The sequence below is a fragment of the Protopterus annectens genome, chromosome 6.part1, assembly GCF_019279795.1.
Source record: "Protopterus annectens isolate FY-2018-M chromosome 6.part1, PAN1.0, whole genome shotgun sequence".
Lineage (NCBI taxonomy): Eukaryota > Metazoa > Chordata > Ceratodontiformes > Protopteridae > Protopterus > Protopterus annectens.
This window is the reverse complement of record NC_056738.1, coordinates 325,027,305-325,099,393: the sequence shown is the minus strand read 5'-3', so window position 1 is coordinate 325,099,393 and position 72,089 is coordinate 325,027,305.

The following is a 72,089-nucleotide window of genomic DNA, read 5'->3' as shown; positions in this document are numbered from 1 at the left end:
TACAATGTCTGCTACCCTATCACTTGTCCAGGCTTGCAGGAGCAATACATGACTCCAGATGCTATTTCTGGTGGGTTATCTCACCATCCATGAAGGCATTCAGAACATTATGTGTTGTAAGAGGTAGTGCACTATGTTTCATGCATATAATCTATGTGGGGCATGGCATGTGTATGTAGTACTACAGTACATCAAAATGGATATGTAGGTTTACTAATCTGTCTATTGCCAACTGTGTTTGTATTACTGTATCCACATCCCCTGTGTCAGTCCTTACTGTGTGTATGCAAAAGATATACCATTTTGTCTCCCTGTTCCACCCGGTGAACTCAGAAATACATACCACAAACCTGTCATACACAGTATCATGCATGCCCTCACCAACTGCATCAGGGTTGAGTGTATCGGAAAGAAATGTCGGGCCTAGCAGGTGTTGACAGGTGAATCTGTTGCAGTTAAAGTCATCATGCTTGTGAGGGACCTGCTGACAGTACTGCAGTAACCTGTTCTGTATGTATGAGCCTGTGGTACTACACAACACTGAGCTGACATGTCTGAAGGCTGACTACCTGTCTGTGACAAGGGGTATGTATGCAAGGTCACATTGCCTGACAACAGTGTCCCTCACACACTGTTGCATGCATACACACCTGGTACATGTACATATAAAGCTGTACCGTACCTATGCCGTAGTTGGTGTATTCCGACTCTGCCATTCTCCCTCTTGGGAATGTCTGCATGGTCACAGTCTACAGACACTTGGAACGCAAACAGAATACAGCTTGTCAGACTACATTCAGTCAGTGGTATTAACAGCAATAATGTATCTTGGCTAATAAGGTACATACACCTGTATGTGTACCCATAACAAATGCAAGCCGACAGCACCTTATACAGTATTACATAGCTACACTGTATAATATTCACCCTGTGCATCAGACCCATATTAGCATATTCGTGCATCAATGTTATGGATGACAGGGATGTGGCACAGGTATCATCATATGCACTGGGTTGTTGTGTGGGTATGCCAGAGGCATAGGCTGGGGCATACGGTTGACATCATGTGTGTGTGTTTGGAGGGGTATCTAACAGATGGGCTGTGCAGAGGTGCTGTGTGTGTCTGGGGCTGACCTGCCTGTGATACAGATGTGTGTGTGTATGTATGCACACAGTCACACCACGTGGCTTCCCTACACAGGGGTATGTTGGACAGTCATGAACCGTACATGGCAGGGTGTCCAGTTCACCATCTCCAGCCATGGACACAGGAACTGGTCCTGCCAGGGGTATCACTGACACCACCGGGCCTAAGGCCAGATGTAGCACTGCTTTCCTGATGGTGACTGCTGTCTGCTGGATCTGTGTCCCTGACATGACCGGCCAGGACCACATGCCCATGGCCTTCTCCAGTATGATTTGGACAGCAACCCCCCTTGGTAGTGCTGGTGTCACTGCCGCTATGGGAATGTGAAGGTGCATGGCCCCATAGACTCTCAGCTGCTGTTGCTGACCTACATCCACGTGACCAATGCCCATCTCCCACCACACACTCTAGCACAGACATGCCATGGTCAAGGATTGCCAAGGTCTCACCCCACTGTCTGTTCATGACCTCAGTATTTTGACATGTGGCCTCAACAAGGTCATGTTTGTTGCCACGTAAATCAGGAAGAGTTGCATCCAGCACCCTGAGCATTTGTCTGGGGTGGTGTTCACTATGTGCCTGTGCATCCATGACAGGCTGAAACATGCATCTGGTGACACCTGCTATGGCACTTGTAACAGCAGCTTGACGAGCAGCAGTCCTCCTGTGAGCATCCCTGTCCATCTACCTTTGTGGGACCTCACCTGCACTCTGGCTATGGCCAGTGTCTACACTCACACCTGCCATAGTCACCACACTAGCCTGTTCCATGCCACCACCTGCCAACTGTCCATCATCTGTGGCCACTGGTGACGGGGTATATGTGGGCATTGTCACTGTGTGCAGGGATGGTGTGGACAACAGTGGGATGCCAACCAATGGCACAGATTCAGCCCCTGATAACCCCACCTGTACCTCACTATTCCTATCATCATTGTCAGACTCTACATAGACAATGACATCAGTTTCCAAGTGAGAGGGACCCTGGACCCCATTGCCACCTGTGAGGGGAAGACAACATATGTACATTAATACTTGCACTTTGAGGATGGCTGGTACACACACGCACACACATGCACATGCATGCACACACACACACACACACGTGCACATGAATGCACACACACGCACACACACTCACCGGTGAGGTGGCACAAATCTGTTACACAGACCTCACAGTACCCAAATGATGAAATGCATGACACACGGCCTTCAACATAATGCATTGCAGTCAGTTTTACTACATGTAGCTAGCAATATAGAGCTCTGGGATACGTGAGTAGTGTTGGTAGGTGATGGCCCTTCCCCAGCACAGACTGCACCCATGTATACATCATTGGTTTCACCTGTATATCACAGTGGCAAGTACTACAGAACATACCTTACAACTTTACAGATCATTGCAGGATGTCTGGCTCATATTTTTGCTCTGTTTCTCATAACCATTGTGTTTGTCTCATACATAACTGGGATGATCTGAGGAGTGACATCATAAATTAATTGCATACATTTTAGTTTCAGACCTCCAAACCAACAGTAAATATATGGTCACACAATTCCTGTTACACCACCAACCTTCTAAGCTTACAGTGGATATAAGTGACCACAACCCTGTTAACATGCCATGTTCTTGTAATATATAAAATGAGACCGCAATAATCCATTCAAAAATATTACCTACCTTTCATGTGACATATGGCCTGTGCAATCCAATTGATAAACAAATGCGTTACATGTAAGGTATAATGAGTGAAATATGTACAATATGGTGGTTGCATAAGTGTGTGCATCCTTAAAATTATACTTTGTTCAAGCACCTTGTAAGTGACTTATAGCATTCACTCTTCTTGGGAAGGTGTCTATCAGCATGGCACATCTTGACTTGGCATTATTTGACCATGCTTCCTTGCAAAGGTCCCCATCTCTGTCCGATTGCAAGGGCAGCTCATGTGCACAGCCCTTGTCAGGTGACACTGGGGTTTTGCTATTGGGTTTAGGTCTAGGCTCTGGCTGGGCCAATCCATAACCATGACTGTGTTCAGGTGGAGCCATTCTTAGGTAGCTTTGGATGTATGCTTTGGGTCTTTGTCATGTTGAAGGCTGATACCCCCTCCCCATCATCAGCGTTCTTGCAGATACCTGATGGATTTTGGCCAGATGTGAGTGTTATTTTGAACTGTTCAGAATTCCAACCACCATGACTACAGGCCCAGTTCCGGCTTTAGAACAGCATCTCCACAGCAGGCCAATGCCACCAGCATGATTCACCATGGGGATGGTGGTCTTCAGGTGAAGAGAGGTGTTGCTTATACACCACATGAACCTTATGGTATTGTGGCTGTGAGGTTGATCCATAGTCTCATTACACCATAACACATTTTCACACATGCCTTTGGGAGGCTTGATGTGCTGCACTGAAATTTGTATCCATCTCTGGATGTTTTTTGGTGTGGGGAAATGCTTCCATCTTCTGACTCTACCCCATAGCCCAGACTTATGCAGAATATGGGAGATTGTTCTCACATGTAGTACACAACACCATGACTTGCAAGAGATTCCTGCGACTCCTTCAGTGTTGTTGTATGGCTCTTGGCAGCCTCCATGACCAGGTTTAGACATGTCTTTTCATCAGTTTTGGAGGAACGTCAGGTTCTTTTCAACAGTACTGTTGTCCCATATTCAATCCAACTTTTGATGACTGTCTCCACTGTGTTCCATGGTGCATGCTATGCTGTGGTAATGTTGTTGTACCTTACTCCCGATTGATAACTTTCAAATATGAGATCCCTTTACTGCTTTGTAAGCTGTCTGCAAGCCATGGGTGTTGTTGTTGCAGGCAACTGAGCAAATGTCATGGATATCCTACTTGGACAGCAGACTGTTGTTTGGTGTTACTTAGAGTTCCTTTACTTGATGGCAGGCGTGTACCCAAGCAGACTGAATGCTGTCAGTAAATCACAAGCTGCTGCAATAAAATGTTATTTGAAGGGTGTGCACACGTATGGATCCAGCTTATTGTAAGGTTTGTATACTCCATATTTGGTGCCCAATTGATTGGTTGGTTGTACAACTGAATTGTTCATGTTATGGGTCATATTAAAGGTTGGAAAAGTGTGGACTGACATATTGTGGTCCCAATTTGTATATATCACAAACACCTGGCATCTTAACAGGGGTGTGAACATTGTTTATATCCACTGTATAAGAGTGATGTTTCACACCTGTCCCTACCTTAGGCCGTTTTGCTGGTCTCTGTCCAGAAGTCTTACACTGACAGGTTGTGAGGTATGCTACAGGAATGTTACATTTTCTTCAGATAGGCCTCTGTGGTGACCACTGTGAGGCAATGCAATTAAACCCACCACAAGTGAACATGCACATAAAGCAATATGGCTATGAGTGACAGTTATGTGCATGGTAAATTGCATGCCCTTCACATGCTTGCGGTATTGGCAAACCACAGCAGAACAATTCCATACAAACCAGCTTCAGGCTGCTGTTCCACATGCAGACCAGAGGAACCTAGGTAGTGGTGGGAGAGAGGTATTGTCAGCAGACTCAGAAGTGGCATTGGTACAGGATGGAATGTAGTATGTCAGCACATTTACAGTACAACCCCCAATACTACAAAATTTGCTGTCCTTCACCATAGATGTGCACTTCTGTGCATTAGAAAACCCCATCCACAACTGCAATTTGACCTGACACATGCATCTAGATACTCTACAGATACAAGTGTCTGATACACTAGTCTAGTAATCTACACTGGGGCCTTACTCCTCGTCAATTTTCTGGGTGCCACCCACCTCCAGCAGGTCTATATCATATGTTCAAAGTTTTATAACTTCAAACATTAAAATATCGAATTTAAATGTTCAAAGTTATAAAACTTCAAACATATGTAAAAAACCCAAAAACAAAACTAACAGCTGTGGGCAGGGGGCAAGCCCCCCTGCACCCCCCACTCACCACCGCTCTTTAAATATATCAACTCTGAGACCACACTACAGTGCAGTAAGGGAAATCTTACTATAGTGCGGTCTCGAAGTTGGTATATTTAAAGAGCGGTGGGTGTGGGGTAAGTTCCATTTGTTTTGTTTTTTTATTATATGTTCAATGTTTGAAACTTCGAACATTTAAATTCGATTATTTAACGTTTGAGGTTTTCAAACTTCAAACATATAATATAGACCCCCTCCAGTGTGTGGGGGTCTGTACCCTGATGTTGTATTGGGATGGGTGCCTCAATGTTGGTGAGGAGCTCCTCAGTGGCTGTCAGTGGGGGCTGCATGGCTGGGCCCCCACTTGTGGCTATGCGGTCCCTTGCCACGGCATCAGCCCTTTGCAGGGCATGGCGTATGAAGTCGGTTGCATGATGCAGGACCTGCTCATATCTATGTGTGTGCCTGCCGACATCATTTACCCTGTGTGTTGTCCCACAGGGTGGTCATCCCCCGCAGATGTTGCTGCCTCCGGCCAAACATTATTGCATGGTTCTGTAGTATGGCTTCTATGATTATGGTTGTCTCATTCACTGAAAATGATGCACATTGCACCTGGAAGACATAAACAGGGAAGCATATCACAGGACCTCATACATATGGCAACAGTATGTACAGAACCTGCACATGTACATTGAATAGCAGTAGCCACCACTCAAAACTACACCATACCCCTGTAATCTATCTGCACAGTATCAGCTTGCATTGCAGTCCCGGTCCTGATGTGTCATATTCTCCCCAATGAGGGCCAGTTAATTTCACAATCCTTTATTCCTCATTCAGGTCTGTGTAGAGGGATGACATTCACCATCTTCCATGTGGATGGGGTATGGATGGTGCTGAGCTTGGGGTGACTACAGTGGGTAATAGAGCTGGGAGCACATGCCTGTGTTCATGTAGGATGCAGTCAGGAATGGTATCAGGCCTATGGAGACCTCTGTGTGTTGCCTTTGAGAGAGCATTACAGACCTGCATCCTGATCATGAGGGGAGGGGGGCAGGTGCTGTACATGCACATGTGTACCTATGGGGAGACAGGGGGGTGAAGTTTACACTTCACCGGTCTGCAGCTGGTTGCCCATATATATAGCATATGTGTATGTGGTGTTATTGACCACCACTACAGAGCAGATATGTGTGTTGCCTCTGGAATTGCAGACACAGGTCTGGAAGGCCTAGTAATTGGCCTTGGTGGATGCATCCAGTTTGCACTCAAAGACAGCCTTAGTGTACATCACCTGTGACCTTATTTGCTTGTGCAAAACAAGGTGACATGGCTGCCAATGATGCACCTGTTCCTTCTTGGCCCGTCCTGTGATTATTTTCACCTATGATGGTAGTTGTGTATTGCTGCTGTCCACCACAGGCATTCAGCCTACCTTGAGGGGGTTGATGTTGACCTGTCAGGTATTGCTGAGGCCATACAGCTATGTAGGTGCCCATATAGTATTGTGTTGTGGACCTGGACACTGCTGCTAGTTCCAACATATGGGATGTCCTTCATGTGGACCTTGCCCCTTTTCCTTGCCTGTGCAGGGGACATTACTGAGTTGTGGAGGCTACAGCTTCACAGACAGTAGGTGGGAATACCTCACAGAACAGGACACGTGGAGACAGCCCAACAACATAGGGGACAAATCTCCAGAATTGGGTACAGATTATATGTAATTACTGCTGTTATACACATGGGGGTTTGCTAAGACTGACAGGGTTTGTCTGGACATGCATTTACTGAGTGACTTGACATCTGACAGTGATATGCCTATGACATAACTCTCAGCTGGCATGTTGTCCACAGAGTGGCCAGAGGTTTGCTTGTTATATTTGGTTGGTTCCTCAAACAATGTCTGTTTTTGTGGGGTTGGTAGGATAGCGTGAGGATTGTAGTCACTAACTGTTGACATCCATTGGTGTTCCACACATCATATCCTTCAGGGATGTTATGTTACAGCAACACATGTAACACCAGCTACTATTTCAGTTTATAGCACCATTATGTGTGATATGTCACTCTTTCTGGCCCCCTGGCCCCAAGTACATCATGCGGTGTCCAGATGTCAGGCACTACAAGGTACAGAGGTATGGTATATCATTAATTACAGACTGCACTCCAGTTATCATCCCAGTGACCTAGCAGACTCCTGGCCGTGGTATGCGGCAGTGGCCAGGATTATGGTTCCATACCCAGGAAATCCTGTAGAAATCTGTACATATATCAGTTATGTATGTCTGGCCATTGTGAACAGACTGCTAAGATTGTGTAGCAGTGTTGTGTGTAGATGTTTTGGGCTGGATAGGGAGAGTAGCAGATGTGAGTGCCATACATCCTTTACCTATCTGACTGTGCATGCTGCTATGGCTGCTGGAGGTTCATCAGGTCTGTATGCTTGTAGGGACAGACTGTGAAATGTCTTGTAACACCTCAGGATTCCCAGTACACTGTGATTTTGGCCAGTATAAGTCAGTGTAGTGTGGGACTGGCAATCAGGATATGTTTGTTCAGACAGTCGTATTCTAGAGTTCATTTTGGGTACTGGTATGTTGCTGTGACTGTGATGCAAATGTTTTTGGGTGGACATTTTTACACTACTATCTGCTTTTCACTACAGATCCATCCCTGTAGTGCATGCTATATTTGTATATACATGGGTAACTGCCCAGAGCTGATGTGGGGGAGTATCGTGTTGGTCTTACTGTGCTTCATGAGGTGCTGGGTGACATGTTTGCCAGCTATCAGGGTATTTCCATTCTGTTACATGACTGTGGTCATACCTCTACACAGTCCAGAGGCCTAGACTCTGTCCAGATGTGTGGCTCATATGTTTGGTCTGTTCCCCAGACAGTCATTGTCCTTGGCTAATCAGTAGGATACTCTGGGGAATGCAATCATATCCTTCAGGGATGTTATGTTACATCAACACATGTAACACCAGCTACTATTTCAGTTTCTAACACCATTATGTGTGATATGCCCCTCTTTCTGCCCCCCTGTCCCCAGGTACGTCATGCAGTGTCCAGATGTACATCCATTGGTGTTACTGACTTCATATCCCTCAGAAAAGATATGTGACAACAAACCTAGTAGCACCAGCAACTGTCTACAGTTATAACAGCAATATGTCCAATATACCCCTGTATTTGAGCCTCTATCCCCCAATTATGTCAGGCTTTGCCCAGATGTCATGTACTAAGAGGTTCGGAGGTATGTAATATCATTATTTATTACCTTCATTCCTGCTACCATCCCAGTGATGTCGTGGACCCCCAGACATTTAGCAAGGATGTGGCCATACATAGGAGTCCTGTACCTATACATTCTGTGGGAAACTGTACATTTGAGAAGTCTGTGTATGTCTGGCCATTGTTAACAGACTGTCAGGATTGTGTAACAGTGCAGTGTGTACATGTTATTTGGGCTGTGGGGGATACATGTGATTGTCATGGGCCTGTTCTATCTGACCGTGCATGCTGCTCCAGTTTCTGGTTCCCTATCACCTGTATATGTTTGTACTGACAGACCGTGACATGTCCCTTAACACCTCAAGATTCCCACTACACTGGGACTTGGGGTAGTATATGTAGGGGTAATGTGTGAGTGGCAAATGGGATATTGTTGCTCACACAGTCATTATACTGCAGTGTTCAGTTTGCTTACTGGTATGTCACTGTGACTGTGGTGCAATTGGTTGCAGGTATGCACTTTCATACCAGTGTCTGCTTTCCACTAGTGATACATCCCTGTAGTGCCTGTTATATTTGCAAATGCATGTGTACAGCCCCAGAGCTGGATTTGGGTAGTGTTATGACAGTCTGATTGTAGTTTGGATGTTGCTTGTTAGCTCAGTGTTGTTTCCCTCATGTTGTGTTATGTCCAGACATTTGTAGGATGTCCAGTTGTCTGGTCAATATCATTGTTCTGGTCCCCATAACTGTTATGTATTTCTGACACATCAGTGGGATGATGTGGGGATTGAGGTCACTAACTAATGAGAAGCAACTGAGTCGCAGACTTGTGATATTTCAATCAATATATGTTAGGACATACAGTGTTGTTTCATCAACTTTCTCAGCATATCTGCTATTTTGGATATGTCCCTGTTTTAATGCCTTTGTACCCCCCTCACTTTGTCAGGCTTGGTCCAGATTCATTGCACTAAGGGGTTCTGAGCATATCTCTCCACTGCCAGGATTTTCACAGAATGTCCAGAAGTTTGGCCCATACTATTGTTCTGTTCCACAATTTATTTGTATTTGACTGGTAAATCACTGTGAGGATCCAAGGATTTATGTCAGTAAATAATGACATAACATTTCAGTTTCCATCGTAATATCCTTCAGTAATTGTCTGCTGAAACTCACCCTGTTGCTGCAGCAAATGTCTTCGTTTCTAACAGCAATAGTTGAAATATGTCCCTATATCTGGCCCATTCCCGCCCCCACATTACAGCCTTTGCACAGGTGTCTTGTACTACGAGGTTGAGAGGGATAGTTTGAGGTCTGACTGCATTGTATGTTATGTACATACATTTATATATATATATCTTTACACACACACATATATATATATATATATGTGTGTGTGTGTGTGTATATGTATATATATATATATGTGTATATATATATATATATATATATATATATATATATATATATATATATATATATGCATGTATATATTTACCTTCCTTTATACATATTTATATATGTATATCTATATTATTTATCCACTATTTCATATATATGTTTCTATATATATATATATATATATATATATAATGTCTATATACAACACATGAATTATTCCACAGAGCTTTCTCCCTAATTTTGTTTGCCTCTATTGCATGATACGTTTGAAAAAAGCAACATTTATTCCTATAGTTCAGATGGTGTAGTGGTACATTACTCTGACTATAGTGTATAGGGTCATGGGTTTGAGATTTGGGACTGATATTTCTATTTTTTTCCTTAATGTTAAATTACTAGAGTGCATCATATGTTTGCTAAAGCATTACAGATTCTCACAGCTCAAATGGTGTAGTGGTATGTTGCTGTGACTGTAGCACACAGCATCCCAGGTTTGAGACTTGGTGGGGCTAACTATTTTGTTTTTGGGCAGAACAAGATCTGATGGATACAGAGTGATTAAGGCACTTTTAAGCAGTTGTAAGCGGGTTTGACATATTATAATCTTATGTTTACCTTCCATGACATCCCCCTATTTGCTTTCATTAAATTATATTCTTGTGTGACTATACTATACTATATGGGGCACTTGTGTTCATATGGGGGTTTCACAACTTTTCTAGACTGACATCTTACTTTTGGACCTGCTACACTACCCTGGTTGACAAAAAACAGTTCCTACATTATTTAAGTTTACAAAAATAATTTTAACACCGTGAACACCTGCATGTAAAGCTGGAACTCTAACAACTACACTCTCTCAGCTTGGAAATTTCACTTGTATATTTGCATTTATCTCCTAGGGGATGTTTAAGATATGCTAAGCGGACAGCCATAATGCTTAGACCTGCTTAGCTATGCTTAAACATTCCTTAGGTTAGGGAAAAAAAAAAGTTTATATTATTATGTTATATAAGTGAGTCTTGTGTTCTGACAACTCGTTGAGGACTGCAATTGTGAAATAATGTCATTCATATGGATTTCAGGCTTCTATCCTTCAGGAACTCATGCTAATACATATCCCTGTTTTCTATCAACTTTCTAAGTGTGTGGATCAATTTTTCAGATGTGTCCCTAATGTATTATTTATTCCCCCCATTATTTGTGGCTTTGTCAACATGCACTGCTGTGAGGAAATATTGGCATACATTTGCTTTGAGACTTCCACCCTTCCGTAATTCATGCTAATGCATAACCTGTTCTCTATCCACTTTCTATGTTTGTGAGGGCTATATGCGTGTTTAACCTTTTGAGGGATTTATTCCCTGTTATGTGTGCATTTGCACACATTTCCTGCTTTAGCAGGTTGCAGAGGTGTCGTACAGCACTTTAGCAATGCAGGGGGTGTATAACAGAAATTGTCACACACACCCTGCTTTGCTTTCTTCATGCCTGTTTCTTTCAGTGTCTGCAGACACTGAAATGATCATTATCCCATTTCAGTGTCTGTGGACACTGAAATACTGGCATAATATTAGAGTAAATCTCTAATATTATGCCAGTTTGGCTTAGAAAGTGGCATACGACACTTTCTGAGTGCAGGGGACATGTTCAGTGTCTGTGGATGTGATCCTGAACAATGCAGATGGGAGTCACAGATATCCAAGTTAAGACACTATTATACAACAGGGATTATTCCACTGAATAAGAGTAAAATCCCATGATTGGAGGAACTCCCTGGTCAACCTCAGTAAGATGCTGAGATCCCTCATAAAATCCTCCAAAGCTAGTTACGAAAACAAAATTGCCACTGACTCTAAAGACAACCACAAAGCATTCTATAGCTACGTCAAGAATCTCAATGGCAACACTCAGATCTGCTCTGAGTTACAGCACAATGTTACTAAATATACAGAACCAACTGATATTGCCAACATCCTGGTAGATAGGTTCAGTGCTAACTTTACCTCCCTCTCACCCCCTAGAGGGCCCATCTCTGTACTGGAAGAATGCAAAGTTCTTGTAATCATGGCTGCACAGATAAAAAACACACTCTCCAAAGCTAAGAACACAGTATCCATGGGACTTGACAATATCCCAGGCTGCATTCTACATGAACTACAGAATTAACTGGCACCCTACCTAAGTACCATGTTCAGTCATAGCCTAACCACAGGCTTTGTTCCCAGTGAATGGCACACCACAACGGTTATCCCAGTCCACAAAGGGAGAGTCACGACGGACCCCGGGAACTACCGCCCCATTAGCCTGACGAGCCTGATCTGCAAGGCCATGGAACGTATCATCATGGAACTCATAAACAAAGACATTTGTAATCTCCAAACTCTGGACCTTACCCAGTTCGGATTTGTAAAAGGCAGACCATGTCTCCTAAACCTGATTGATTTCTTTGAAGCAGTCACCAAAGCCATAGATGAGGGTAAGGGGGTTCACACAGCTTATCTAGATCTTACCAAGGCTTTCGACACCATCCCTCACTCTGGAATTATAGATAAGCTTACTAAACTAGGTATAAATCCCTATGTCACAAGATGGGTTGCCAACTGGCTCATGGACAGAACCCACACTGTGAAAGTAGCAGACTCCAATCCAACTTCAGACCAGTGACAAGTGGAGTACCACAGGGTTTAGTCCTGGGTCCTCTCCTGTTTGGTATCTACTTCTCTGAAGTACAGGCTAACACAGAAGGTCTTTGCCTAACAAAGTTTGCAGATGACTGCAAACTAGGAGCCATAATCAAAACTCCTAACGATGTGGACATACTACAAAAGGGCCTCACTGAGATAGATGCCTGGTGTCAAAGCCATGGCCTGAAGCTCAATGCCAAAAAGTGTATTGTCATCCCCTTTGGTAAAAACTCTGTACCCATGAACTACCACATAGCTGGTAGTCTACTTAATGCCGAAAATGTGATAAGAGACCTTGAGACACAGGTGGACAGTAGTCTCACCTTTGATAATCATATCACCACAGTGGTCAAGAAATCCTTCTACATGGCTCACCTCATCACAAAAGGTTTCTCATCCAGAAAAAAAGAGGTCATTGTTCCCCTCTACTCATCACTCATTAGACCCATTATAGAGTACAATGCCCCTTTTGGTATGTACCTCACAAGACAGCTACAACAACTGGAAAGGCCACAGAAATACCTCACAAAGAGGATTACTGGCCTCAAACAGATGCCCTACACAGACCATCTCAAAAAACTCCTGCTTTACTCCATCGCATATCGCCTACTCAGAAGAGATCTCTGCCTAACATACAAAGCTATGTCAAACCCAAAGCTGTTGGACATGCTCCACTTAAAGAAATCCCAATCCCTCTGAGCTACACACTCTAGGGACCTAAATCTTGTCACCACAATAAACAGAACATGCTGGAGGGATAGATTCCTGTCCCAGAGACTTCCCATACTCTTGAACAGACTACCTATCTATGTCAAACAGAGCTTTTCATTAGCACTCTTCAAGAAAAATTGTGGTGATTGGATGGGAAATAGGAAATTCAACTCAGGGATCACTTCTGTGGCTCTGCTTGACAGGGGCACAGGAAAATAATTTTCTTGGATAGCGAAAGCCAGGGTACATTTTTGGCTAGGTTTATATAGGCTCTAGAGCCAATAGCCTAGTACCTACCTATGAATGGTTTACAGTAGAGAAAAGAAAAAACAACATTATGGGGTCTTACAAGACTGTTTTATGCTGTGCTGTGGGAGGTGGTCAGTGATGAGTTAAGATTGAAGGCAAACTGAAGGAGTAAACAAGCTATCAGAAAGTGTCAGAAATTAAGTACTCTCGGTTGTGAGCATTGGGTGTGAGGAAAAGGCTAAAAGAGAAGGCCAGTGTGGCTATGTAGAAATAAGCGGTTAGCAAACAGGACTAAAGAAATGACCTACAAGAATTGGAAAGGAGCTGGATGTGGCACAGTACAAGGAGGCTAGTAAAAAGGTAGCAAAGGGTAAAGTTGGAAGGCTGTTAGAGGAAGGGACCAAGAAGGGAAGTAATGACATTTAAGTAAGGAAGTTAGGGAACATCCTGGTCAGGCTGAGCAAAGATGAGAGGGAAATCACAGAAAGCTAGAAAAAAATCAGTCACTGAATGAATACTTTACTTCACTCTTCACAAAGGAAAGCAAAGGCAGGGTGCTTTGCAGGGACAGAGACAAGCCAGAATGGGGAGAACAGTGGACACACACCAGGATGGAGACAGAGGAGGTTCAGAGGGAACTGGCTACCCTTTGGAAGGGTAGATTATGAGAATAACATGGTCTCTTCCCAGAATCTTCAGAAATCCGTCAATTGTGTTTGTAGATGTCCCCTCATCATCACCCAACTGATGCAGATCTTCACTAGCTCAGAACTGCCAGAGAACTGGAGGACAGATAGTATGGCACCCTTGCACAAGGGGAACTGAAAACTACAGGCCTGTAATCCCAACAACAGTGATAGGGAAAATTGTATACAGAACCGTGAGTAGAAGACTGGTAGTATTTCTAGTGACCAGGATTTTGTAGGATGTGGGACAAGGAGGATCCGTCAATCAGAGCTGATCCAGGTTTATGACTGGATTACAGATGAACTTTGCATTAGAGTACCAGTAGGTACAATCTACCTGGACATCATCAAGTCCCTTGGTGTGGTTCTATATTATAGGCTGATAGGAAAACGGAAGGGTTTGAGGGTTAGAACCATGACTGAGGAACTGGACAGTTGCATATTTGAATGGTAGGGCAAAAAGAATTGTGATGAGAGGGACAATGTCAAGAAATGGAAAGGTGACTATGGGAGTATCACAGGAGTTCATCTTGGCTCCATTACTCCTCACTGTGTTTGTCTCATGCATATCAAAAAGAAAAGAGAGCATGATTAGTTTCTTTGTTGATGACACAAAGGCAGATGCATCGGTGGAATCGAGAGGAAAGCTACTCAGAAGATCCATGGGATGAATGGGAAGGCATTTGGTTAGAGGCTAAAAGAGCTAGAGCTCTTCTCACTTGGGACCTGAAGAGAGAGAGAGAGAGAGCAAAAGCATAATTTTGTTACACAAAATCATGTGAGGGGATATATGAAAGGGACATTCTGATTGGTAACAACGTGCGGACAAGAGGTATGAGGCAAAAGATTATAGAGACTAACTACTTCCAGGGTCTCCAAAATACTTTTTTTTCCACAGAGAGGGTTCTTGTCCCATGGAATGAATTGGCAGAATGGGTGGTAGACAGAGAATCCGCACATATATTCAAGAAGGTATGGGACAGGTGGAAAAAGGGGTAAGGGGAAGAGGAAAGGTAGTATGTTAAATGCACTTAAAAGGACATATCAGACAGGTTTATTGTCACTTTCTGTTCTGCACTTGTTTTTTTTACCAAGGTTTCCTACCAAACAAGAACAGTCATAATCATAACTCTCAGCACCCCAAGGACAAATCCAGAACAAATCAGGGACACCTTTAAAATATTAGTACTATTAAACTAAGGCATTGAAAGAATGAGAAAATGTGAATTAATATACATTTTCTGAAGCAAAAGAAGTCTATAACTCTAATTATTGTCATTATTTATTAACTGGAATTATACAATGAACCCCCCATTAATATTCCAAAACGTGCAGGCTGATTGGTCAGCGTGCCCATTGTAAATCCCACAATATACCGACGGAAAAAGGTCCAGTCACCCAAACTTTTTCCATTGGTATAATGTGTCCAAAACCTTTTATTTTAAATAAAAAAAAAAAAAGAGCAACGGAGACTTTTTTTTTCTCCGCTGCTTCCATTTTAAAGCATTGATGTACTTGGTATGCGTGGGAACGCAAGTCCCATATGTATGCGCAGTATATCAACACAAGGAAGCAGTATACCGCCACTGGCAGAAGAACAGTAATGCGCCATTATACAAAGACATTATTTAATAAAAGTAAGTACTTTTTTTCTTAAATAATATCATTGTATAATAGCAATAACCGACTCCATGGCTGTGGTATATTGAAGATTTACCCACGGTTGGCTTAATTTAATCACTCAGGCTTCGCCCTCGTGATTAAACCACACCAATCATGAGTAAATCTTCAATATACCACACCACATCGTCAGTTATTGCTTAATTCAGCACCTTTTCTTCAAATGTCATCAGTTTTGGGAGAGATTACGAGGTATGGAGCTAACATTTGAGTCAAAATTTGGGCAGTTGAGCGGTATGACCACAATGTTTTAATTTCCTTCACTGGCAAGAAAGTGGAACACTGACATTTGTACAGATTATCCATTAACTGCAATAGGAATATAATGAGCAACTTATGTTTATTGAAAAGAACGTACAGAACTCTATAAATAAAGATTTGCTATATAGCTGCCTTACATGACAAGCTTCCTCCCTGTTTACAACATCAAATGAAAGTTTTTACATATTATTTCACAGTGCTCAAATTAAACATTTCTCAGTTAAAATTTGGTTATATTGGGTTAGAAGGTGCATATTTTTGGACAAAAGTAATTTAATGTAGTTAGGGTTTAGAGATACAGAAAGATATTTTAAAAGACCGACAGGGAGAATGATATATTTTGGGCTCATCTGTACTTTTTTCTTCATCTAGTTCCCACATTAACTCTATATATTGTAAGAGCTTGTAAGCACCCTGTGAAGTGATTCTAGCATTTTTTTGCTGACTCACATCTCAGTGTTTTTAAAACATGTTTATGTGTTTAGAAATATTCTTTTTTTGCGTCACTCCTCTTACAGGTGTTACTGCAGTCCCAAAATAAATTCTGTATTCCTTTCACTAGACTATTTTCACTGTGGCTGTATCACCTTTTGCGGGGGTTGGCAATCAAATCTGTGTATTATATTCCAAGAGGAATCACAGCAAACAAACAAAACAACATTGTCACATTCCTGTTGCTGGGAATATCGCTCTAAATGCATCCCATTGACACATCCGCTGTAACTGTTTTTTTCTCTATCAGTCCCATGCCATTTGAGCAAATCAGGTACAAAACATAAAGATAAAATCTCGCACATTCATGCATTGAACATATGAGTACTCAACACTGACAGTGTGGCTACTTGTGTGATTTCATGCAACTTAAAATGGTAAATTCCTAGAACATACAGTAATAAGTAAAGTTGTGATATGGTCATGGCTATGGGAGCCTCCATTTGTTAACAGCATGATGTTTGGTGATGCCATGAGCCCTTGATATTAGACTGATATTCAGTCGAGACTAAAACACCACACTAGTAAAGACTATAAACAACACACTTTTCTCTACAGTACAGAAATAGTTCTAATATATATTTCTGCAAAACTGGGCTGTGCAATGAGGAAACACTTCAGGCCTCAGTAATAGCTGTGTGTTCAAATGAAACAAGACCAAGTGCATTATTAAGGGAAGAAGGCTAAGGAGAGTACATCATTCTGCTGATACCAAAACATGATTTAATTAATTCAATCATTCTCTGATTACCTGCGTAATTCAGTTCAGGGTTACAGGGAAAATGTAGCATACACCAACAGTTAATGGGAACATGATAGGAGAACAAGTCCTGAATAGGCTATCAACCAATGGCAGGACATGCAGACTCAATCATTTCCATACAAAACCCACATACCTGTGGGGAATTCAGAGGAACACCATGTGTGACTGTGCCATGATGCATTGCTTGAATCTGGCAGATTAGTTCGGGTAACATAACAAAGGTACAGTTACAGCCTGCATAGTTTAAACAGTTTGTGTATCATCTGTAAAGACATGGGCACATGTCAAGCTAAGATCCATCTCCCTTTGTAGCATTCATCATTTATTATACTTCGCACTGGAATGGCCTATGCCTGTTTTTATGTTCTAACAACAGCTAAGTGACGGATAGCATTACCTGGGTCTCTTTCAGTAAAGAAGTAATAAACCAGAGTCATGCAGTCTCAAAGATATTTCCATGCACTAGGCTGCATGCCAGCCTTCTAAGAACTATTCACACAGAACCTTTTTTACAGAAGAAGCCACGTCTTCTGAATGAAAGGTGAAACCTGTTAAAAAAACATGTTTTATTAAATTGAATGTACACTTCAAAATACTCCTAGTGGTTTCATATAAATTAATTTTCAGTGTGTAATTAATGTCAACATGCGTTAATTGTTAGGTTACAAAAATGCACTTAGAATGGTTTTACTTTATAATTAGACTAGTTTATAAATTGTGCTGAAGGAGCTCTGCCCACACAATTCTCTGTACTGCAGATAGTAACAACTTACAGTTTGAACTGCAAGTCTTTGGCCAGTTGCCAGTCACTAGTGGGTGATAAGAAAGGTTAAGCATCAAAAGCTGTATTATATAACTACTGAATTATAAACCTGCAAGATGCATGTAGAAGGATCCTTAAAACAAGAATTTCTGTCTATCATCAGAAGAGGTTCTCTATGAAATGAGAAACTTGTCTTGTGTACAAATGTTCTGATGAATCTGCAATCACTAGAAAGCCATGTGTACTCATTTTTTCAACTAATTTTAGAATAAAAAAAATAGGTCTCTGCTTCACTTTTACAAAACACCCCTGGCACCTTGACAATAAAAATGTCTTCACGTGCATGCCACTTAAAGCTCTGCTCCATTTGAATAATGCTGTGAGTAACAGCATTGAATCATTTTTCAAAATAATGGATTAGCTCAATAACTCTTTCCTTGTACAGATGTAAAAAAATATACTCCAAACAATTTCTTTATTTATACCGTATGTATACTTTTCCTTTTAATGAAGCTTATTTTCCTTCTTCGGTGATACTTTGTTTACCAACATATTTAATAACTTATTACTTTACCTGTAAATGAAGTGTATTTAGCTTATGCAGATCAATAATATCAAGCCAGTTTCACTGTTGTTTCTCATTGGTGGTAAAACGCCATATTCATAATCTCACTATGTGTATTGCTATAGTGGGGATAATGACTCTCTCACTTAGCTAGTAGATGCCCAGTTTAAAAACAGATGTCTGGTTGCTGTAGTGTGTGCATCATGCAATAAAATAAATGCCACAGAGCACAGCAGGAAGGTACATCCTTCATTCCAACATGACACTAAACACTGTAGAAGAGGGTGGCACTTCAAGGGGAGATAATAAGACACAGAGCGAGCACTTCAGGACGGTGTGCACTGCAGTCCAATTCTGGACAAGGCAACCATATGTATGGACTTGCAAGATGGTTGCATCAGTGGACTGATATTTACAGCAAAATGCAGAGCAAACTCCAGACATGGCTTCCAGTAACCTGGAGGAAAATATAATTCAGCTTCATACAGACCTGATAAAAATAAACAAAACACTGATAGAGTATATCAACTCAAATAACAAAAGGTTGGAAAAAATGGAAGGAGCTTTAAACTGATATTCAGATGAGGTGATAAAACTGCAAAAAATTGGAGGTCGAAATGAAGAAAAAGCAGTCTGAATATGAGAGTGCTCAAGAAGAGATGTTTCAAAAATAATAGAATTAGAGGACAGAGCATGTAGGGAAAAACCTGAGATTTTCTGCTGTACCAGAGCACTGGAAGGAACAGACCGTATTAATTTTATGAAAGCAGAAATAAGCAACTGGACTGGTATTGCACAGCAGGAGTTGTTAATTGAAAAGGCAAATTGTGTGTATTCTCTAAACCTGACCATGAGAAAACAACCTAGATATTTAATAGTAAAGATGCAATCCTACCAGCAGAAGGAGTTGATTCTGATAAAACTGTGGCAGAAGGACAAAGTACTAAAAGTGGGAGACAACAGAGTGCTTGTGGAGAATGGTTGCCCACTGTACACTAGGCAGAAGAGGAGTAAATTTATTCCACTATTCAGGGAATGTCAAGAACCAGGCTTGAGATTCAAACTGATGTACTGAATTATGTTCAAAATATTCTTTCCTGGAGGGACAAAATTATTTTTGATGTAGTACATGTTAAGGAGGAAATACAAATGTTTGTCCAAAAAAGTGAGCTGTGAAATAGAAGGAGATTCTGTTTCTGTTCTTCTCATAATAAAGACCCCAGAGAGGCTGCACCAGTGAAACCTTTTCCAATGTTTCAGTGTAAATACTTGAGAGAAGGAAAAAAGTTAAAGAGATGACTAGAAGAATTGAGTATGTTGGAAATGAAGCAGAGACAGGATTTGGGAGATGGAGATGTTAAGGAATAAAACCACTAACTTGGAAACTGACAAATATGGGATTACAAAGTAATAATTATATTTGTGAAATATGACAAAACAAGAAAATCTGTAAATATTGGACTTTTTTGCACTTTGTTAAACTAGTATGGGTCTCTATAGCATATGCTCTACTTCATGTCATTAATGTTTGGAAAAATACTTAGCAGAGATGAAGAGGAGGTAAAAGTTATAGTGCAGTATTTTCTTTGCATGCTATAAAGTTTTCTCAGTTATGATTAAGTGTAAAGGGGATATGCAAACATGTGCTCCTGTTTTTTTCTCCCTTCTTTTTCTCCTTGTTTAGTTTTAAGAAACGTACATACTAAAAAAAAAAAAAAAAAGAAGAAGAGGAAAAGTCTGGTCAAAGAGCATGATAAAAGAAAATTTAACATACTTTTTTCATTCTTGCATAGGAGAATGGCTGGATTAAGGACCTTATCTTGATCTAGTAACACATTTTAAGAGAAAGCAAGTAAATGAAAAAGAACACTGAATATTGTAAAGCATTTTTCTAGCAAAGAAATGTATTCTTAGTAGCAACCCTGTATCTGGTCCTCATGTCTCCATGGACACAATATGATAAAGGGAAATGGTTAGGAGATAAAGTTTTCTGAAATCACTCAAGTGTTTTCCCAGCTGGGAAAGTTATAAAGATAAGATAAAACCAGACAGAATTTAGTAGAAGCACAGGCTGTACCATGCGTCTTAGCATGGATAACATTTCTTTTAGGTTAACTCAAGTCTGTGTGTGTGGCTGTCAGTTTGGGACACTTATTCGTATTAGGAGGGTAAAACATCAAAATTTGAAGATGTATATAGCTTTGTATGTTAGTATTAAGTTAATAGGTTTTAGGGGGTACGGGGATGTTTGTTTAAATGGATATGACAAAAAACAACTGTATAAAAGATCAGCCTGCCAAACAGTATATGGATGTAACACAAAAGCTGGAACTAGACATTTAACAAAAAAGCTCTTACATATAAAAGGTGGGAATAAAAATTTTCAACACAATGATGCTTTCTGTAATGTCTTTATATGTCAATGGTCTCACAAATAAATACAAAAAAGAAAGGGTAGTGAGCTATATTAAAAATGTAGAGTGCAAGTGCTATGCTACAGGAGACAGACTTGGAAAGAACTGAACAGGTGAACTTGATAAAGAAAAGTTTTTAGGTTGGTTATTCAGCTGAATACCTGGGACAAAAGAAAACTAATAATATTAATTGCAAGAGGAGCTCCAATAGTGATAGAAGAGGATAAAAAAAGATAACAATGGTAGATTTGTAATACTAAGAGGGTTACTGGCAAGGTAGGAGGATTAGATGTGCATGTATTTATATTCCACCCAAAAGTGCTATAATGGAGCTTAAGAAAATTCTGGGAGAAATAATCAGCTTCAGCAAGGAATATTACTTATAGGTGGGGACTAAAACTTGGTTTGCAGCACTAAAGATGTGTTTGGGGGGGGGGGCAAAAGGCAAAATATACCAAAGAACAGTAGATTTATGAAGAAATTTAAGAAAATATTTGGTATGGAAGATGTGAATTCAGTACTAGAAATTTGGAGTGAATTTGCAATTCTCAAAGATACAAAAACTGGGCTAGGCTAGACAGAATTTACATTTCACAGGAACATGTGCATTTAATTGAAAGTCTTGATATGCACCCAATAGCTATTTCAGATAATTGGCAATAATAACTAAAATAAAAACACAGGGTAAAGAAATAAAAATGAGACAGTGAAGCTTTCCCACCTACCTGTTGAAAACAGAGGAATTTATAGAATCAGTAGTGGAAATTTTTTAGGAGCTATTAGAGAAGATACAAATTTCTTCTAAAAATATAGCTAGTGAGTGGGATAAAATTGAAGTGGAGTTCAAAAATAGGGTGGAAATAAAAGAAAGGGAGATATGGTTAGGAAATAAAAATTATTTAGAGGGACTGACAAATGTTAAAGTATCACAGAATAGGGGGAATCTCACAGAACAAGATGAGAAGCAACTGCAGAATGCTAAACAGTAAGTAAGGGATTACCTCAATAATATGCATGAGTTTAGAAGGATTGCTATTAAGCAGCTATTTTCTGATAACTCTAGAGCACAACAACTTTTGGTACAATGGCTCAAGCAACAGAAAGTAGAGAGGGCTGTCGCCAAGCTTAGGGAGCCTATAACAAGGAAGATAACAATCCCGCAGATGTATTACAAATATATGGAAATTCTATGAAAGTCTGTATAAAGCAGAGAAATTTGGAAACCAAGAAAAGGTACAATGGAAATGTTTATGGAAGAATTAAATATGCCAAGGTTGGAGCTATATGAGGCTGAATTACTAACAGGATAGGAGGAGATGCGATAAAAATGGTGATGTATAACCAATCCACAGGAAAGTCCCAAGGAATGGAAGACATTCCTGTTGAAGTTTGGAAGCAAGGAGAGGAAAAACTGATAAAGATGTGGAAGGTTTTAACAGTATTAGTGGAAGAGTAGTGCTAACATCCTGGAAGAAAGTGGTAGTAGCTGTAATATCTAAAGAGTATAAAGACCCATCAGATCCAGCTTCATACAGCCCATTTCAATACTAAACCATGATTATAAAGTGTTCATGTCTATGATGGCTTATAATTGATAAATATCAATCAATGTAGTTTTGTGGAGGGGCAGCAAGCATTTGACAACCTTAACAGAATACTGATGATCCAGGGGAAAGCAGAATGTTAGAAAATACCACTGTTGTTGATGATCTCCATGCAGTGAAAGGATTTTACAGAGTAAGCTTGGACTTTATGAGCAGGGAAATGGAAGCATTTACATTCCCCGATAAAATGATAAGGTTGTGTAGGAAGATATATACGGGATTGGATGTGAAAATTAAAATGGGTGGGTTCCTCTCTAATAATTTCTGCTTGAGCAGAGAAACTCAGCAGGGGTGTCCTCTTTCTCCTTTGTTATTTGCATTATATTTAGAACCATTGGCAAAGAAAATAAGGGACTCAGAAATTCAAGGATATAATTGGTATGGTAGTCAAGAAAAGCTGGCTCTATTTGCAGATGACATTATTTTATACGTGATAAAACCAGAAAAGGACATTTCAGTGCAGTGGAACATTTTCAAACAGTTTCATATCTTTTTGGGATACAAAATTAATGAAGCCAAAACAAAGGCAATAGCAGTAAATTATGTACCCACACATGAACTGGTTCAACAATATCCATATTTATGGGGACAAGTTCAAATGAAGTACTTAGGAGTATGGATTAAAAATGATTCTGATGTAGCAGCTAAGGATATTTGGGAAGAGACTAAACAAAAGATAATAAAAAATGAGAAATTAAAAGCTCTGTTATATGGATAGTAAGATACAAGCAGTTAAAATATTTTTGTCTTATACACAGGTCAGGCATATTTATATCAACAACAAGAGAAGCTGTGGATAACAATAAAGAGCTAAAAGATTTTATCTGGAAGAGGAAGACAACAAGAGTTAAGTGGGATAAAATGATTCTTCCAGTAGAACAATTTGAAGGGGTATTTCAGAGCTACAAAGTTAAGGCTCATATACATAGCACAAGAAGAAACTTATAATTCAAAGTGAAAAGGGATAATGATGAAATGGGGGGGGGGGAGCTCAAGGCACAAGGAGAGGCTGGGATTTTGGATGCAGATATTTAAGGAGAATAACAGTAATCATACAGAATGTTATATGCAGAAAGTATTCTAAGAACTAAGCCAACACAGGAATGAAAAAAACAGATTCTGCTGATAGTGGTGTCTGCAATTAGGTATACAGACAATAGGCAAGAGGAGGCTGGAATTTATTGGATAAATTTGGCAAAAGAACCAATGTATTGGGAGAAAATAACTAGAGAGGGAAAGTAATAGAATGGGAAGGCACTAATAATTTATTTGGACTGCAGGTTAGAGATTGTCTTCCTGACTGACAACAGAGTATAGACAAAGAGAAAGAAATAGGGGAGTCCTAAATGAAAGTACAGCACTGGTAAAGATTTTAGTGGAATCTAGAACAGAAACTGCTGTCAAAAAGGAATAATTGGTAGATCATATAAAATATACTGCATGATAACTATAAGACTCAATCAGAGGAGGTTAGAAAGAGAACCAAGGCAAAAACTGCACCATGGCTTTCTAAAGAGTCTAAACTCAAAATTACCCTTAGAAACAAAGCATGGGCTTTATGGCATTTTTCTAAAGACCCTCAAGATCACATTAAATACAGACAATCCAGGAACGAAACCAAAAAATCAATTTTACAAGACAAAAAACAATACTACTGTAATTTACAGACAGTAAATCAAAATAACCCTCAGAAGTTTTGGGCAGGTTTAAATAATCTACTATATCCTGGACAAACTTCAACCCCAATCCCTGCTGCTACTATTGATGAAACCCCTGAAGATATTTCTGACAGTTTTAACCGATTCTTTACTGAGACAATTCAAGCCCTAGCTAGCCAACTACCTCCTAGCCCCCCTGGTCCTGAATGTAGCACCCCTAGAAACCTACTTGCATTCAGCTTCCAACCAGTCGCCACTTCACTTATCCGTACCTTGATCAAAAAATTAAAACCCACTACACTTTCTGCTGATCAACTCCCTGCCGAGTACCTACAAAAATCAGCTGATGCTATTGCTTACCCCATCTCAATACTAATCAATCGAACCATAGCAGAAGCTAAAATTCCCACCATCTGGAAAATTTCCTATGTAATCCCATTTCACAAAGGAGGCAGCTCTACTGAATTGTCCAATTATAGGCCAATAGCTATACTCTCTCCACTTGCAAAGATTATGGAAAAATGTATTCATAGACAACTCATGCACCACCTAATCCAGAATCACCTTATGGAAGACACTCAGCATGGCTTCCATCCTCATCATAGCACTACTTCAGCCCCCCTAGCCTTTACCAACACCATAAACCATAATCGCAACAATAATTATATATCCTCAGCCCTCTTCTTGGATCTTTTCAAGGCATTCGATATGGTTGATCACCAACTTTTAATCCACACCCTGCAAACATTCTGTCTAGATACTAGAGCCCTTCAATGGTTTCAATCCTACCAGAATGGTCGACAGCAGGCTGTCCTCTGGCAGAACAAACTCTCTAACCTTCTACCTAACACCCTTGGAGTACCACAAGGCTCTATACTAGGGCCCTTGCTGTTCTCCATTTTCATTAATGGCCTTTATAATGTCATCCCAAAAGTCAGCTGTATCCAATATGCTGATGACTCTACTCTGATTTGCTCAACCATATCTCCAGTAGAGTTATGGTCAGCTACCCAGTCCACCTTTAATACGATAGAAAACTGGCTTCCTGAACATTGTCTGATCCTAAATCCCAAAAAACTAAAATGCTGTTATTTTCACCAACACGTAGGTCTACCGCTTTCACCTTTACCATAAAATCAAATGATGGCACAATAATCTCCCCTGACCCCTCTACAAAACTATTAGGTGTCATCATAGACAATAATCTTGTCATGAAACACAGGAACCAGAGCAAAGCAGAGCACTCGAATATGACCAAAAGAGCTTTAATTAAAACACAAACAAACTGCAGGTCGGATAAGCGCTTTCACTCAATGAGCTTCATCAGATCACAAAGACCAAGTCCCACAAACCTCTTGTATATACAAAAGGAACAATCGACGCTAGCCTATCACATACAGCTCCTAATCAGCATATCAAATATGAAAGTAGATGCAACAATAAACAATGGCAATGTATATACACATGTATAAATACATATATAAATACATATATACACCAATATCTACATAAACATAATATGAATAAAAAACCTACATAAAAGTATATGCATACATATATATACTGAAACTAAAATAATTCCCAAACAGAGAAAGGAATGAAATATATCATACTTGTAAAATATAAACATGTAAAGAATGGTATATACACTAAGATACACACATCTGGACATTATAGTTTGATATTCCTGCGTTTCCTAAGTGCTGGTTTAATCATGGCTCTCTCATTTAAACCCAAGCCTCTGTCTGCTCTCAACCTGATGATCCATTTGCTCTCTCTGCTCTCAGTATGATTCCTAATATCACCTCCCCGGATATTGGGGGTGATAATCTCCAGAGCTCTAAATAAAAAAGTATGTTCACTCCCAAACTGCATAACATGCTTAGCTAGGGCATTATATGGTGATTCCTTTCTCATATGATAGATATGTTCGCGAATCCTTTCCTTAAACTGACGATTCGTTTTACCAACATAGAAGGCGTTACAAACTTGGCATACTGCCAAGTATACTATATTGGAAGTGTTACAATTAGCGTCTACCTGTGTATCGAACATAGTATGTAAATCTGGATGTATAAAATAGGTATTCATGTCTATGAAGGCACAGTAACTACAGTGCCCACATGGTTTGGTATGTGTAAGGTTAAAATGTTGTCCTTGTTTCCTAGAATAACAAAGCATCCTTCTCAAATTAAGTTTATTCCTAAAGAGGAACTGAGGCTTCATTCCTACTACTTTCCTGATGGTTTCATCTGTGCAGAGAACTGACCAATGTTTAGTAATAATATCTCTAATAGCTGAATAATCAGTAGTATAAGGGATGGAAATCCTAACCATGGACCTCATGTCGTGCACAGCTTTCTCAGCAGTTGTTCTCCTGGGTCCAATTATTGATCGTGGTTATAGTTCCCATGAGGTTGAACATAACCTTACGAATATTACAGAACTTAGGTTAGATACAGCGGCCCCTTATTTTGGACTGTAGTTACTGTGCCTTCATAGACATGAATACCTATTTTTTACATCCAGATTTCCATACTATCTTCGATACACAGGTAGACGCTAATTGTAACACTTCCAATATAGTATACTTGGCAGTATGCCAAGTTTGTAACGCCTTCTATGTTGGTAAAACGAATCGTCAGTTTAAGGAAAGGATTCGCGAACATATCTATCATATAAGAAAGGAATCACCATATAATGCCCTAGCTAAGCATGTTATGCAGTTTGGGAGTGAACATACTTTTTTATTTAGAGCTCTGGAGATTATCACCCCCAATATCCAGGGAGGTGATATTAGGAATCATACTGAGAGCAGAGAGAGCAAATGGATCATCAGGTTGAGAGCAGACAGAGGCTTGGGTTTAAATGAGAGAGCCTCTATTAAACCAGCACTTAGGAAACACAGGAATATCAAACTATAATGTCCAGATGTGTGTATCTTAGTGTATATACCATTCTTTACATGTTTATATTTTACAAGTATGATATATTTCATTCCTTTCTCTGTTTGGGAATTATTTTAGTTTCAGTATATATATGTATGCATATACTTTTATGTAGGTTTTTTATATATATGTTTTTTCATTCATATTATGTTTATGTAGATATTGGTGTATATATGTATTTATATATGTATTTATACATGTGTATATACATTGTCATTGTTTATTGTTGCATCTACTTTCGTATTTGATATGCTGATTAGGAGCTGTATGTGATAGGCTAGCGTTGATTGTTCCTTTTGTATATACAAGAGGTTTGTGGGACTTGGTCTTTGTGATCTGATGAAGCTCATTGAGTGAAAGCGCTTATCCGACCTGCAGTTTGTTTGTGTTTTAATTAAAGCTCTTTTGGTCATATTCGAGTGCTCTGCTTCGCTCTGGTTCCTGTGTTTCATGACAATTTTATTTCTTCTTCTTGGACTAGAGCATTTATCTGGACTATTGGCAAGATTTTTTGTTATTATTATAGACAATAATCTAAAATTTGACCTACATGTTAACCAAACTATCAAAACCATCAATAAAAAACTAGGGTCATTTTACAGAATAAAAGCCTTCCTAACCCCTCCAGCTAAAATTGCCATAGCTCGCTCTCACCTTCTTTCAACCCTTCTGTATGCATCCCCTCTACTCTCGAATTTAAACAAGACTGTCCTTAACAAACTCTCAATTTGCCACTGGGCTGCCTTTTAGGACACATCATTGCATCAATCTAAATCAGCTTGGGTGGCTTGAACTACCCAGCCTAATCCAGTATAACCAACTGATTATGGCCTATAAAATCCTCTATAATCCGGACAATACTCCTGCACTTAAAAATATTATCACCCCCTATAACAATCCTAGACCACTTCGATCCTCTAACAAACTACTAATTCAGACTAGCAAAATTAATAACACAGCCGGTGATTCTCTCTTTGCAAACTCTGTAAGTAGATCCTGGAACTCTCTTCCAGCTGATATTACCTCACTTTCCACCTTAGGTCAATTTAAAACTAGACTCAAACAACATTTGTCACTTAACTGGCTATGCCAATGTATCAAGCCTGGCTAACTCTCTCTAGAATGTGTAAAAATCTGCTAACCAGTTTACTGTGTAATTTAATTTAATCCTGACTTGCGCTCAGGATTAACTGTAACCTGTGGAACTTGTTTAACTTGCTTACTTATGTAATCTCTGTAAATAGTCTGTTTATAATATGTATTGCTGGTATTATGTAATGCTGTATCTGCTTACCCTTTGGAGCTTTTCTCCCTGGGCCTCCGCTGAAAATGGACATGCATCCAGTCGGATTATCCCGGTTAACAAATGTAAAATAAAATAAATAAATAAATAAAAATAAGCAATTCACAAAGAAACAATGGGGGTATATGTATGTCTCCCAAATATGTAAGAAAATTTAGAAGATTTAGGATTTTTGTTTGGAAATGTTTACTTAGGAATTTTTATACCCCAAGTAGACTCCAGATAATTTTTCCTCAGGTAGACCGCAAATGTTGGAGATGTGATGGGGAAGAAAGAGGTAATTGGGAACATGTTTTCTTGGTGTGTAATGAGTTGGCAGACTTTAAATATTTCCTGTAGACTACTGTATCACATATAATGGGTGAGCAGATTGGTGTATGTAGGGAAACATTTTTTTCTGAGCTATAATACAGAATCAAAATTGCCTAGACATAGAGAGGCCTTGCTGATTCTAATTATGGTGGCTGCAAAAAAAAAAGGAATTACTAGAAAATGGAAATCAAAGTCTAAACCAAGTGTACCAGAAGTAATGAATATAGTAACAGAGATAAACCAACTGGAACTAGGATCTTTAGAAAAGGGTAGGAGCAAATTACATAGGAAAAAAGGGAATTGTAGGAATAATAATTAACAACCTGTATTCAAACTGGAGAGACAGCCTTACAGAACTATCTTCAAGTTATAGAGCTGAGTATATTTTCTGTGTTATTCTGTATTATAGAGCTAAATTGTCTGCTTGATATCTGTGTCTTACTGCTCTGCAAATCTATAGAAAACAGTATATATATTTTTTTTCAATTTGCACATTCCTTACATCTGTGTTGAAACTGGTCCCCCAACCCCCTCATTTCCTGCCTTGTCTTTCAGCTGATATAATTTAGCTAGTGCTGTGTCTCCTTTTAATTAACAACCTGTATTCAAACTGGAGAGACAGCCTTACAGAACTATCTTCAAGTTATAGAGCTGAGTATATTTTCTGTGTTATTCTGTATTATAGAGCTAAATTGTCTGCTTGATATCTGTGTCTTGCTCTGCAAATCTATAGAAAACAGTATATATTTTTTTATAATTTGCACATTCCTTACATCTGTGTTGAAACTGGTCCCCCACCCCCTCATTTCCTGCCTTGTCTTTCAGCTGATATAATTTAGCTAGTGCTGTGTCTCCTTTTAATTAACAACCTGTATTCAAACTGGAGAGACAGCCTTACAGAACTATCTTCAAGTTATAGAGCTGAGTATATTTTCTGTGTTATTCTGTATTATAGAGCTAAATTGTCTGCTTGATATCTGTGTCTTACTGCTCTGCAAATCTATAGAAAACAGTATATATATTTTTTATAATTTGCACATTCCTTACATCTGTGTTGAAACTGGTCCCCCCCCCCTCATTTCCTGCCTTGTCTTTCAGCTGATATAATTTAGCTAGTGCTGTGTCTCCTTTTTAATTAACAACCTGTATTCAAACTGGAGAGACAGCCTTACAGAACTATCTTCAAGTTATAGAGCTGAGTATATTTTCTGTGTTATTCTGTATTATAGAGCTAAATTGTCTGTTTGATATATGTGTCTTACTGCTCTGCAAATCTATAGAAAACAGTATATATATTTTTTTATAATTTGCACATTCCTTACATCTGTGTCGAAACTGGTCCCCACACCCACCCCTCATTTCCTGCCTTGTCTTTCAGCTGATATAATTTAGCTAGTGCTGTGTCTCCTTTTAATTAACAACCTGTATTCAAACTGGAGAGACAGCCTTACAGAACTATCTTCAAGTTATAGAGCTGAGTATATTTTCTGTGTTATTCTGTATTATAGAGCTAAATTGTCTGCTTGATATCTGTGTCTTACTGCTCTGCAAATCTATAGAAAACAGTATATATATTTTTTATAATTTGCACATTCCTTACATCTGTGTTGAAACTGGTCCCCACCCCCTCATTTCCTGCCTTGTCTTTCAGCTGATATAATTTAGCTAGTGCTGTGTCTCCTTTTAATTAACAACCTGTATTCAAACTGGAGAGACAGCCTTACAGAACTATCTTCAAGTTATAGAGCTGAGTATATTTTCTGTGTTATTCTGTATTATAGAGCTAAATTGTCTGCTTGATATCTGTGTCTTACTGCTCTGCAAATCTATAGAAAACAGTATATATATTTTTTATAATTTGCACATTCCTTACATCTGTGTTGAAACTGGTCCCCCACCCCCCCTCATTTCCTGCCTTGTCTTTCAGCTGATATAATTTAGCTAGTGCTGTGTCTCCTTTTAATTAACAACCTGTATTCAAACTGGAGAGACAGCCTTATAGAACTATCTTCAAGTTATAGAGCTGAGTATATTTTCTGTGTTATTCTGTATTATAGAGCTAAATTGTCTGTTTGATATCTGTGTCTTACTGCTCTGCAAATCTATAGAAAACAGTATATATATTTTTTATAATTTGCACATTCCTTACATCTGTGTTGAAACTGGTCCCCCACCCCCTCCCTATTCTTGGTTGTAGTTTAAATTTGGTGGCTTTTGCAGTGCCCGCCCCACTGTAGATTTGATCTAAGACACTCCCCCAGGACATCTCTTTACCACATTCTACCTAATAAACCCTTTCTGCACTTGCTTTTAGTCCTTTTTAATTTAATTACATTTTTTCAAACTGTCTGTGGACTAATATTGCTACATATTCAAGTGTGCCAGCTTGCACTGCATGAGAAGTGTAGTTACTACTGCTTTTGCTACTTTTCTAAAAAAAAAAAAAAAAATCTTCTTATACTGTACTTGTGTTTCTTCCTACTTTATTTTGCTTTTGCGTCATCTTAAACGTTCTCAATTGTATTTATTAGTGCTTGGTGTAACTCATTCTAAGACTTTTAGTTTAAACACTTGGGCTTCAGACCAGTTGTTTTACATTGGGAGGGTTTGTGGTCTGCACTGTAGTGGCAGAACAGGTAGCTTACATCCCTCTAAGTTGGGAACTGCTGATTGAGGGCTCAGTGTCTGTTATTCTAAAAGTATATTCTGGTTTAAGCACTTGGGCTTTCAGGCCAGTTATTTTACATTAAGAGGGTTTCGTGGTCTGCACTCTTGTGGGAGGAGAGGCTGGACTCTGCCCTTCTGAGCTGGGAATTTCTGGTTGAAGGCTTATAGTGCATGCATATCTGAATTTCTTCTTACTGAAATTGGTACACCTTGTTTGCTGTAGCATAGACTAGATCCAGGCCTGCTGAATCTAGCTTTGTTTGTATAACTTGAGCACTAATCCAGGCATTATTTAAAGTATTCAGTTGTATTTATTACTGCTTGGTAGTAACTTGGTTAAAGTGTAGCTATCACTCTAAGTCTTTTGGATTAAGCACTTGGGCTTCAGACCAGTTGTTCTACATTAGGAAGGTTTGTGGCATGCACTGTGGTGGCAGGACAGGTAGCTTTCATCCTTCTAAGTTGGGAACTGCTGATTGAGAGCTCAGTGTCTGTTATTCTTAAAGTGTATTAGCTCTGGTTTAAGCACTTGGGCTTCAGGCCAGTTATTTTACATTAAGAAGGTTCGTGGTCTGCACTCTTGTGGGAGGAGAGGCTGGACTCTGCCCTTCTGAGCTGGGAATTTCTGGTTAAAGGTTTATAGTGCCTGAATATTTGAACTGTATCTTACTGAAATTGGTACACCTTGTTTGCTGTAGCATAGACTAGATCCAGGCCTGCTGAATCTAGCTTTGTTTGTATGCTTGTTATTTCCCTGGAACGCTAATTCCACCTAAAACGTGGCTTCTCAGCATTTCTGTGGATCCCTAGTGATATCTGCATTGCTTACTGTACTTATTTCCTTGCTTCGCTTGAAAGAAAGTTACTGTTTGTCATCTTTGCATTTAAGTTACCCGTAACACATTGCACTTGTTACCTGGCACTTGCTCACTAAAGCAATTATAAGTCAGCACTAAAAATTAAAAGCACTACACCCTCGCTCCCCATTGGCCCTTGTTTTCAATTATAAAGGAATTCCCAATATTATTCTAGAATGTCCAAATGTCAGTTGTCAATCTCCTCTCTGGTCCAGCTGGTGAATATGGGAATCTTGAGGCAATGTTACAACTGCCTCATGTACACAGACAACCCTCTCCTCCTCCCAACAAATTCCAACACATGTGAGAGATGCAACCATATAGCCAAACTGGAGGCTAAGCTCTCTCAACTCAGTACTGGCATAACCAGTCAGGAGGAGAAGGAAACCACACTCACTACAATTCCAGTCTCACATAGACCTACCACAACAGCAAACCAAACACATAATCACACAAAAACATACTCGGAGGCTCTAAATAAAGATCTGCCTAAGCAGCAGAGACCTCCAAAGCAGACACCCAAGCAACTGCTACCCCAAAACAAAACACATGCAACACATATCTCACAAAGCCAGTGTGCCGAACAGTCACAGCCCTTAAGGCTAAACAACACACCTGATACACTTGTAATAGGTGACTCTATTGTCAGGCACACTGACGTCCCACTCACCAGGCTGAACAAGGAGAAGGTCACGGTGAGCAGCCTGTCTGGCGCTAGGATCCGCCACATAACACAAGCACTCAGGTCACTCCAAGGCAAGTACAAATATGACTCAGTCATTGTCCATGCTGGTGTGAATGACCTGAGACATACCTCCCTGGACTACATGAAAAGAGACATAGAGGAGCTCTCTGAGCATGTAGCCCAGGCTGGTATGACCCTGACCTTGAGTAGCATCTTACCCTCACCAAGAATGATGCCACAATATGAAGACAAGATGATCAATTTCAACAATTGGCTTAAGTATTGGTGTCATTCAAAGGGGATCCAATGCCTGTCAGCGTGGATGATATGCACGACAAGCCACAATGCTTTGCTAGGGATGGCTTGCACCTGTCACCCTGGGCTTTGGATATTGGCAAAGGCTCTTGCTACCCCATAGTGCCTTTTTAGGCAAGGCTCAAAAGACAAACCCACCTCCATAGGTATCACAAGGGATAAGAAACTAAGAGTAATGCTACTCAACGCTAGAAGTCTAAACCTCAAGATGCATGCACTCAAACTCTCCTTAGCATGGAGAACATCGATATCTGTGCAGTAACAGAAACCTGGTTCAGGACTCCCGAGAGCACCCCAGCACTACCAGGTTATACCTCATACCATGCTTTTCGCCCCAAAACTTGGACCGAACCACAAAAGGAGGGGAGTATCGATATTCATCAAAGATACCCACACCTCCAGGTTGGTGGCAAAGCACGAAGCATCAGAGACTATCCATGTGCAACTAACAGTGGGTAAAACTGCCTTCCAGTTTATAGCCTGCTACAGACCACCCTCCCAAACCCAGGAACCCCACTCGGCCTTCCTGAGAACACTGGAAAATATGAAGGTCTCTCCAAACACCATTATATTGGGTGACTTCAACTACCCAAACATAGATTGGGAGCATTACTCTAGCTCCAACACCCTTGCCCAAAGGTTCCTAGAATTCATAAACTCAAATGCTATGGAACAACTTGTTACCACTCCCACAAGAGGGGAAAACATACTGGACCTGATCATCACCAACATGGGGACTCTATGCTCCAGACCAGAAGTGGTCCCCCCACTGGTAAGATCAGACCCTAAACTGATCTCACTGGATATTCACATCCCGACCCCACCCCCTGCCCAGAAAACCACAGTGAAAAACTTCTCTAAAGCAAATTTCACACTCCTCAAAACCGAGGTGGAATCCTTCAAAGCCCCCGGGCCTGTGGAAAATACGGCCCAGACCAGAATCCTTTATAAATGCATTCTATGAACACCTTCAGGAATGCATGGATCATGCAATCCCAAATAAAACCAAGACCCAATCCTCCAAAGGCAGACGACCTGTCTGGTGGACCCCAGTCATAAACAAACTATACAATAGAAGGAGGAAGCTACTACATGATAGAGCAAAATCCCAAAAAGGGAAGGCATCTCTGATCAGTATTAGCAAAAAACTAAGGGCACTCATAAAATCATCAAAGGCCAGCTTCGAGAGAAAAATTGCACAGGACACTAAAGATAATCACAAGGCTTTCTTTAGTTATGTTAGGAACCTGGGTGGGAATTCACAGATATGCTCAGAATTAGTCCAAAATGACAAAAATACACTGATCCCACAGACATTGCCAACATCCTAGCTGACAGGTTCAGCACAAACTTCTCCCCCCCCTCCCCACCAAAAGGGCAAATATCTATCCCAGCAGAGTGCTGCCCCCCCCGACATCTCAGATGCTCAGGTGGGAGGCCGCCTCTCCCACAGAACAAACACAGCATCAATGGGACCAGGCGGTGTCCCAGGCTGCCCCTACATGAACTCCAAGAAGAGCTAAACCCAAACATAAAACTACTGTTCAATCTCAGCCTTACTACAGGATATGTACCCAAAGAGTGGCATACAGCAACAGTGGTCCCTCTCCACAAAGGTGGTGCCTCAACGGACCCTGGAAACTATCGCCCCATAAGCCTGACTAGCTTGGTCTGCAAAGCTATGGAAAGGATCATTATGGACCTCATAAATAAAGATATTGGGGACCTACAGACACTGGATCCTACCCAGTTTGGCTTTGTTAAGGGCAGATCCTGCCTCTTAAACCTGGTTGACTTCTTTGAAACAGTCACCAAGGCCATTGACGGAGGGAAGGTGGTCCACACAGCCTATCTGGACCTCGCAAAAGCCTTCGATACAATACCCCACTCGGGCATTATAGATAAGCTCACCAGCTTAAATATAAACCCCTATGTCACTAGATGGGTTGCAAACTGGCTCAAGGACAGAACCCACATGGTTAGAATTGCTGGAGCCATGTCAGACTCCAAACCAGTTACAAGTGGCACCCCACAAGGCACAGTCCTGGGACCTCTCTTGTTTGGTATATATTTCTCGGAGGTACAGGCCAACATGGAAGGACTGTGGCTGACCAAGTTCGCAGATGACTGCAAACTGGGTGCCATAATCGACTCTCCAGCCGACACAAGCATCCTCCAAAAGGGCCTCATAGAAACAGACAACTGGTGCCAGAGCCATGGCCTCAAGCTAAATGCCAAAAGTGTATAGTCATCCCTTTGGCAAAACAAAGTGCCCACAAATTACCACATAGGTGGTAATCCATTAAGTACAGAAGAAGTCATTAGGGACCTGGGGACCCAAGTTGATAGCAATCTCTCATTTGACAACCACGTGGCCAAAGTGGTTTGAAAACATTTTATATAGCCCACCTAATCATGAAGGGATTCACATCTAGATTAGGGAGGTCATCGTGCCTCTTTACTCATCCCTCATCAGGCCCATAATCGAGTACAATGCCCCTTTTGGGATGTACCTTACCAAACACCTGCAGCAACTGGAAAGACCCCAAAAGTACCTCACCAAGAGGATCAAAGGGCTCAAACAGATGCCATATGCTGCCCGGTTAAAGAAACTCCAGCTCTACTCAGTGGCATACCGACTGCTCAGAGGTGACCTGTGCCTGACGTATAAGGCCATGTCCAACCCGAATTAAGGGACATGCTGCACCTCAAAAATCCAATCCCATCGAGCTACACGCTCGAGAGACTTGAACCTCAGCACTGAAATAAATAGGACATGCTGGAGGGACAGATTCATAACCCAGAGGCTCCCTTCACTCTGGAATAAAATCCCAGTCCAGGTTAGGCAGAGTCCCTCATTGACTCTCTTCAAGAGGCATCTTGATGAGTGGATGGGAGATCATAGGTTTACCCCGGGTATCACTTCTGTGTCACTGTTAGACAGAGGCACAGTATACTAACCTCGAAAAAGGGCATAGCAAAATTAATTTAAAATGGGTGGTGAAAGCCAAACATACTCTGGCTAGGCTTATAAATGCCCTAGGGCAGATAGCCTAGTATGAACCTATGAACCTATGAAGGAGAGGAATGAGGTTTAAAAGAAGGCAGGATTTGAATAAGTTATGTAATGTTTGACTGACAATGATTTGGTAGATAAGTGACGGATAATGTTTGCAACTAAAATTATGTCAGTATGGTTTGTGATGTATAATGCTCCAACTTAGATTATGTCAATATGATTTGTTTTCATTTATATAAATGTATGATTGCCTGTGTCTTAAGTGATAATTTAATAAGGATATTTCTTGTTTTAAACAAAAAGACAGCCATAAATATTTTGTAGGATACGCAGCCAAAGTGGTGGGAGAAGATATGGCTGCTAATAGGCAGTTTCCATGCTGCAAGATGTCAGGGTAATCCAAAATGATGGTTCAGATGTCATAAAGTACCCACCTCCTTGGAATGGCTAACCTTTAGGATACTCAACAACAAGTGAGTATGAAGTTAAACTCATTGAGTGGGTAAGAGTACTTCATCAGACTGCACCTGCCAAGTCAGCTGGAAGGTCCCCTTTGAGAAAGTTCTTCTGACCATAGTAATTTTACCATGTCTCTACAGCCATTTTTGGATTCTGCAAAGATTCACCATGATTCCTGCTCAACTTTTTGACTGGAGTACATGAATAGTGCAGCTGTAAGTAAATGAATGCACATTTGTAACTAATTACTCTCTGGTTTCCTGGACATTATGTTTAGCTTGGAACTTTTGGCAGTTTGTTAGAGCTCAGAGTCAACTAAAGTTGGTGCCTGAGTTGTCTCACTCAGACAGACCCACTCTGACATTATTTCATGTCAGGAAGCTTAATATATCTAACACAGAGAAACACAATATGGTCTAAATGCCATGAGGTCTATACTACCAACTGAATTTCTGGAACTTCTGTGCATCACATGAAATGCTAATCACTGCAGCTAGCTATTTAGCATTTAAAGGTATATATCCCATATGCAACAGTGCCATTCCATTCCCTGTAGTTTACAAACACACAAAGCTTTTGAGGTTCTTCACTAGCACTATCCGGTAATGAACACTTCGACAATGCTGTTCTAATGAACAGGATAAACCACTGCTGTAAAGGTTTGGAAGAAGCTGATCTTACTATTTGCAGTAAGGTTGCAGATGTGGCAATGTTGGCCCTGCCATTAATTACCCATTAGTTCACTCATATTCCACTCCCCCAATAACTTCATCCTGAATCCAGAAAAAAAGTGTTATAATAAATTCAGGTCAAAAGTTATGTTGAAATGTAATGTGCAGTAATCTAAAGGGGAATGGAAGGTATAAAATACAAAAGACATACTTGCAAGTATCTTATTTCACCATGCTGTTTTATACAAATCAGTGCCCCAACCTGGTCTGAGACGGAACTTTGTTCATATCCGTTTGTGTAGTGGAACAATGCTGTTGTTTCCTGTGTCAATGGTGCACATTCTGGGGCCTTCACCCATCTTTAAGGGGATTGTCAAAATGGTTAAGGTGTTTACCTCACAGACACAAGGTACTGGTTCTGGGTCTTACCTTTGAAAGTGGAAACTGTCTAGGCTCAACGTGGATGCTAGGGCAACTACCCTAGTTACCTGTGAACTTGTTTAGCAAATGTTAGGATTCCACCAAGTTTATATTTATTAATCTTTTGCCCAACAGGTGAGTAAAATTGCTGCTATTTCACATCTGTGATCAAGCCTGGCAAACCCTGATGAAAGTAGCTACAGATTTTCAATGGATCAGTTCATATGACCCATCCCCTCCAATAAAACCTTCCACACCAATATATCATCAGTTGTACAATAATAACACAAAAAAAGTTTTTTTTGAAACATGCATTATTTGATTTGATGGATGATGGAGTTAGCTTAAGAATACAAAAAAAATAATGTTATCATTATTAGCCCTTGGTTGGATTATAATTGGGTATATTTTTCATGGGTGTTTGCTTTTGTGTTTTTTGTTAAACTTTTTCATCCTAAAATATCACATCACCTGTTTACCTGCAGTGGTCTCATTACATTTTATTCTTTTGGTTTTCTTATTTAGTGATTAACACAGATGGGCATCAGAAGTGCAGTGGTAACTAATAGCAGGGTAGATAGGTATACTCTTGTCATAATACAGCCACATGTACTAGCAATGTAAATGAAGTAATAAAATAATTATATGAAATACACAAATATTGCACCATCCTATCCTTGTATCCATCTATATCTTTCTGTGGCTCAGCTAGCAGTTGTCTAATGTGCTGAACATTAAACAGACTGCAAGTCTACTGCTGTCTTACTCTAAATCATTTTTCTTGTATGTGGCTCAGGCTGTCAGACATTCAGAGAGTAGAATAAGATGGCTATTTGTTTTACTTTTGCTGTGACACCAGTATATTTTAGTACTGAGGTGGCAGCCATGATTACTATATTTCTTCCAGTAGGATATTGCTTACTGTCTGGTTGCCTGATTTAAAGTAAATGCAGTACTTTTTGTACTGTACAACAATTCTTCTTGCTTCAGACACAATCAAAATGTAAATTAGTCTACATATCTTCTATAGCCAAACAGGTGAACACTAAGAGTCTTTGATCTCTACTCCAAGTCAAATTTTTTCACTCCCCTTGTCTTTTTAGTTTTTGTATCAATTTCTTTTTAGTTCTTTCAAGTTGGTCCTTACGGGAGTGGGGTCCACAATGAAAAATCCATACATCATTTTTGTTCTTACTAGGCAGCAATATAAAATCAAGTCTCTCATTCCCTGGGCAACATGTGTCTCAACGTACACAATCTGCTATTGTGATAAGGCTTCTCTGCAGTTTGCGCCCACATGATGGCCAGAAAAAAATATTTTGTATAATACAGTTTTCAATAATCTTTATCCATTAGATTTGCTCTTCATCTAAATAATATAGTGAAAATGGATACTGCCCAGCAGGGCCAACCTGATAAAAAAATGTAAATAAATGCTACAATGTCAATAATTGGGTCAAATCTCAAATGCAATACCTCCTCCATATTCAAAGGAATGCTATATTATTATATCATTTGTAAATTTCATTCAACGATTTAAGGTCTCTTGTAATTGTATAGTTTCCTGAGCTGATGAAATTAAACAGGCAAGTTGTATACAATCTGCATATTTTGCAATTGTGATATACTGAGGAGAATCATGAGCCACTGTATAAATGAAGATAGGATTATCTCTGCCTGTCTGTAATGATTAGGAATATTTTCCTTAGTGTTAAACGTATGAAGACATTAATCATACCTGATTTCTTGATTCTGTAGTTCAGGGTTTGGCTGGGGTATTTACACTGCTTGTTTGCCCTCTCTGTGACTGCATGAGATTTTCTGGGTGTTCCAGATGTCCTTTGTGGTTCACTGTTGCAGTCATGACTGTAGGGTTCTTCCTGCCAGCAGCAGCCCCCGATCGGCCAGAGTCCCAAAGTCTGGATCAGGCGTCAGCTGAGGTCGCTTTTATCCTGACGTCAATGCACCAGAAGGTATAAAGACCTCAGCTGACGTAATTTCCCCAGTCTTTCTTGCCGCGCGGTGCCCTTTGCAGTTCACTGATGCTGGTCTGCCTGTTCCTGTTTGTTTTTGGATTTAATCCCAGGATTTTCGTTTTATAAGATAAGTACCCCATTGGGGAGGTCTTTTTCTTGCTCCAGTCAGATGTCAGAAAAAGTTAATAATTGTATTTCTTGTGGGAAGCAAATACTTCATAGGGATTTTCACTCTTACTGTATTCCCTGCCTGGGTCCTGACCACGGCGTTGCTAATTGTGCATTTTGTGCTAGATTTAATCAGCGTACTATTAGGCGTAGATATAACTTTGCCTTTTACTATTTTGGAAAAAGGTTTAATTATAATATGTCTTCGGATTCTTTTCCAGCTTCTGGGGTGTGTAAGAGGCACAAGGATGCAGACAGGCCTCTGAGGTCCACAGCAAAGGATGTTACTCAGTTATTGCCAGTTGCTGGTTCGTCGGTCGTCAGTGAGGTGCCTTTGCAGCCCCTGTTGTCCACCTCTTTTGAACTAATTGCCTGTACCAACTCCGGTGTGGAGCTGATGGGGTCTTCAGAATTGCCAGGGACTGGACCTTCGGATACTGCTCCCTCAGTTGGGTCCAGAGCCGGTAGGCAGGTACCGGCTTCTGAGGGATTTCTCCGGCCTTCGCAGCTTCCTGTAAATGTGGTTTCAGTTTTACATTCAAAGACAACGTCTAACGCTCCAGCTAAAGTGAAATGGCAAGCACATGCACCTTTTGATCAGGGTCCTAGGCCTCTGAGGCAGATGCTTAGGATGGTTGAAGATCTCTTAACTATGATCAGGGGTTCACATCCCCCTCCTGACAAGAAGCCTAGATTACAGTCTGATTATGATTCTTCAGACCAAATTTCTGTTTCTTCTGCTTCTTCCCTTGAGCAGGATTATTCTTTTCCTCCTTATGAGGATTCTGATGCTGAAGATTCCTTTCCTTCAGCCTCTCCTCCTGAGGATTATTCTTTTGGTGAAACTTTGCATGATATGAGGGTGCATTTTCACTGGGAAGGGCAGGAATTTTCTGAATCCAAGAAAAGGCTTAGGGATTTTCTTCTTCTCCCACAGCATAGGCCTCTGGCTATTCCCCCTGTATTGGACATTGTAGATGTTTTTTCGGAAGCTTCTCTCTCTCCTGATTCTTTTCCCCCTGCTCCGGTCAAACCGGATGGGTATTATAGGGTTCCAGATTCTCACAAGTTTCTTTTTAAGAATCTTTCACCTGATCCGGAAACAATTTCTCAGGGTCAAAAGGGTGTTAAAGCGGCCACTGCTAAAAATCCTATTCCCTCTGACCGAGAGTCCAGGGCTTTGGAGAGATGGGGTAAAAAAGTTTATACTTCTGCTACATTGTCTATTAGGGCTTTGAACTGTCAATTTCATATGCTGAAATATCAGCAATACCTTTTGTCTGTATTTAAACAAAAGATGTCAGCTGTTTCTATTGGTGCGGATAATCAGGAGTTACAGGATTTATTGCATGCTATTGAACAGGTGGGTAAACATGCCCTGCATTGTGGTTTTGATTCTTTGGAAGCTTCTTGTAGGGCTGCAACAACTGGCGCAGTTATTAGAAGACATGCTTGGTTAAAGGAACAAAGCTTGCTGGATCAGGTTAAAGCCAAACTTTTGGATGCCCCTTTGCAGCACGATGTTCTGTTTGGGTCCAAAGCTGAAGAGGTATTAAAGAAAATGGAGGACAAAGCCAAATCTATGCAGACGGTTAAGGATTTTCTACAGGTGCAACCTCCTAGATTTAGCAGACACTGGCCAGCTAAACCTTGGTCCTTTCAGGGCTTGGACAGGTCTCAGAGAGGCAGATTCAGGCGTTCCAGAGGTAGGGGACAGGCACAGACCCATTTTAGGAATAGGCAGTGGAGTACCCCTTCCCCCAAGGGAGGTGAAGATAAGTCTCAACCCTACTGAAAACAGTCTTTATGACTCTCCCTTTCTGGTTCCAGGGGCTCCTCTCCTGGTGGCACCTTTGGGGGGAAGGATTTCTCTTTTTTATCAAAATTGGAGCCACATAACCTGGGACAAATGGGTTCCGGACATAGTCTCAAGAGGTTACAGATTTAATTTTCACACCTTGCCAAAACCGAACGGTTGGCCAGATCTGCCAAATCATCAGTGGGCAGAGGCGCAATGGCAGGTTCAGTCCCTCCTGGCTATGAGGGCCATAGAATTGGTACCAAATTTAGAAATAGGGCAAGGTTTTTATTCCAGACTTTTCCTGGTTCCCAGGAAGGAAAATTCGTGGAGACCAATCCTGGACCTTTATGCACTAAACACCTTCCTAGATATACCAAAATTCAAGATGCTCACTCTGCAGCAGCTGCTGCCTATGTTGGGCAAGAACGCTTGGATGGTGACTTTGGACTTAAAAGAAGCTTACCTGCATATTCCTATAAGGCAAGAGTGCAGAAGGTATCTGCATTTCAAAGCGGGCTCAAAGCATTACCAGTTCTCTGTGCTGCCCTTTGGCTTATCTACTCCACCCAGGGTCTTTACAAAGTGCCTGGCACCAGTAATGGCATTTTGCAGACAGAAGGGGATTCAAATATACCCTTATCTGGACGACTGTCTTATTCAAGCGGATGACAAAGACACTCTACTTCGGCATCTAGCTTTTGTGCAGCATCTTCTTCAGTACCTCGGTTTCACAGTGAATCTAAAGAAATCAAATCTGGTACCCACACAACAGATTACTTTCCTGGGTGCTCTTCTGAGTACTACAACCCAGATGGCTTCCTTGACACCAGACAAAAAAGTGCAACTGGCTTCTTCTTTCCGACACCTGGCTTCAATGAAACAGCTGACTGCAAGAAAAATTCTGCAGGCTTTGGGTTACATGGCTTCCTGCATTCTACTAATACCATATGCAAGACTGCATATGAGGAAACTGCAGTGGTACCTCAAGAGTGTATGGTCTCAGCATTACCACAGTTTGGAAACAGTGATCACGATTTTGCCTTATCTCCAGCAAGAGTTTCTTTGGTGGGCCGAAGCCTGTCTACAGAACAAGGGGAAGCCTTTTTGTCCTCAACCAACCAACCAAGTTCTGACAACGGATGCTTCAGATTTTCCTGGGGAGCCCACATGCATGGGAGATGTCTTCAGGGTGTTTGGACAAAGGAGCAAACACACCTGCACATAAATATGAAGGAGATGCTAGCTGTACAGAATGCCCTGATAGCCTTCAGGGACCTTCTTCTACCAGGACAATTGTTGATACAGACAGACAACACTACAGTGATGTGGTACATAAATAGGCAGGGGGGCTCTCACTCTTACCCCCTGTGCAGATTAGCCATGACTCTATGGTACACTGCTCTGACCTGCAGTGTCGACTTACAAGCACAATTCCTGCCAGGAAAAGACAACACTCTGGCAGACACATTGAGCAGACACATTTTGGATCCACACAAATGGATGTTGGATGTTCGGATATTCAGGATGATTATAAAGGCGTGGGGATGCCCGGACAAAGATCTCTTTGCATCTCTTCAGAATCGTCAACTTCCAACATTCTGCACAAGGACCTACCACAAACTAGCATGGAAAGTGGATGCCCTCTCATTGAGTTGGAAACACCTCTCAGTATATGCTTTTCCTCTTCTCTCGGGTACTTCTGAAGATAAAACAGGGCAGACCACAAATGATTTTACTGGCTCCCAATTGGCCTTGGCAATTCTGGTATTCCACTCTGATGAACCTGGTTAAGGAGCCTCCCTGGATTCTGCCTCAAATCCCTCATCTACTGTCTCAACGATACAGTTGGATACTGCACAGTCATGTCAAAACTCTGAATCTAGCTGTCTGGTGGATTCAGGGTCTGTAAACACCTCTACCCTTTCCAAACAGGTAATGGATGTAATCCTTGAAGCTAGATGGCCCAGCACTAGAAAATCTTATGCGGGTAAATGGAAAAGATTTTGCTCCTGGAATCAAGTCCAGGGTGGTGATTCTGCTGTTCTGGACATTCCTCTGATTTTACAGTATCTGACAGAGTTGTTACATATGGGCCTATCTTTTTTGTCTGTTAAGCTTCATGCTTCTACTATTTCTGCATATTACGATATGGATCCTCTGATTTTTTCTCATCCATTACTTAAACAATTTCTTAGAGGGGCTAAGAATATTCGGCCCCCTATGAGGGCTCCTGTTCCCACTTTGGATCTTAACTATGTTTTGGAGAAATTAACCTTGTCTCCATTTGAACCTGCAGCTTCCACAGATTTGAAATTTTTGTCTTGGAAAACTGCTTTTCTTTTAGCTATTATCTCTGCTAGAAGAATTTCGGAATTGCAAGCACTCATGGCTGTGGAAACCTTCCTTATTTTTCATCGGGACAGGGTATCTCTACGGACTAATCCCACCTTTATGCCCGAGGTGGTTTCAGCAGTGGCCTTGAATCAGTCTATTCATTTGCCTACCTTTTATCCTAATCCTCAAAGTGAGGAAGAAAGTCCTTTGCACTCTTTAGACATGCACAAGCAGCTTCGTTTATACCTGGACAGGACCAAGATATTCCGGAAATCTGATCAGTTGTTTGTTGCTTATGCTCCTACTGTTCAAGGAAAAGCAATCACTAAGCAAACTATTTCCAAGTGGATTGCCCATTGCATCAAGTTCTGTTACTCTTATCATGGCAATCCAGTTCCTGTTAATGTTAGGACTCATTCTACCTGGGCTACTGCTACTTCAGCAGCTTTTCTTTGTGGGGTTCCTACCAAGGATATTTTGGAGGCTGCTACTTGGAGTTCTGTACATACTTTTTCTAAGCATTACAACCTCCCTCTCTATTCTAAATCCAGGGCCAGTTTTGCTTCTGCGGTTTTGCAAGATTTTGTGACCGCTCCCTCTGTTTCTCCTCCAGCCACCCTTTCTTAGCTTTGGGACTCAACCCTATAGTCATGTCTGAAACAGTGAACCACGAAGGACATAGTACAGTTGTGTACTCTTACCATAAATGTAGATGTTCTAGTGTGTTTACTGTTACAGTCTGGGTTACCCTCCCTCCTACCCCCTCTTTTGTTATGAGGTATTTTGGCTGATGAGGTTTTGGGCATGGTTTCTTTTTAGCCTTTTCTTTCTGGGCATCTGACATCTGGGGCAAGACAAACTGGGGAAATGGCATCAGCTGAGGACTTTATACCTTCTGGCGCATTGACGTCAGGATAAAAGTGACCTCAGCTGATGCCCGATCCAGACTTTGGGACTCTGGCCGATCGGGGTCTGCTGCTGGCAGGAAGAACCCTACAGTCATGACTGCAACAGTGAACACACTCGAACATCTACATTTATGGTAAGAGTACACAACTGTACTGTCTCTCCCATCACCAAAGACATGCAATAGCAGAACTGGTGACCATCCACATTGCCTGAAAGTGTGTATGTATGCTTCCTGTGATGGGTCAGCATCCACTCCAGGATTGGTTTTCTGTCTCACACCCTGTGAGCATCAGACTTGGCTCTGGCTCCCTAACGATCTTGAACTGGATTAAGTGAGCAATAAAATGAATAATACTAATTTCATGTTTCATACTTGTAAATGCATAAATATAACTCTAGGAAACAAAAACATTTGGATAATTGAAAAGAATACCTGGACTCTTAATTTCCTGTGCTGAGCTAACAAACATAAGCAATATGACTTTGTGCATGCACAAGCTTATCATCAAGAGAGTTAGTAGTTTTATGAAATAGTTCGAATTAATCTAATTCCATACCAAATACTTTAACATACAGTGCTAAAAAGGCAATAAGATATGGCTAAAAAGATGCATTGTATTTTGAAAATGTGTTTCAATTCTCGCTCAGTAGAGATATAAAAATATTATTTATCATTCACCCTCTGTGTAAAAGCAAGTTGCACCTCCTTGTACAAAACAATCTATGACCCCTAGATGTAGAGATAGCATAGTACACACTCCAAACCAGTCCAGTCAGTGATTTTAAGAAGTTAATTTATATTTTACATTTTCATTCTGAGCCACCAGGTGGTGAGTTTTAGTCTTGGGAGATCACCACATCCTGTATTGCAACCAGAGTAATTAACAGTTTCAGCAATACTCAACTAAGAATTTGCTACACCACCCAGCAATACTCAACTAAGAATTTGCTACACCACCTAGTATGACCAACCAACAAATGTTGGTCTTACATGATGATTGTGATTTTGTCCTTGCACGTTGCCCGTTCGATTCTCAGAGCATCTTCTGCGTAGAGACATGCGTGAATGGGCGTTCCTTCGTTGAAGGTTGTGCATTAGGCCCGGCAAGCCAGTACGTAAAAATCTACTGCCAATCATTAGCGGACCGGAGTTCCACTGTGGCGACTCCTAACCGGGAAAAGCTGAAAGACACAAACAAACTTCCTTATAAAATGCATAATTTTATAGACAAAAATACCACAGTTATTAACTCTGCATTTTTTTTGTTTTTTTGCTCATGGCATCTAAAGCAACACATGGAATCTTCTTTTTCAAGCGTATAGCGGGTGTAGTCTGCATAAGCTTGGATCCAGAAAAACAACTTTTAAGCAGGGTATATCAGAATCCTCGTATAGATCTTCACCATTTGTCAAAGCAGGTCATTAAAGCATAAAACCTGCTTAATCCCATGTGCTGTCTCTGGTCATAATCCTCCATTAAATCTTACAAAACGTACTGTAACAGTACCTTGTGAAAAATGTCACTGTTCTATCTCTTAGACAGCTCTACTCTTGTTAATAATTGCTCACCATGTAAGCATGTCACTATTGATACAACTGAGAAAATGTTTCACTTTGATGTGTGTGGACACTAATCCAAAAAATGTGTATTCAGGAACACATATGGAGTGCGCTGTTTTGTGCATTAAAAAATCTAACTGATGCCTAAAGGACAGAACTTCTGAACATTTTCTGTCAATAGAAGAGTGTTAGTATCAAATGATGTGGCTAAACATATTTGGAATCAGGTTCAAAGCACAAATTTCTGTTTAGAGCGACTGATACGCTCAGTATGAATTCAAGAAGGGTTGAAGGGGTGATTTGAATTTACTAAATGAACTAAATTAATATTACTTGATTACGTTACTACAGGATGAGAAGAGCTTGGTTTTAATACCATTGCAAGTCTAAAACTATTGCTGAAGACAAGACAGACAGCTGCAAAATAACCAGAACTGCATTTTATGTGTGTGCGTGTGTGTGTGTGTATCTCTCTCTCATATAAAATGTACTAATTTCTACTTTGTGATGTTTCTTGAACAATAAATCATACAAAGAAATGATTTAATGTGCTTTTCAAAAAATGTTGTCAATGATTGACTTTAGTCACGTGGTAATTATTTAAGTTCTGGCTTTCAGCCTTTATGTACATGGCTGGCCTTAAGCATAAGAGAACTAGGCAGTTGCCTTGGACACCTACCATCAGCTGAACCACATTTGGTAATACATTCCAATTTTCAGTCTTGCTCACTCCCTTTTCACAAATTTTTAATTTGCCCCCTCCAGATATGAATTTGTGTGTGTATAAACAGTGAATCTCAAACATTGTTCTTTTCTTTTCAATTTCTTTTTTGTAGGGGAGAAAGAGCCCCCCCCCACATCCTGAATGTATGTATGTATGCCAACTCCAAGATCGCCATACCTCAGAGAAAAGGGAATATTCCTGGAAATGGCCATCTCATACTAGGTATATCTAAGTCCATTTTTGGGTCACTCAGTCTCCCTGTTTCTGGACTCAATGTAGTGGGTTACCCCTCTCTCTCTCTCATATATATATAATACATATATATGTAGATATTTACTTCAATTCTCATACCTGTAACTCTCTACAAATACTCTTTTTCTTCCCCTCTTATACAAACACTCCACTCCTCCCGATTTCTCCTTCCTTCCCCCATTCCTTTCACCCATCCTAATCTTGACTAACTCCAGTCCTCCTCCTTTACTCTCCCCTTCTATGTTTCAGCCTTCATCTAGACTAACTTATTTCATTACAGATACCTGCTCCTTCTCTCAACTCCTTCTTTCCTTACACTCAGCACCTCCTCTTCTAAATGTCAACTTTGCCAACAAATAATAACTCCCTTTTGTACTGTAATTATGAATAATCTACTGCTTGTCTACACCACTTTTCTCCCTTTTGAAATGCTACATTTCACTCTTTTACACTTATTTTCAACTTAGCACCGTTATCTTTGACTGTAACCTTTCCTCTCTCTCACTACAATTTCTTTATCTGAAACTTAACTATACAGTCTCTGTCTACTATTAAGCTTGCAAACTCCATCATAGTTAACTATTGTCTCTCACTATAAATACACAGTCTTATCCTATAGAACCTTATCGGTAAAACATTTTGCAAACTCAATTGTCAAGACTGTATGATAACTACATGCTACATTTATTTACAAGTCTCTCCAATAGAAATGTTGGTTTACAGCTTATTAGCTTCACCCATATACCTGGTCTCTCTTGATCATACTGTGAGAATTTCTGATATTCTTTGTAAAATACCAGTTGGTTAGTAATACTCATATTTCTCTTATATTAATGTATGTATATGTTAACTGTCTATTGTGTATATAATGGCTATTGTCTTGCTCTTCTTGTTATTTCTATGTTGATATTACTTTCATATGTTATATTTTATACTTATATTATTAGTTTCTTTACCCACGGTGGTGGTGCTGTGGTAGCGTTGTCGCCTCACAGTAGGACGCTGTCTGGTTCAATACTCAGCTAGAGCGTCTTCTGCGTGGAGACATGCGTGAATGGGCGTACCTTCGTTGAAGGTTGTGCGTCAGGGCTGGTAACTCGGCACATAAAAATCAACTACCAATCATTAGCAGACCGGAGTTCCGCTGTGGTGACCCCAAACCGGGAAAAGCCGAAAGACACAGCACAGCATATTATTAGTTTCTTTAGTGGAACTTTTCTCCCAAGCCTCTACTGAAAATGGGTTTCTGACCCAGTCTGACTTTCCCTTGTCACTAAATGTCAAATAAATAAAAAATGTATTAGAAAGCCATATCAACATGCCAGGTAACATGACTTAGAGAAAACACAAGTATGACTTGACAGACAGACTGAAGAGAGAATCCGAGAATAATGTGGTGACTGTTTTAAAAAAAAGTAGTTATATATGGTCTACACTTGTAATATGTTCATCTACTTTAAAACCATGTGTAGTACAAAGGTATGTGTCATGGCATGACATCTTCCATTTAAAGTACCAACAACCCAACTAGTGTACAACTGCCAAGGATCACCAACTCATTCAACCACAAGCTACTCTCAAAATGGCATATGAGCCAGTAAATTAGTGCCAGACACCTATTAAAACAAGATAATTCCTTTGGAGCCATACTTCTCAACTGTCCTTGATTTTGCAGAATGCCCCTGATTTTATCTAGTATTTTTGACCTATCCCTCCACCCAAAATCTGATTTTCAGACAAATCACTGAGGACTGAAGTCAATAAATGATGACAAACATTTGAGTTTCATGCTTCTTATCCTTCAAGAAATGCATGCGAATGCAAAACCTGTTTAATTTACAAGAGCAATATTTAAAAATCTGCCCTTGATTTGATGTCTTTGCCCCACCATTATTTATTGGCTTTGTCCAGAATTCCTGAGGTTGATATGCGTTTGAGAAAAGCCAACAATAGCTCACATTAATTAACCCAGCCAATGAGAGAGAACTCTGGAACAGTGTTGTCTTTTCAGTGGTTGATAACAGTTAATTTTTAAGTCGATAGTTCATGTTTAGAGGGTGCCAAAATAGGTTCTGGTAACGATTACAGTGTGCTTGTGCTGAGTCAGACCACCAAAGGATGAAGCTGCATACCACAGTTTGGATTGTTTACCCCAAAATTACCTCACCACAATTACAATTTAGTTACAGGATATGGAGGCCAGTCAGAGTTTTATAGCTCTTATTTTTCAGAAAATGCAGCTCTCCCACTCACTCTCTTTTGCTTCAATTTATGTCTTGCCTTGCTCTTTTATCTATTGTCCTTTTTTAATCTAATTGTTAACCAGGCAAACATGAGTCCACTTGTCAGGAGCACAGTCTGCTTAAGCAACTTGCTCAACCTCTGCACACTTGACTACAGAAAGCTGCTTATTAACAACTTGTTGCCTTAATCCTCTGCACTAACTGCCAGATCTTCATTTCCTGATAAATCACAGTGGATTAAAATAAACAGGAGTTATATTTAGCTAGTTAGGCCAGTTGGTAGAACTTCATAGTTTTCAGAAAATCCAAGTTGATCCAAAGTCTGTTGATCTGTTAACTTTTTAAGTGAATTAGAGTAGCATATCACTGATTTTGCCCCATACTTATATGTCCTGCCTCATTAACTTCTTTTTTCAGGTAACTCACTGGGGATTACAGTCAGTAATGTCAGTCACTGGAGTGTCAGTGTTCTTATTGTTTAGAAAATGCATGTCCATGCAGCAAGTGTAGTTTTAAGTTTTTAAGTTAATTAGAGTTATCTGGCACTTAATGCTTTCAGCTCTTAAATTGTTTTCTGAAGTCAAAAATAAAGCATTTGAATCATTCCACATCCATTTGTCTATTGTGTGACTTTGACAAGTCACGTAACCAGACAGTACTCCTGTGTTGTTCCTAAATAGGAACATTTTGGTCAGTGGGGTTACTGGGTAAAAACATAGCTATTGTAAAATACTTAATATATGTCTCCCATTATTACAGGCTTTGTCCAGAATTCCTGAGGAAAGAATTTGATGTGTATTTTGGTCCATTTTTCATAAAATCTGTGGCTGTCTAGCAAGTTGTTGTGAACTGCAGTTACTAAATAATGACAGGTATGCAAATTTCAGACTTTGTATATTTCAGAAAATGACTGGTAATGCAAAGCTTCTTAGTCTAGCAATTTCTAAGTGTATATAAGAGAAATATTTCAAATATGTCCTTGAGTTTATGTTTACGTCTGCAATTCTTGAGCTTAGAAGTTTGCACCCCTCAGGTCATAAACTTGTGTTTTTGAGTTGAATCCCACCGTCCAACTGGCAGTGTGAGGAGGTATATTCTATTAGCTGTTTAAATGTTATTTGCTAATTAGGTACCATTATATATATATATATATATATATTTTTTTTTTTTGCTGGGTGTATCTACTGCAGGTTGAGATGTATTGCCAGGGGTACTGTCCCGACTTCTTCCCCACCCCATCAGTACAACATAGTGGCTGTTTAAAGCAACTGAGCCTACAGGCTCTGCCGTTTTCTTAATTTCTTGGCCTTCTGCTGGGTGCCACCTACAAATTCTACAACAAATCACAGAGCCTCAATACTCTGTGGGGCTCAGTGATTCATTGTTTAAATCAAGGTAGGTGGCTTCAAGCAGAAAACTCAGAAACTTTGAACAAGGTAGAGTCATGACTATAACAGTGCCAGGAGCTCATATTTGGAAGTACAGTGCGAGTCTGAAAAAAGAATACCGTGGCTTATAGAAGGCAAGTTTTCTCTCGGCAGGAAACCATATTTTATATGTTTCATTGGTTTCTGATTTTGCTGATACCAAAGGTTTTTTTTTTTTTTTTTTAAACTGTGACAATTGCAGTCAATGAATAATTCCTGGTATTAGAGTTTCATACTTCTTATTCTTCAGAAAATGTGCATTGATGCAAAAATGTGTTATGTTAACTGTTTAACACTCCAGTGGAGCTCAGGAAGTTTGCACTGTTAACTTCCAATGGGTGGAGCCTAAGCCTTTTGACAGAATCAAATGTCCTCACATTTCAAACAAGTTTTCATATCTCTGGAACCATACGGGTTATGAAAGAAGTATAAATGGCAAACTCTTCAGCACAAACTATTTTTATAGTGGTAGTATTCTTTAGGTTCGAGGTCTTAAATGTAAATTTATAAGTCACAGTAAACATAGTAACTATTACATTTGCAATATTTTGCAAACAACTTACAATATCTCAGCAACTTTTCAAGTTACACATATACTGTCAGCAACATTTTATTCATCTAGCTGAGAGCTTTCATATGAAGCTAAGGATTTCTATGTGTTACTTGGTTGTTGAGATATTTAGAAACATGAAAATTATATCTTTATAAAGTAATATCATAAAAACAACAGTTAATATCTATTTTCCTTCAATAGTCAGAGGTCAAGTATTGACACAGTTAAGTTTGCCATTGTGTAAGCTTTAAGATGAAATCTTTTAAAACCTTGTACATAGCATCATTTTGGAAATATTGATGCAAATATAAACAAGCAATATTTGATGCCTAGCAGCATAAGTAGGAATTAACTGCAGATGTACCTGGAGGTGTCACTAGGATGTAGAGTTAAATGAAAGAGCAACATTTAAAGCATTGTCTCTGATTTTGGGCCTTTGTCTCCTCCCCCCCCCCCAATTATTTTTAGCCTTGTTCATGCTTCTGGAGCAAAGATGTTGTGAACTCTGCTCTAGTGTCCCATTTTTCCTTTTTAGTCAATGTTTAGTGAAACATATGTTTTCCTGGTTTATCACTGAAAGGTGCTTTCACTAAATAACAGATATTTGAATTGCAGACTTTGTATCTTTTAGAAATGTAAAATCTGTTATTCTAGAAAATTTCTGAGGATGATTCTTGTGTTATGGAGTTTACAGTATTTGAATGCATCATTGTGTGGCTTTCATTTTATGTTAGTTGCAGTAATTGCTGGGAGTTGTTTGTTGGTAAAAATGCCTAGCCATGTCTGTCTGCTGTTTGTTTATTATTCTAGTTTTGCAGAACTAATGTCATTTGTGCCAATCAACCTGGAGAACTTTACTGTGTACAGCATAACTGGAATCATACCTCTCAACTGTCCCGAATTCCTCGGTTTTCACCGAGTTCTGGGGTCCAAATAATGGGGTGCCATGATTCCCGAGTGGCACCCCATCATTTCCGATTTATTCACAATTTTATTTTCATATTCTTAACTTTCCCACTTCATGTGCTGACATCATCACGTGCGCGATGACGCCAGCACCACCAGCCTGTCGGAATGCTCCATGCACGTACGTAGCACATATTTACGGCTCTGGTTCAAATGCTTTTGCGAGCGGGAGTTACCAGAGCCGGAAAGATGTTATGCGACTTGAGGAGTGTGGGAATTTTAATTCTTCAGTTTGCATTTGAATGTTGGTATCCCAGAATTCCACTGGAGTGGGTGGGGTTACATAATTATATGCAAATTAGATGTTAATCAGCGCACAGATTTGTACTTATTTTTCATGGACCTTGTCCAGATTTTTGATGTTTCCAGGTTGAGAGGTATGATTGGAATGTATTACAAGGCCATCACTTTATCGCAGTTAGGCATATGAAGAAGTGTCTATAACTACTGGGAAGGGGATGTCAGTGGATTAAGTTAACTGACCCACTTGTCATTTGCTCAGTTTAAATGGTCACTGATCTGGCTTTGGAGAATGGGTGTGCATTTGTGTAAAGTGAGATGACTTTACTCTGATTAATGTGTATTTGCATGAAATAAATTTGAATTATTGTGACTTTTTTAACAACAGTTGGAGGTCTGAGGTGTATGCAGTAGGTAAAGTGGCTGTAATCAATGGGTGCAGAGGATGTTTATAAAAGCGACTTACTCCTGCTGCTGTTTAATCACTTTCAGACAACATCCGCTGACCTGACATGGCATTAATAGTGTCACATAAATATATTGTGTTTGCAAATATCAGTGTAAAACTAGTATTGCTATGTCTTATGCTTGTGGGGGTGGGGAGTTGTGTTACATTTAAAAGTAACAATTTGCCATAATTTGTTTCATTTTCATAAACCTGGCCAGTATTCCTGCTAATGAATTGTTTAGTCTTGTCCACCCAGATGCAATGAGTACAGTGCCCACATGGAAAACACCCAACCAGATGAACCCCATTAGTGTTGTTTGACACTGTAAATGAATGTCCAAGAACCCAGTTTTGTAATGAGTAAAAAAAAAAAAAGGGAGCAATGTTCTGCCCCTCTTATACCCAAAAGGGTAACTCTCCAGTAACATATTGGCAAGACTGACATCTCCATCAAGATATTCCAATTCCATTGGATCACTTGTAAAAGATTATGTGTACTGCGCCCATAGGTAGTAATAAATCTAATATGAGAGTCCTGAGAAGGGGGCCTATCCTCGTATCTCATCAGATCCTGTCTATCTAATAAAGATACCTCCCTACAAGTAATGGTGCCAGATTTGTACCCCTGTGTGCTGAACCTACCCACCAGGTCATGCCTTTGCTGTTCAAAAGTGTTAGAAGCAGAGCAAATACGTTTGATTCTCATAGATTGGGATTTAGGTATGTTGCATATGATATGGGGAGGGTTATGACTAGAGGCATGCAACAAGGCATTGTATTCCGGAAATTTCCAGTAAACCTGTGTGTCCAATGTGTGATCAGGATTCCTGCTGACCAGAACATCAAAAAAAAAAAGTAATCTGGTTCAAATCAAAGTTGCATGTAAAATGAATACCCCAATTGTTGCTATTGATGTAATCCAAAAATTCATTTAAAAAGGCAACATCAGCTCTCCATACTAACCAGCAGTCATCCAAATAATGACACCAAATGCCAATTTTGGACAAATACAGATTATGAAGGGGATCGTAAATCAATTGTTCTTCCATATATGCCATAAAAAGATCTGCATATATAGGGGAAAAATGAAGCCCCCATAGCTGTACCCTGCATTTGCAAATAACAATCTTGATAATAGAAACATTCTTGGTTAGTACATGCTCAGTTAATCCCAAAAGAAATGTGTTGAAGCCTGGTTGGTAGAGATCTGTTATTGTTAATGAACATTCCAGTGCTAACAAGCCTGCCCAGTGTGGTATATTAGTATAAAGGGCAGACACATCAAGGGTACATAACAACCACCCTGGCTCGATTTGGGTATCCTGCAGGAACGCAGTTGTATCCTGGATCTGGGCCCTAACATACCTAAGTAAAGGGTGGAGGATATTGTGTCAAATAAACTGATAACAGCTCAGTGAGAGATCCCCTACCTGAAACAATGGGCCTACCAGGAGGGTTATGTAGTGATTTGTGGACCTTGGGTAACAAATATATATATATTGTGGTTTGGGATCACTCACCATCAAATGTTTAGAAATAGAGGTTGTAATGATCCCCTCCTCCACTGCCAAGTTCAAAAAAGCTTCAATTTGTTTTTTGAAACCCCCAGTAGGATCCAGGAGCATGCGCATGCAATGCCGATTGTTGTTCAATTGCCTTTTTGCTTCACTATCATAATTGGCCCAGTCCATAACCACTACAGCACCCCGTTTGTCAGCCGGTATGATGACCAAATTTTTATTAGATTTAACCTGTGTTATGGCCTCCTGTTGTATCTTTGAGAGATTATGTGACTTGCCAACCATGTCAGAATGGAGATATAGATCTTTGAGAACTCTGTGGAGAAAAAGATGAACAGTGAGATTCATCGGAGGCATAAAGCTAGACCTATGGAAATGAAATGTTTGATTATCAAGCTCATGATCATGTTGATCAAAAAACAATTTCAAATTCAGAGTTTGACAAAAGGAATTCACATTATCAGCAAAAACACCCTCTAGGACAAAGAATGCAGGGACAAAATTTAATCCTTTATTAAGTAACTCTGAGTTGGATTTAAAACATGTGAAGAAATGTTAAGAACATTATTAAATTCAATTACTTGTTGGTCATGATTTGTAATAATGTCACCACATCGGATATTCTTGTGGTGTTTCCGCCATTCCCTATGTCTCCTGGCCCTAAAGGCTGCATTTAGGTGTGGGAGATGACAAAACTAGTGGTGTTGCTGAATCTGTCATGGAGGATGAATCATCCCCCAAAGTACTACCAAAAGATATTCTGCTGTAGGATCGACCTTGGCCATTTTCTCTTATTGGGATTAGATCCAATATTAGCAAATTTTAAACTTTTGTGGGGTCCAAATGGTCTCCCCCCTATCATAGTCCACTTGATCTTGGTTAAACTTGTGTATTTTCCTGTCCCTAAGTTGACCTTCCAAAGTCAATAATTCCTGACTTAACTGTTGTAAGTAGGTTTGATAACAGGCCTGCCCCTCAACCAATTTGGTATCTTCATACAATTTGGTATCCTCAATCAAATTTGAATCAATACATCTATTATAATAAGCCGATACGGCCTCCACAAACCCCATGTATGCTTGTTGTTGCACTGCTAACAATTGTTGATCCAATTCCTGGTCTATATCAGAAACTAGGGGTTGTATATGGACCCAAAGTACTCTAGAACATATATTGCTCACCATGTATGCTTTAAATAGGCAAAGATGCCACACATTAGTGCGCATGGTCCTCATACTTTTGGACAATTTAGCAAACACATCAGAACAAGATGGTGGGGATTTACCCCCCCCCCCATCCAAGGGATCCCCAGGAACATTTGTCCTTAAACTGAAAATTCCAATATCATCCCGGTCCAATGACAGACCTTTGAGGAGTTGACCCAAATCCATATTCAGCCACGATTCTAAAAAACTATGAATTGGAGTAAAATTGTTTAAGGACTGACAAAAAATGCCAGAAAGTGTATTGATTATATCAAAATGTATGATGAACCATGAGAATTATTGTTAAACAGGTTCAGACCACACCCTAAGGACACAAATGGTTCAAAACAAAAACCAACCAATTTGTTAACAAATCACTTAAACCAATGACCCGAGGAACAATAATAACCCCTACCCTTGTTAGACATGGGTTCAATGCCCCCAAGTTAAAGCAAAAAATAATGGTGCTATGTGGCACCATTACCATGGTTTGTATGGAGATATCTTTTTTAGATACAGGATCTAATGAGATACAAAGATAGGTCCCCTTCTCAGGACTCGCATATTAGATTTATTACTACCTATGGGCACAATACACAATCTTTTACAAGTGATCCAACGGAATTGGAATATCTTGATGGGAGATGTCAGGCTTGCCAATATGTTACCAGAGAGGAGCCCTTTTGGGTATAGGAGGGGCAGAACATTGGGCTCTTTTTTTACTCATTGCAAAACTGGGCGGTTTTTTTTAAAATTAAAACCACAGGGGACCCGGGGGGTTTTTTCCCCAGGGGGATTATTTTCATCCGGGTCAAGACAACTTAAGGGAAAAACACCATTTAGATTAAACCTTTGAATTGATTTATGGTTAACCCGGGCATGCCAGTTTGTTTTTATTAACAAATTAAGACCTTGAAATTATTTAAAAATCAGCACACAAGAAAATCCCAAACATATTTTAAAACCCCTAACAATTTTTGAACTTTAAAAACAACGGACATAAAAAACCCAAAGTAAACAAAACAATTTTGCTTGGGCAACAAAATTAATTCTTTGTTCAATGACTCCTTTAGACAAACTTTAAGCTCTTTTAAATAAATTAATTAAATTAAAACAAGAAATTTAAAAAATTTGAATTTTTTAAAGAATTTCCAAAAATTTAAAAGTTAAAACCCAAAGCAGAAAAAAGGCACAATATAATAATAAAAAATAAAAAACCCAAATAAAAACTACTTGGGAAAAAAAATTCAAAAGTAAATAATTAATCCTTTTGGAAAGTAAAAAAAAATAAAAAAAAAACAAATTAAAGCCCCAAAGGGTTTTTTAAAACCCTTTTCAATAATTTTTAGCATTTAAGGACACTTCTAACAGTACAAAATAAAACTAGGCTCGTTTGGTTAAAAAATTTGCCCCTACACCTTTTAATTGGGTGAACTGAAATTAAAGAAATGGCCAGGGTGATCTTAATGCCAACCTAGGGCATTGTAAGGTAAATTTGATTTAATGTCTCATTAGGGGTTTAAGTTTTCCTCTTTTCCCAATAGGCATTTAATAGCATTTAACAAATTCAAGAAGAAAAATTTAACTCTAAAAATGTTACTGAAGGTAGGTTAAAATTTTAATTGGAAAACCGATTTAACCTGGCAAAATATTTTAGTGTTTGAATAATACAAATTAAAAAATTTAAAAATAATGACATAAAACCTAAAAGACCCATTTAGAAATTTTCCAAACTAAAAAAAGTAATTTAAAAAAAAAAACCTTTTTATTATTTTTTTCTTATTTTTAAGGGGTAATACTTCCATTTAACCCCTTATAAAAAATATTTTAAAAACCCATTTTATTAAATTAACCTCCATTAAAATTACCAGGAAATTTTTTTTAAAAAATTTTTAAAATTAATTCCTAAAAGCCCTGAAACCACCTAGCAGCTAAAATGCCCTTTAAACCCTTTTTTGGTGGAAAATTTAAATGGAAAAGGGAAATAAAGGCCAAAAATTTTAAACGGAATAATCTTTTTTACATAACAATTTAAACCAACCAATACATTAATTGAACAAAAAAATACATAAAGCTAAAATTCTTTTTTTTTAAAAACCCATTAAACCTTTAAAAGGGTTGAAAAATTGCAAAATTTTTTTGGCCATTAAGGAAAACTGGGGGGAGCCATTGTACCCATTTGGAAAAAGTTCCCTCAAAAAAGTTATTTAAAATAGCAATAGTTTTCAAACGATTTTTTAACATTTTTTACGAACCCAAATCCACTTAACCTAGTCTAGGGTCACTTTAAAGGTCCCTCACTTACATCAAAAATCTCTCTAACAAAATTCTAAAAATTGCCCAAAACTTTTTTTAAAAACTTTTTTAAAAAAATTTTGGCTAAAGTTTGCACTAAAAAAAACCCCAAAAAAGGTGGTCTAAAAGGTGGAGGTTTAATTTAGGAACCAAAAAGTATTTATGGGCTGAGGAATCAAAAAATCAAATAATAAACTTTATAAAAATTTCCCAAGATTTTAATTTTACTTGGTTATTCAACACCAATTTTGATAGCGGGTTTTTAAAATTAAAAAAGGTCCAATTTTTTCCACAATCCCCCTTACCTTCATATTCCTTATTTCCCTTTTAAAACCCCTTATGGTTGTTTTTTAAACTTTTTGTAGACCCTTGAAGGGGTTTCGAAACAATTTTTAAAATTTTTTCTTTTAAAACCCGGGCAAGGGGAAAAACCAAACAAACCTTAATGAAACCCCTAAAGAATAAAATAATTAAAAGATTTGCCTTTAAAAAATTTACCAATTCCAAATTGCAAAAGACATCAAATACTTTAAATTCTTGGAAAAAACAAAAAAAAACGGGGGAAAAGTTTTATTTTGGGAAACCTCCCCCTATTTTTTTAAGAAAAAATTTTTTTTGGTTTTGGGGCCCTGACCGAAAACCCTTAACCATAAGAAACCCGCTGATCAGAAAGAGGTTCATGTATAAAAGAGGGCATTAGGGCCATTGAAACCCACCCACCCTTGTTCGGTTTTAAAGTTATCTTATTCTTTAAGCTTAAATGTTTTTTTTTTCCTTCCTTCCCATCAACCCCATAAAAGGAAATTTTTTTTTAAAGGTTAAAAGGGGAAGGGGGGGTTTTAAAGAAACCCTTAACCCTAATTTTTCCCCCCCAAAAAATGATTTAATTTACAAGCTTTAATTCTAAATTTTCAATTATTGGGGAAAATTAAAGAATCCCAAACTCCAATTTTTAGTTAATATTTTTTTCCCAATTAACTCATAAAAAAGGCCGTGATTAAATTTAATATTCATTGAAATCCTTTCGGGATCCCTTCTAGGTTGGACCAATCTTTTTCAAAACCTAAGAAACCGGGGTTTCAAACAATAGAAATAAAATTATTATCCCAAAGAATTGTTAGTTTCCACACAAAAGTTAATAATTAAAAGGTCAGAATGCCTTTTGGTTTCCTTTTTTCCAAAATCAAATTTAAAACCTCCCAAATTAAAAAAACCCTGCTTGGTCCTGGGATCCAGCTCTGGAAACCCAATTTCGTACTTTTTTCCCCCGCGCTATTGCCTAGGGGCCTACAAACCTTTGAACAAATGGGGTCAAATTTCCCTGGAAGGTTTCTTAAAATAAAATTTTGTTGGCCAAAAAGTCATTCCTAAAAGCAGCTTAGTTTTCCCCCTTTTTCTTTTTCCCAACTTGATCGATTAATTTCCTCGGTTCAATGCTCAGCTGTAAATTTTAAATTTTCATGTTAATTTAAAATGTGGCCGAGAAAATTTTTGCCAACCTAAAAAACCGTGAAAACCACAAAAAAAAAAAGATTCAAAACAAAATTTTCGGGGCTTTGGAAATTTTTCCTTCCTCCCAAAAAAATTATTTGAACTTAATAAATACAAGCCTTAATGCAAAAATTAAAACGTAATTAACAAAAATCAACTTTTAAGAAATAAATTTGCCAACCAACAGATTAATTCCCCGGAACTTTAGCCAAAACCTAAAAAATAAATTAAAGGGACCCAACCTTACAAAATTACATAAGAAAAAAAATCAAAAAATAAATTTAATTAACAATATTTTAAAAGGGGAAAAAAGCAAATTTACCAAAAATATACGCCAAAAGGCTTAATTTTTTTAAACTTCCCTTTAAAACCCTTCCAGGAAAAAATGCATCAAAACCCCCCTTTTAATCCTTTTTTCCCAAAACTGCCAGGCCCACCTACACCTATTAATTTGGGTAGACAAAACTTAAAGAAAGCCAGAGATTTAATTGTGCCGGGAAAGTCAATTTTATGAAAAAATTATTTGCTTAATTTAAGCCTTTTATTAAAGGGTTAATCAAAAAACAGAATTCCCCTTAAAAAAAACCTTTAAATTTTTAAATGAACCCCTAAGGGACTTTATAGGTCGGGTTTTAATTGTAAAAACCCATTACCCGGGCAAAAATTTACTTTGGGGGGATTAAATAAAAAAAAATAATTTTAAAAAGGGTTAACAAAAGGCTAAAAAGGCAAAAGAATTTTCCAAGGTGTTAATATTTTGTCAATTTAAAACAATAACGTTTTATTCATTATGTTTTAGGCTTAAAAAGGGTAACATTTTCATTTAAATTAACCCAAAAACCCAATGTTTTAAAATATTTGCCTTTTAAAACCCTACCAAAGTTTTAAAGGGGGAAGGGCCTTTAAAACTCCTTTCAAAATTCATTCCCAAAAAAGGTTCCTAAACAATAATTAACAAGCTCCTTTAAACCCCTTTTGGGGGGTACAACTAAAAATGGAAAAGGGCCATTAAAGGGGGGTTTCCCAAATTTAAAATTTTTTGGACAATTTAGGATACATGAAAAGCATAATAACCAAAACAATACTAATCAAATGTTAAAAAAATGCAAGTCCATAATCCTGTGGTTTTACAAAAAATTTGGTGTCCAGTGTACAGCAATTTTGCAAAACGATTAAAAATTTGTGGTCCCAATTGAGCCATAAATGAAAATTGCCCCGGGGGCCCAAATTGTAACTGTTTTAAAAGACCCTCAAAACATAAATTTAAGAAAAGGTTAATTTAAACTTCCCCTTTATTGTTTTCTTTTTTACAGGAAGCCCAACCCCTCTTAAAATTTTTGGCCAATAATCCTAATGCAAAAAAATTTAATCATCTCTAAAAAACTGAACCCTTTAAACCCCGTTTTAAGTTTTTTTTAAAAGGTTTAAGATGCTTCAATGATTGGAACTTAAACTTACCAAATTTTAAAATTGTCAAAAGGGTTTTTAAAATTAGAATGCCAAAAATTCAGAGAAAAAAAAATAATAACCTTTTTTCATAAAAACATCCAACCTTTAAATTAGCAAAAAGTTTCAATTCTTAAATTTTTTAAAATTTTTTTCAAAAATTTAAAATGCAACACAGACCATACAACTCCCACCCCCCTTTTTTTATAATTTTAAAAATAAAAAAGTGTTTCTTAATTTTTTAAACCCTTTCTGTTGCGGAACTTTAAAATAATAATAAATATTAAAGGACCCAAGGGGGGGTTAAAACATAGAAACCTGTAAAACCTCCTGAACTGAAAACCCCAAGAAGTGAAAATTTTAAAAAATAAGGCTTAAGGGGTACCAAGTTTGGCCGGGTCGGAAAAAACCCCAAAGAAAAACTTTTTCCCGGAAAAAATATTTAGGAAAAAAAACAATTTATTACCTGAAATGAGATTTGTTAACTCCCTCCCCTTTTTCTTCCTTTATAACTTGGTTTGGTTTCCTTGATTGGCCTGATTTTTCTCCCAAAACCCTTGACCATACCGGGTAAACCCTTTTGATCCAAAAAATTAGACTTTTTGTATCATTTAGGGCCTTTAGAACCAAAACCTTTTCCCTTTTATTAAAGTTCCTTTTTTTTCCGCCTCCCCCTTGATGAACCTAAGGTTTTTCTCTCGACCCCAAAAACTTAATTTTTAAATTTTTTTTTACAAGTTAAAATAGGGGGATTTTTTAACCTGGCTTATTTTTTCTTTTGGCAATGAAACAAAATGTTGAAAAATTAAGATTCAAATTTTAGGGGAAATTTATAAGGTGGCAAAAAACCCCAAATTTTTGGGTTGGATTGACTTTTTTCCTCATTATCCTTAAACTCACCTGTGTTTTAATTTAAAAAGGGGGCCATGAAAGCCAAGGGTACATTTCTACCCTTGGGTTTTAAAATTAAAATAATCTTAATTTTCCCCCCCCAAAAAACAATTGTTCTTTTTAAAATCCTCAATTTTCTTAACGGTTTCCTAACGAAAAATGAATTCAAAGAGTTATGCCTTAAAATTCTTTTTTGGGGTTTTTCATGTTATAAAAAAGAAAATTTTTAAGAACTTCCCAAAAAAAACCCTCTTCCGGAACCTGAAATGTCACCCAACTCTAAAAATCTCTAAACTTTTTGCCAACAAATCTAGGTTTTTTCCCCCATCATTTGGAATTAGTGAGTTCCAATTTAAACCTGGAAATTAAGCGTTAAAAGTAAAAATTTTGTTGCTAAGTCATTCTGACAGCACAGTTTTTCCAAGGCAACCCATTTTCCACCAGGTTTTTCCCCTTAAGCTTGCAGCAATAGAAAAAATCTTCACCTTAATTTAAATCAGCTCTTTTTAAAAATTGGGAAAAACCCTTGTTGGCCAAAAAATTTTAAAAAAGGCATTTTAAACTAAACAAAAACAAAAATTTTTAAACCCAAAAAAAATTTTTAAAGGGAAAACTCCCTTCCCCCAAAAGCAGGCTCAATTCAAAATAAGTTTGCAAAAAAAAAGTTTTCAAAATCGAATTTTATTTTAAGCAAATGAAAGCAAAAATCTAACTAAAAAATTTAAAAGAAACAATATAATAAAAAAAATGAAACAAATTCATCGGGAAAACAAAAATCAACTAAAAGAAATTTTTTTTTCTAAACCTTTTAGAAAAGGGAGTAATTAAAAAACAAAAAAAATATAAAAAAAAGTTTTAACCCCTTTTTCCCTTTTTAAAAAAAATGGAACGGATTAAAACCATTTAAATAAGAAAAAACCACTAATTTTAAAATTAAAAAAAACCCTAATTATTAATTGGTAAACTAAAATAAAAAGGGGGTTTTAAAACCCCTTTAAGGATTAAAAATTTTTATACAAAAAAAAATATATCAGAAAAGCATTTTAACATTAAAGGATTAACCCTCATAAGCAATAAACACCCCATTAGACAGGAATAATTAAAATTTAAACCCCCTTAATTTGCCCTTAATTCATTTAATGTAAAATTTTAAATTTTTTAAAAAATTTATTTTTAAAAAGATTTAAAACCCCCCTTTAAAGGGATTGTTATTCCCTAAAACTTGTAAGAGGGCTTTTAAGGGGTTCTTTTAAAAAAAATTTTCTGACTAAAAGATTTAAATGCTATAGGATTGCAATGCCCCTTTTTTTAAAATGGGAGTAAATTAAAGAAATTTGAATCATTAATTGCCTAAACCCCTTATTTAAATGATCATCATTTCTTAATTTTAATTTTCCCTTATAAAGGGGCGGGAGGTCGAAAAAATTAAAGTTTAATTTTAATGCTAAAAACCTTTTAAATGCTGTCTCAAAAGATTAGCCTTGAAAGGTAGATTAAAAACATGCCTTTGGTGGCTCTGTTTATATTTTGTTTGTTTTTGTTTTTATTTAGTCTTTTTTGCCCACCTTTCTAAAAAGGTTTAGATTAAATTAAATTTTATCTTTTCTATGTTGATTTATTTGTTTTCTGCTATGTAACAATTTTGTTAGTGTTGGTGTCCTTGGCACTTTTTAATTTATTTTATTATAGCTTGTGCCTTTTAAAGTTCTGCTTTTATGGGTAGTATTTAATTCTTAAGCTTACATTTGGCTTTTTAACTGATTTATCTTTAAAGAATGTCTGATTTTTGTTAATTACTTGATTGTTTAACTTATGCATTAAGGCTTGCTATTTATTGAAGCTTGCAAGCATATGCTTTTGTCTGAGGAAGGGAAGTCATTGAATTTCTCGAAAGCGCTCACATAATAAAGTGTCTGTTTGTTCTGCCTGAAGCAACTAGTCCTGGTTTTCATTTACTGTTATAATCATTGGTAAGAAAGGGAATAAGGCTGGCTGGCACAACATATTAAATTCCATAGAAAGAAAATGGATCATTAAACTGGGAGGGTTATTCCCCCCTGGGTTCAATGAGCAATTGTGACCAATCATGGTCTCTTGCCATTTAACTGTGGCATATATTATATTATGTGGCTATTTATGGAAGTTTTGTTAGTGAGGAAGGCTATGTAATCTTTGCCGAAACTGGTCTGTTTATTGTCACATTAAATATATTTTTTACACACCACTTTGGGCTGGCAATACTTTTTTGAACTTTGCTATTCCTTTTGGTGCCATGCCCTTGCCGTACCTGCTGAGACTGGCTTCTGTGTACATTGGATTTGGTATCTCTGCTGTTGTCATGTGGTGTGGGAGATGCTACGATATTCATGCTGGTTTTGAATCTACTTGAACAGTTTATTGGTGTATCTTCACCTATTTCTCATTAGTTTGCTTATATAGCATTTTTTAATGGACTCATTGGCTTGAGGGTGTTACTATTTACAGATTTACATCTTGGAGTTTTAATTAGCGTTTTCGCACTCACAGTTTGGTCGTCATTGTATTTTTTTTCCTTTGGATGGGATTACAGCTTTACGGGGGAACTCTAGCCTATGCACAAGACATTGGTGCTTTTGACTGCCGTATATGGAGGATTATGCTTCATTGACTTCACTTTGCTGACTGGAATCACGATTGCCACATTCTTCAGAAGTGCTTTGGAGTACTGGTTTGCCGTTTATGCAGAACAGTTCCTATTTTTTGAACATCTTTAAACCCGCGATTGACTGCAGCCATATTTTTTTTTAACTAGGTGGCCATTGTTCGGATTGGTTTTCACCTGGTTTGGTCTCTATATTGTTGTTTGGATCAAGACTCATTTGAGGAGGCCCACTGAGCACAACGGTTACTGCTATTCTCTCTGCAGGAGTTCCTGTTTTGGACACCATCTTTTTTTTTTTTTTTTTTTTTTTTTTTTTTACAGACTTTACATATTTCATATGACTTTATTTAGCTTGGGGACTGTTTTGGTCTAAAAGGCTTATTGTTTAACACAGGATTTTGCTATATTGGTTTCTGGTTTCCTGGTCCTTGTATGTTAGTATTGTGAACATATTTGGGCAATCCTTTACGGCGCATATGTTAAGTATTTTAGGCTGTTGTTTATGCAGCTTCATTATATTACCTGTTCAGCCTAATTTATATTTGTTTTCATTCTGGTCAGTGTTTTGTACATTATAGGCTAGTGATTAACCTCCATAATTATTGGACAGTGTACTCACGGCAGTATTTTCACTTGCCCTTTTTTTGTGGGGATTATAGTAACTTTTCTCTTATGTTATAGGGCCTATTGGTATACCTACAAGCATGGGCTTACTCAATCTTGTTTTTTGATTAACATACTAAGTACTAGGTACATTTGGATCCTGTCACTAGGCATAACTGCTATGATTAGATTTGATAGGGTTGACCTTAGGCAATTCTGTTTGGTTTTCTCTGCTATACTAAGGTTCAGTGGTCCTATCTCTTATCATAATTGTGGTTATCTGTGGATAATCAAAATGGCTGTATATCTTTGGGTGGATTGACAACATTTTTTTTATCTTTAATTCCAATATTTATATGTTTTTTGACTATACAACAATATTTTATTGGGGGTATGGGTTTCTGTGTCTGCCATTGACAGCAACTGTTAATTGTTTTATGCTTGAGGTTATACTGGTCTGTTTACCTAATCACCTGGACACACTCATGGTTAGATATGATTTTCAAATATTTAGAGTGAATTCTCATGAGTTGCATTCTGGCCTTTTATCTTTAGGCCACTATTGTATTCTTTTGGATTAGTAAGTTTGAGGTACGTAGCACTACTCACGTTTTGCAGTTATTGAGTCATTCTGCTGGTGGCCATTATTGTTCTCCCTCTTGCAGTCCAACTTAAGGATTTAGCTTCTTTTGGGGGCACATAGCACCATTATTTTTTGCTTTAATTCTGGGCATTGAACCCATGTCTAACAGGGGAAGGGGCTATTACTGTTCCTCGGGTCATTGGTTTAAGTGATTTGTTAACAAATTGGATGGTTTTGTTTTGGACCATTTTTGTGTCCTTGGGGTGCAGTTTGAACCTGTTTAACAATAATTCTCATAGTTCATTATTCATTTTGATATAATCAATACACTTGCTGTCATTATTGAAAGTCCCCAAAAATTTTACTCCAATTCATAGTTTTTAGAATTGTGGATGAATATGGATTTGGGTCATCTCCTCAAAGGTCTGTCATCTGCCAGGGATGATATTGGTATTTTCGGTTTAAGAACTAAGGTTCCTGGGGATTCCTTGAACAGGAGTAAATCCACACCATCTTGTTTTGATGTGTTTGCTAAATTGTCCAAAAGTATGAGGACCATGCACACAAACGTGTGGCATCTTCACCTATTTAAAGCATACATGGCAAGTAATATATGTGCAAGAGGACTTAGGGTCTGTATACAACCCTAGTTTCTGATATAGACCAGGAATTGGATCTACAATGGTTAGCAGTGCAACAACAAGCATCCATGAGGTTTGTGGCGACCCTATTGGCTTATTATAATGGATATATTGATTCTAATTTGATCGAGGTTACCAAATTGTTTGAGGGGCAGGACTGTTATCAAACCTGCTTACAACAGTTAAGTCAGGAATTATTGACTTTGGAAGGTCAACTTAGGGACAGGAAAATACACAAGTTTAACCAAGATCAGGTGGACTATGATAGGGGGAGACCATTTGGACTCCACAAAAGTGTCAAATTTAAACCCAATAAGAGAAAACGGCCAAGGTCGATCCTAAAGAAAAATGTGTCATCTTTTGGTAGTACTTCGGGGGATGATTCACCCTCCATGACAGATTCAGAAACACCACTAGTTTTGTTGTCTCCCACACCTAAACGTAGCAACTCTGATACCCCTTTAGGGCCAGGAAACATAGGGCAGGATGGATACACCACAAGAATATCCGATGTGGCAACATTATTACAAATCATGACCAACAAGTAATTGAATTTAATAATGTTCTTACCATTTCCTCACGTTTTAACTCCAACTCATAGTTACTTAATAAAGGATTAAATTTTGTCCCTGCATTCTTTGTCCTAGAGGGTGTTTTTGCTGATAATGTGAATTCCTTTTGTCAAACTCTGAATTTGAAATTGTTTTTTGATCAACTTGATCATGAGCTTGATAATCAAACATTTCATTTCCATAGGTCTAGCTTTATGCCTCCGATGAATCCCACTGTTCATCTTTTTCTCCACAGAGTTCTCAAAGATCTACATCTTCATTATTCTGACATGGTTGGCAAGTCACAATCTCTCAAAGATACAACAGAAGGCCCAAGCACAGCTTAAGTCTAATAAAAATTTGGTCATCATACCGTCTGACAAAGGGGAGTGCTGTTATGGACTGGACCAATTATGATAGTGAAGCAAAAAGGCAATTGAACAACAAACAGCATTACATGTGCATGCCCCGGGATCCTACTGGGGGTTTTAAAAAAACAGACTGATGCTTTTTTGAACTTGGCAGTGGAGGCCAGGGGGTCATTACAACCTCTATTTCTAAACATTTGATGGTGAGTGATCCCAAACCACTATATACATATATTACCCAGGGTCCACAAATCACTACATAACCCTCCTGGTAGACCCATTGTTTCAGGAAGGGGATCTCTCACCGAGCTTTTATCGGTTTATTTGACACAATATCTCCGCCCTTTACTTATGTTAGGGCCCGGATCCAAGATACAATGGAGTTCCTGCAAGATACCCAAATTGAGCCAGGGTGGTTGTCATGTACCCTTGATGTTTCTGCTGTTTATACTAATATACCACACTGGACAGGCTTGTTAGTGCTGGAACATTGGTTAACATCAGAACTCTACCCACCAGGCTTAATTACATTTCTTTTGGGATTAACTGAGCATGTACTAACCAAGAATGTATTCTATTATCAGGATTATTTGCAAATGCAGGGTACAGCTATGGAGGCTTCATTTGCCCCTATATATGCCAATCTTTTTATGGCATATATGGAAGAACAATTGATTTACAATCCCCTTCACAATCTGTATTTGTTCAAAACTAACATTTGGACAACTGCTGGTTAGTATGGAGAGCTGATGTTGCCTTTTTAAATGAATTTTTGGATTACATCTATAGCAACACATGGGGTATTCATTTTACATGCAACTTTGATCTGAACCAGATTACTTTTTGGATGTTCTGGTCAGCAGGAATCCTGATCACACATTGGACACACAGGTTTACCGGAAATTTCCAGAATACAATGCCTTGTTGCATGCCTCTAGTCATCACCCTCCCCATATCATACGCAACATACCTAAATCCCAATTTATGGGATTCAAGCATATTTGCTCTGCTTCTAACACTTTTGAACAGCAAAGGCGTGACTGGTGGGTAGATTCAGGGCACAGGGGGTACAGATATGGCACCATTACCATAGCTTGTAGGGAGGTGTCTTTATTAGACAGGATCTGATGAGATACAATGATAGGTCCCCTTCTCAGGACTTGTATATTACATTTATTACTACCTATGGGTACAATACACAGTCTTTTACAAGTGATCCAACAGAATTGGTATATCTTGATGGGGGATGTCAGGCTTGCCAATATGTTACCGGAGAGTTGTCTATGGGTATAGAAGGGGCAGAACATTGGGGTCTTTTTTTACTCATTACAAAACTGGGTTCTTGGGCATTCATTCACAATATCAAACAACACTTATGGGGGATCATGTGGTTGGGTGTTTCCCATGTGGGCACTGTACTCATTGCATCCAGGTGGACAAGACAAAAATTCACTAGCAAGAATACTGGCCAGGTTTATAATATAAATTTCTTTGCTAATTGCTCTAGTGAATGGTTGATTTACCTGCTCATATTCTGCATTTTATGTAGGACAAACTTCGAGACCTGTGAAACTCTGTATTAGTGACATCGAAAGCAAGTATTGCCTTATATAAGCATGTTTTGAATCACCCTACAGCTAATTTTAGATTTACTGTTATATAGTCATTGGTAAGAAAGGGAATAAGGATGGCTGGCACAACATATTAAATTCCAAAGAAAGAAAATGGATCATTAAACTGGGAGGGTTATTTCCCCCCTGGGCTCAATGGGCAATTGTAACCATTCATGTTCTCTTGCCATTTAACTGTTGCATATATTATATGGCTATTTGTGGAAGTTTTGTTACAATGAGGAAGGCTATGTCATTTTTGCCAAAACCGACCTGTTTATTGTCACATTATATTTTTTTTACACACCACTTTGGACTGGCAGTACTTTTTTGAACTTTGCTATTCCTTTTGGTGCCGTACCTGCTGACGCTGGCTGCTGTGTAGGCTTAAAATGGTCAGCAAGAGCAGCTAGCTTAGTACTTACCAATAAACATCAGCATAACACAAACGCTGATGGTTTGGCAGAAGCAGGATGCATGTGGAAAAACAGCACTTTGCTCTGATTGAGTTTCTGGCTTTGGCTTCTTGTGTGTGCAGTCTGCATGTCCTCGTTTTCTCTGAAAGGTTTTATCCAAGTGTTGTGGTTTCTCTCATCAACACAATGACATGCTATAGCTGGTAATGGTGCAGCGTGTGTGAATGTTTATGCATCTTGTGATGGACCTAGCTTGTAAGGGTCACGTTTAGACACAAGTTGTCAGAATCTGTGGCTCAACAGGTAGCATTCTTGCTTTTGTTGCTGCGAGATGAGAAGGCTGTGCTTGTATTGCCAGTTCAAGTGATTGGATTTTTTTTTCCCCATTACTGACATTGCCTTGCAGGATTTGAGGGGTGACTGCACTACAAAGTGTGCTTTTTTTGGATGGGATATAAAAATAAGATAAACTCAGCAATGCAGATCTGACAAAGCTGTTTAATAAAACAAAGCTTTCAGGTTAAGAAACCCTTTCCCAGTGCATACAAAACAGCAACTAACACACCCTCTTTATATATAAAAACACACAGCCAACAATCAATTAGCCAAAAAGATCAATTAGCCAGAAAAAATTCTCTCATTTAAAAGAAATAGTAAATAAAAAAAAATCTCAATATAAATACATATGCATCTTGTACATTAATATGCACGACTAAAACATTATATGTTATTTAATGTAAACACATTTGTTTAAACTTCAAAACAGGGTTCAGTGACACCATTTGATTTAAAGCGGGGGGGGGGGGTGAATCTGCACCCATTCTAGTTCTTTAATCTCTAACCTATTATTCAGGTTTCCACCCCTTATACATCTAAAAACCTGATCACCCTAAATTTGAAACTATGCTCAGGTCCACACTCAAGTTATATGCTTATTAAGGGAGTTGGTACTTTTATTTCTTTTAGTGTCCGACCTATCCTCTATGACGCAATCCTTTAATTTCCTTATCTATTTTCCTATATAAAAGGATGAACACCGTCAGGGACAGTTGAAAGGTATGGTGGGGGGGGGGGGGTGCAGTCCCCCCCACCTAGCTGAGTTTTATTTACTATGGTGTACATGTTGCTAAGGAGACTATATTGGTGGAGTTACAGGTAGCTGAACAATTAAACCTGTACAACTTCCCAGTTATAGGATGTACAAACACAACTTCTGTCTATGACATCACAACATGAACAGTCATAACATGGAATTGTTCCATGAAAATTGTATTTATATACATGTATATTATTCTGAATGTCTATGTAGCATAATTTTTTTTTAAGACTAGAACAATTACGATAGGAAAAGCTAGGTGTCTTACCAATCAGTACACTCAACTCTGGGAGAGACCTATGAATCACCCAATTACTTCTTATAATTTTTTTCACCACCATAGAATCTCTACTGTAAGTCATAACATATCGCACTACTTTAACCATAGTGCATCCACTATGAATGTCATTATTTTTCCTACTCCTAAACTCAGTCTAGCAATAGTTGTCAGATGTATAACCCTCCATTTCCTGATTCAACGGTCCTTCACTATAGCCTCTCTCTGTAAGTTCCTGTTTATGATCATTCATTTGTTGATAGCATTTATCATTAAACCATAGGGTATTAAATATTTTGTGGTACATTTTAGAACATTTTTCTAACCTTTTTATCCAGTGGTTTGCCTGAACCAAAATCATGAATGTAGGAAAGAAATTAAGTTTTATTTTTCCCTTCAAGGAACAGACAAGTTGCGTCCAATGCTTAATGCTCAAAACTGGTACAATAGTAGTTCGCAATAAACTCAGAAGAATCTTTGCAAGGATATGCAGGTTATATCTGATACACCTGATACAATCATACAGCTCAAGTGACTGTCATGCACGGATCCCCTTCTGAAGCTCAGACCTCCATATAATTGAAACTCATTTAAGCACTTGTTCAAACTTAAAACACACACCATAGCAAATAAAACTCACTTAGGTGGGGTTCTGCACCCCCCACCATACCTTTCAACTGTCCCTAGAGATGTCCCTAATTTTGACTCAAATTTTAGCTCCGTCCCTCTTGATCCCTCCTAACTTTTGGTGACCTTTGGAGAAAATGGGGTGAAAAAAATTAATGATAATAGAGTTATACACTTCTTTTAATTCAAAATTTTGTATTAATTCACATTATGTTGTTCTGTCAGTGCTTCAAGTTAATAATAATATTTTAAAAGTGTCCCTGATTGGTTGAGAGCTATGCCCCCCACACCCACCCTAATATTATAT